We start from the raw sequence: 72,089 nt of genomic DNA, 5'->3' as shown, positions 1-72,089 counted from the left end.
TTGTTACGTCTCTGCGGAGGCATAACAACTATAACACATCAAAATGTAGAGAAGCTCTCGATTTACTGAGACCACCCTACGTTAGGACGGATCTGTCATCAGGAATCTTGCCCTCCTGCTTCTCTTGGTTGGATGGTTTTAGTTATTTACTTATCTACCACATTTATGTTGTATAAATAAAATCAATTTTCTTAATTAGTCCTTTTAGTCATAATGTTGATTCATGTAACTTAATATACAAACAATGAAAACAATCCTTTGGAATACAAATTTTTTATTTAATAGAGAATCTTATGCAAGTGTTCACCTTCTACCCATTCAAAAGAATAATCTAGAGGGCTTTATCTTACCAAGATTTCACACCTAACTGGTAATGGGGCCCTCGGGAAGTCCATCTTAAGTCACGTGGGGTTTGGGTGGTTCCTAGGAGCCTTAAGAGTTTATTGGCTAGAGTCCCCCTGGCACCCTTAACTCCTCTTGCCCAAGGATCTCCTATGGAGCGACCTCTTGCCGTTGGGGCTAGTCCAAACTCTTCAAGGCAGTAAATCAATCCCTCTTAGTGAAGGATTTCATAGCTAGCCTTGGGGGATATGTAACATGCTTTCCTTTTATCCTATTGTAAATTTGGTACATTAGGGTTTTGACTAGTTCAATCAAACTTCCTAAATGCATCAAGTAAACTTGTATGCACCATTTGCAAGTATAAAAATTTCTTTTTCAAGAAATGTTTTTAAACCAAATAAGGAGGCAATTACAATAAGATTTTAACCTAGTGGAAATTCTTTCCAACTTGGTATTGTCCCCTTCTTTGATTTTTTCGAGTTTCTCTTTGTATTTTTCTGGGTTCCTTTTAAAATCCCAATTCCAATTAGTCTTCTTCATTGGATATTTTCTTGCTTATTATTAATTTTTCTAGTTTGTTTTAATATTTTCTTGCAACCTTTCTTGACCTAAATCTTTATTGAAGGGTGCTTCATTGGCTTTATTATGAGTCTTGACTATTTTACTAGACTTCTATGTGTTGGACTATGGTCAAGATTTGTCTTAACTTGTGGAAACTAAGTTAGAAACCTTGGAATCTTGATTTTGATCTTGGAATCTTGTAAACTAACAAGGAGAGTATTTTCCTTAGAAATTTTAAGCTTCTATTTTCTTGAAAGAGAATCATATCGACTTTTTAGTTGCTTCTTGAACTAGGATTTGTACTTCACTTTAATATGTTGGCAAAGTGAGTCGATGCTAATATCCTAGGCTCCTAATGGCTACACACCCAATTCAATAATTTTCACATAGTTAATAACATTGGGATTTTCTCTATCAAAGAGGGTACTTCTACTCAACGAATTTAATGACCTACTTTTAACTACTTAATTCACTTTTTTCTATGTTTGCATGATTCTAAATGCTAAGAAAAATCTTCTTGCCACAATTACTTGATTCCTAATTCTTATTAAAATTTGTTGTGGATTTTTCTTATGGATTTTTTAATTAAAAATTGATTTATTTGATACACTTTGCTTATATGTGGCTAAAATAAGATTTTAATTCAATGCATGCCGATGTTGTGTAGCTTATCCTACCTTTAAAAATTAAAGAAAATCTAAATTAATTGTTCCTTATTTCTTATAACATTCTTTTCTTATTTAATTTTTTACTTGTCTAATTTTTAATGAAAATTTTTTCATTTAAAATTTGGAAGAACATACGATAAGCATATGGAAGGAACCTGGGATTGTGTTCCGTGAGATGATGTATTGTCCATACTTGTGACTGCATTTGTAACTCTCGCCCTCCTTGCTGTAGAGTATTCTCAAATGAAGGGGATGTTTGTGAGCGGAGTTTGGTTCAAAGGAGATAGTCCCAAATTGATAATTTCGATCCTCTTCTTTGTAACTCCCCTCTTCTCTTTCCTTGCTACTCCCTTTCTTCCTCTCTCTCTTCCCACTTCTCTTACTCTCTTTGCTCTATTATTCTTCCCTTCCTCCTCCCCCTATCTCTTTTTATCACTCCTTCCTACCTCCTCCTCCTTCTCTTCTTTCTCTAATATCCTCCTCCCTTACTCTTCTTCTTCTTTCCTCCTACCTTCTCCTTCTTCTTCTCTTCCTCTCACTCCTCTTATCTTCTTCCCTTCCCTTCTCTCTCTTTGTCTCTGTCTCTGTCTCTCCCTAAGTAGCAATTGGTGGGTGGCAAGGAAAAAATGGTCATTTGGGTACCCTGGCTAAGGTTTTTATAAGCCATATAAGTCTTACTCGAGGATAATTGCTATCATATATGTTATGTGCCATATAGGTGATAGCATGGGGTTTGGTGATGCAAACAAAGGCTACAGGTTTCTTGGAAGTATCATATACTGATGATTGCGAAGACTAATGAAAGTCACACAATCTTGGGAATTCAATCACAATGATGAATAATATTTTGATGGCAATGGCTGATTAGTTCTAATGTAGTTATTACATTTTCTTTTGTTTGAAGAAAAACTCCTAAGGTTATATAAACCTTCCAAGTCCCCCCCCCCCCAAGACTAAGTCATGTGGAGGGGGAAACGAGAAGGTGTAACATTACATTCGCTTTCCCTGAGAGGAATCGTGATGCCCTAAACTCGAAAGAAACTGGGGATGTTGTTTACATAGAGTATCTTCTTCAATCCAATTGGCATCCTCTTGAGGAGAGTCTTTCTATTGGATGAGATAGTCCTTAAGGGCTCTACTTTTGAGGGTGCATTCTTTTTCATCAAGTATTGTATTAGGTTGAAGCTTAAGGACTCCTTGGATTTCCATTACAACTTGTTGATAATCAAGAACATGATTAGGATTGCTACATAACCTTTTAGTAGGCTACGAGAAATACATTGTGAACTTTCAAGTGTTCAGAAGTTGTAACTTGTAAGCATTAAGTCCATGACGCTTAAAAATCTTGTATGACCCACAATATCTTGGGCTTAGCTTCTTGAATTTCCCTAATGATAAAGAACTCCTTTTAGGAGATGGACATGAATTAAAACCATGTCTCCTTCCTTAAAGATATATTCTTGTCTTCCTAGATCCACATATGCTGTCTACCGATCCTTGGCAACCTAGCTATCTTGCATGATAGCCTTAAATTGTTCATCCATTTCTTCCAACATCTTCTTGGAAGCTTCTACCTAGATCGGAAAATTTCAATGGGTTAGGTATTCTTGCCCATATAGAGCTTGGAAAGGTGTCATTTGGATGCTTTTATTATAGGATGCATTGTAGGAAAACTCAACCAAAGGTAGGTATTCTATCCATCATTTAGCTTCCCTGTAGCAGTAGTAAGGTCTAAGTATGACTTTGATGACTTGGTTAACCCATTCGGTTTGCCCATCAATTTGTAAATGATAAATGGTGCTGAAACAAAGTCGGGTATCAATGGCCTCAAATAAGCTCTTCCAGAAGTGAGAAGTGAAAAGAGAATCCCAATCTTGCTAATGATCTTGTTAAGCAATCCATGCAACCTTAAGATCTCCTTCACAAATATCCTTGCAATATTCACAATGACCGAGATTGAATTGTACCCTCCTTGGACACAAGGTAATCCAACTACGAAATCCATGTTGATAAATTCCCACTTCATTTGCATAATGCCAAGTGATTAGAGCTTTTTCAGGCATCTTAATGCGCTCAATGTTTACCCATTTTGGTAGCTCAGGTATTTAATGAAGAGATATTTAAGCACATCTTTGAGATTTTCCCAATGAAATCTTCTTCTTGGAGTGTTGAGAGTCTTTGCATAGCCTAGGTGTCCTAAGAAAGGGGAATCATGGGCTTCCCAAACTATCTTCTTCTTGAGATCTTGACTCCTTGGGATGCATAGTCTTGTCTTGAAGTAGAAAAGTCCTCCCTTTATAGATCAGTTTAGATACTTGAGTTTTTGTAGGGTTTATCTCCCTAGATCGGACCCTTTTATCATATGTTGATACTTTGGATCCTTACTTTCTTCTTCTTTGGTTACTTCTATAATTAGATTACTAGGCATTGAACCATTGCCGCTAGAACTCTTGCCTTAGAGGGTTTCTCTAAGATAAGGGCATTGAAAAATGCTTTGCAGCTTATGGCATCTTCTTCTTTGGTTACTTCTATAATCAGATTACTAGGCATTGACACCATTGCCGCTAGAGCTCTTGCCTTAGAGGGTTTCTCTAAGATAAGGTCATTGAGAAATGCTTTGCAGCTTATGGCATCTGCAATGGCATTCTCCTTACCTTACATGTACTTGATCTCAATGGCATACTTCTGCAAGACTTCAAACCATTGTCGTTGCCTCATATTTAGGCCTAGTTGAGCAAAGATCCATTTGAAACTCTTACGGTCGGTGACTAAACTGAACTTGTTGCCAAGGAAATGATGTCTTCATAATTTGAGGGCATGAATTATAGCAAGTAGCTCTAGATCATAGGTAGTGTAATTCTTCTCATGCGTCTTTAGCTTCCAAGAAGAATAGGCTATCCGCTAGCTTTCTTGCATGAGTACACAACCCAATGCAAGAGATCTTGCATCAGTGACAACTTTAAATTCTTGGCTCGAGTCACGTAGTTTCAAGATAGGAGCTATGATCAAGCTTTGTTTAAGCTTCTCAAGGCTAGTATTCAATAAGAGTCCACACAATAGCAACTTTCTTCTTAAGTAAATCAATTAAGGGTTCAACAATCAAGGCATAACCCTTGAGAAGAATCATGTACCATCCTGTTAAGCCCAAAAAAAATTGGACTTCCTTAATCGTTGTTGGGGGTGCCCATTCTTGCACATCTTTAACTTTGCAAAATCTACCGCAATCCCCTAATCAAATACTATAAATCCAAAATACTTAATCTGCCTCTTGAAAAATGCATATTTCTTTTTCTTGGCATAAAGTTTGTGCATCTTCATTGCTTCAAGGGACAACTCGGAGTTGTGGCTCATGATCCTCAGGAGTATTTTAGGATGTCATCGAAGAAGACAAGGACAATTTCATCAAGATAGGGCCGAAAGATATCTTGCATTAGCATGTTAAAGGTTGCATGTGTATTGGTTAATCCAAAAGACATCATGACAAAAATGCAATTTTTGCAATGTCTTCTTCTTTGATCCATATCTGATAATAACCTGATCTTAGATCAATTTTTGAGAAAATATTTGCACCTTGAAGATGGTCAAGTAATTCGTATATCCTTGGAATTGGATACATGTTCTTGATTGTCACCTGCTTTAGTCCACAATAATCAATGCATAGACTGAGGGTTCCATCCTTCTTCTTTTGGAACAATATTGAGCTCCCCATGATGAATTACTTGGCTCCATGTGTCCTTGGTCCAAGATTTCCTTGAGTTGTTATTTCAACTCAATGGCTTTTGGAATAGACATATGATAGGGTCACTTTGCTACTAGAGCAACTCCTAGTGTTAGCTTAATAGTTTCTCTTGGTAGGGGAAATCCTCAACAAATTTTTGTTAAGACTGCTCAATTTGGGCCATGAAATTGTCATTGACAGATTGTTTAGCCTAACTTTGGGCATTATCTTTTGAAGTTGTTGGGCTCATTGCAATGGAAACACCTTGGTGTCTCTTTGTTGCTAACTGTAGGTAATAAAGTTTTTAGCTACACTTATCTTGGCCTTCTTTCTTTGACTAGTCTAGTATTGTCCTTGGATCCTTTTGGCATATCCTTGTGGTCCTGTGTATGGAGAACCTTGTCCCAAAAATTTTCACTTTTGAATGTTGTTTGAAGCTTCTACATAATGGACATGACTCAAATTAATGTGTATTGTAAGTTGGATGGGTGTATTTCTTTGAGATGGGTATGCAATGGAGGTTTTAGTCCGTGGCAAAAATTTGACACGGTGGTATCCATGGGTGGGGCATACTTCAAAAGGGATACAGATCTAGAATAGTAGGCTTTCAAGCTCAATCTTATTTCTTTAAACTAAAGAATTCATTCATCTTTAAGGTGTGTAGTATGGCAGTGGGAGGTATCACTTGTTTACATTTTCCTTCAGCTTTTCCCAAGTGATGGTTGCTTACAAAACCCCTTGATCCTTATACCATTACTTCCACCAAAGTCAGGCTTCACCTATCAACTTTAGCTTTGCTACCATTGCTTGATTTAGAGGAGTAGTGCATGTAGCAGTGAAGTAATCCTCTATGAATTCAATCCAAACTTCTGCTTCAAACTCAATATCATATTCTTTTCCATCAAAATCGAGTGATTTGATTTCTTAAGAAGGAATTTCTTATCTTATGCTTCAGCCAGGGTGAGCATAGGCATGGAAGGTGTAATACCCTTGGGATTGTTAGCATTTGCAACATTAGATATACATTTTGTATGCTATAGCTTTCATCTCTCTTTAAGGGTTTTGACAATTGAATCCACAAATTTTTAATTTATAGCATAAGTCTAGTACAAAAGTATACAATCTTGCAAAGAATTTGAGACTCTTTTATTATTCATGGCTATAATCGTGCTAACCGAATTTCTTTATTACATCAAATAGATATAATTGAGATCAAGCTAGGAAGATTTTTGGGTTACAATAATTCTAATTGTAAAATTCAGATACACCCATAATTTTGTAGATTGGAGGCTCATCAAATATATTTAGGACTTTGTATTTTTGGAGGAGATTCAAAAAACCATCTTTACAATAATTATAATGATGTGAGTGCTAGCCGAATTTCTTTATTACATCAAATAGATATAGTTGACATCAAGCTAGGAATATTTTTGGGTTACAATAATTCTACTTGTGAAATTCGGATAAACCCATAATTTTGTAGATTGGAGACTCATCAAATATATTTAGGACTTTGTATTTTTGGAGGAGATTCGGAATTCCATCTTTACAATAATTATAATGATGTGAGCTCCCTAAAATGGCAATGCGCTCAACTGGGAGAATGCAAAACACTTTTTTATAAAGATAATGGTTTTGATGAATCCGTTCTCCACCTATGTTAAGGATAGAATTTAGGTGTGATTATTCAAAGATGAATAACTTGACTAGCTTAATAAAGTCTTCCATCCACTTGATTCTTTTGAGGTTTTTTTGAAGATAAGCAAGTTGATCGGCATTTATAAAATAGTAGAATCTCATTCACATCCATTGACACTCTTGATACATCAGTGACGGGTTATACATATGCTTCAAGATTCTCATGAAGTGATCTTGCAAATCAAAATTAAAGAAATGCATTGCGGAGTAAATATTTCTTAGAATACCAATATTTTTTTTTACTAATCTTCATTATTTTGAAAGATATTCCACTAATTATTAGAGGATGAATCATATTTGCATCAAACTTTTCCTTAAACAAGGTTGTAAACAAATCCTTTTATGCATTAATTCCGTTTTCACTATGATACCACATGTGACATGTCCATCACTCTAAGACATCCTCAATGGCACAATTTAGTGGTCCATTGAGATGTTTTCCTAGGCGATGCCGCTCCATACTCTTTCGAATAACACAAGATTTGCTATTTAAACTCTTTTGATTCCACTTTGCAATGGAAGATCTCAACTATTCCCACAAGAATCGACTTGAATTTTGGGTTCTAAGTAAACTAAGGTCACCTATCAAATTAACTAGCATTGGTCTTTGAGCATCTACTTGTACTAGATTTCCTAAACCGAAGCTGGCTTGTATTGCACTTGGTTCAAGGAGAGTGAGAAACGAGGGGGAGTATGGGTACATTGACCCCTCTACATGTAGGGAAAAGTCTCACTCTGTTTCCCTAAAATGATATGCAGTCAAGGTGCTAACTGATTCTATGTGGTTAACATCCCCTATACTATAATCCATCGAAATGTAGAGAAGCTCTCGTTAACTGAGACCACCTTGTCTTAGGGTGGATTTATCATCAGGCATCTTGCCCTCCCATTTCTCTCGGTTGGATCATTTTCGCTATCTACTTACATACCACATTTGTGTTGTACAAATAATGTTAGCTTCCTTAAAGTCCTTTTAGTCACAATGTTTATTCACGTAACTTAAGTCACAACACATAAACAATGAAAACAATCATTTGGAATACAACTTCTTTATTTATTAGAGAATCTTATACAAGTATTTACATTCCATCCATGTAGAAGAATAATCCAAATGCCTTTATTTTACTAAGATTTTGCTCTTAACTAGTAATGAGACCCTTAGGAAGTCCATCTTGAGTCATGTAGGGTTTTAGGTGATTCCTAGGAGCCTTAAGAGTTTATTGGCCAAAGCTCGATGGCACCCTTAACTCCTCTTGCCCAAGGATCCCCTATACGAAGTGACCTCTCATCATCGAGGCACCACCGGGGCTGGTTCAAACTCTCCCAAGTAGTAAATCAATCCCTCTTGGCACAGGATTTCATAGCTAGCCTTAGGGGAGGTCTAGCGCACTTTCCTTTTATCTTGTTGTAAATTTGGTACATTAGGCTTTTTACTAGTTCAATCAAACTTCCTAGGTGTATCAAGTAAAACTATATACACCATTTATAAGCACAAGAAATTATTTTTAAAGAAATATTTCTACATAAACAAGGAGGCAATTAGAGTAGTATTTTAAGCTAGTGGTAAATCTTTTCAACTTGGTATTGACCACTTCTTGGGTTTTTCCTAGTTTCTCTTTGGATTTTTCTAGGTTCCCTTTGAAATCTCAATTCTAATTAGTCTTCTTTGTTGGATCTTTCCTTTCTTATTATTAAATTTTCTAGCTTGTTTTGATATTTTCTTGCAACGTTTCTCAACTTAAACCTTTGTTGAAGGTTGATCAATTGGCTTTATTGCGAACCTTGACTATTTTACTAGACTTCTATTTGTTAGAGTATGGTTAAGATTTCTCTTAGCTTATGAGTTGGAAACCTTTGTTTTGATCTTTTCTCACAACCTTTCTTGATTTAAACATTTGTTGAAGGTTGGATCGATTGGCTTTATTATGAGCCTTGACTATTTTACTAGACTTCTCTTTGTTAGAGTATGTTTAAGATTTGTCTTAACTTATGAGTTGGAAACCTTAGAATCTTGATTTTGATCTTGGAAGCTATGTAAACTAACAAGGAGAGTATTTTCCTTGGGAATTTTAAGTTTTTTGTTGAGAGTGGAAAAAGACTAAATTTTTGACTGATTTTTGTTGTTTTTGAGATCTGAATGATTGATTTTTTATGGATTTTGAGTGATGTATGGTTATTAATGGAAGTGTTTGAGAGTGTTTTGGATGATATTGATTAGGTTTTGGAAGCTTATGATTATTTTTAGTGGAAATATGAAGCTCTGTGATGTTTTGACAGGTTCTGTTAAAGTTCTGATTGGTTCTGATACCTTCTGTGTATAGCTTCTGTTTTGTTCTGATTTTCTTATGTATGAAGCCTGGATTGGTCATTGATGAAGGTTGAAATATTTTGGAAGTTTATTGAATTGTTTTTTATAGTTTGGAATGGTTTTAGTATGAGTTATGAGGATTTGATGTTCTCTAATGACCTTCTATAACCCTCTATAAACCTTCTATAGAGTCTCTATCTTTGCTCTGTATCTATTCTGTATCTGCTCTGTTCCTGTTTTGTAATGTTTTGTAGATCTTTTGTAAGTGTTCTATATAATGTTTGTGTAACTTTGGGAAAGTTTTTTAACTTTTGGAAAGGATGAATCTAAGTTCAAAAGAGTTAAAACAAATGGAAGAAGCAGCTGTTGAAGACTGAAGAGAAGACTAGAGTGACAGTGATAGTAGTGAGCTATGAAGAGACATTGTAGTGGCTCTGGTGCCTCTTCACATCAGAAATACCTCTTGGGAGGTGCATCCACAACCTAAGAAGGATTATTGAGAGTCATTATAGAGTATTGTAGTGAGGAGATGATATATTATTGAGAGAGAGAGAGAGAGAGCCAGAGATAGTCAAATTCTATCAAAACAGTGTATCTGTATATGAGAGATTGAGAGAGAAAACTATGAAGACATTGAAGATGAATACTATGTGATTTCCATTCAAAAATGGTGTATTCCTTTGTGTTCCTTGTTTTATTGATGGATTTTATGAAGATGTTAAAGATTATGATTGATTCTATCAAATCCGTGGGAGATATCTACTATGATGTTGCGTGAAGATTTGTTGTTTTCTTTATTTTGGTTATCAAAAGAATGAAATAAAAGCTTGTTGATGTTAATTTTCTTGCAGTGGAATCCTCTTTTCCTTGGTGTTCCTCTTGGGGCTCCATGTTTTTGGTGCGCAGCCAGGGAAAACTTGCCATCAACAAGCATCAAAAGAGGCTGAAAATGAGGAAAATGGCATTGCCAAGAAGAGAAGAATTCAATGGATGTTTGCAAAGTTCCTTCTTCCATTGAAGAGTTGGAGATTCTTATTGCCAAAGCCACTTTCCACAAGAAGTTCATCCCACAATGGCCGAAACATATTACCATCATAATATATGCTCTATGTGGTGGACTGTTTCCTCTTCATGTTGAAGCAGCAGAAACTTGCATCTTGATGGCAAATTGTTTGGAAACAAACTAAAGATCAGAAACAGAGAGAATGACTATCCATGGAAGATTTGGTATTCATTGAGAAGTTTCCAGACATCATCAAGTGGGAGATTGTGAAGAAGCTTCAGGAGTCGTGGTTTGTGGTGGAGGTTCACGAAAACAAGAAGGAAAAGAGTTGGAATTTGTTCGTGGATGCTCAACAGCAAGATACGTAGGATGCTTAGTGTACTGACAATCTTCTGTTTGTCCAATTGTTACCCACTGGAAGTTGGTAGATAGAGTGTTTTTCACAACATACACTATTGAAACCCTCAAAAGCTGGCATTATAATGATGGCACAATAGCGATCCTAAGAAGAATGAGTTTTGATACTTTCAGAACAGAATATCTCCCTCTCTGTAGTGGTTTTAAAGCCAAATTCAGAGATGTTGAAAAGAAGGAAGTAGAGGAGATGTTGGCCAGAGAATCTCCTAGAGACTGAAGCCCTCTCTGATTCTATTCTGTAGAGTACAGATCAACTGGTTGGAGCCAAGCCCCTAATGAATGATGCAATCAAGAGGCAAGCGTTAGAACTAGTCCAGAGATACATGAGAAGAGAGAATGCAAGAATCAAGGCTGAGAACGAGCTTGCAGCAGAAGCCTCCTTTGACGCCCTAAAAGCACCCTTTACAGAACTCCCCATGGCAACTCAAGGTCCCCTTCCTAGTCAGATTCATCCTGGAAATATTGATGACAGGCCAGCAAATGTAGTCCCATTGCCAATTTTTAAGGGAGAGTACAATGAAGACCCTAATCTTCATGGAGCAAAATGTATGGTAGCATGTGTGGCTAACAATGCCAGAACCCCTAAGCATTGGTTAGCAATATTTTCCGCCACTTTCAAAGGCGTGGCATTTTAGTGGTATGAGAGACAAGCAGTAAGAACTTTTGGCACATGGGACGACCTAAAGTTGGCCTTTCTCACTAAATTCAAGCATGAAGGTTTTGAAGAGCGGATGCAAGAGGAGTTCATGAACCTAAGTCAGTCCTCTGGAGAAAGAGTAGAAGCTTATGTCTCGCGAATGGAATCCATCCTGAAGTGATGGACTAACCATCATTTAGAGGAAGGTATCCAGAAAATAGTGTTTCTTAAAGGCCTACAACTAAAGTTTGCAAGTTCGTGGAATTAAGAAGACCAATCAATCTGCAAGCTGCAGTGGAAGGTGCAAGATTGTATGACGAAGTTGAAGCAAGGCTGTCAATGACTCCAGGAAGAGGACTCTTACCTCCTCCTATGCCAAGAATGGTATACCCACCAAATGCAATTCCAAGGATAGTTCCCTAACCCTATCCCCAGATGCAAATAGTGCCACAATATAATGCACCTAATCCACTGTGGTCACCACAGACGACAATGCCTCAAATAATGGTTCAATCACAACAATAGTGGCCTCAAATAGTTCCTCCAATGGCGACTCAACAACAGTGGAACCCTACCAACTGGAATCAACAATCCCAAGTCTCAGCAGGAGCTCTGAATCAGAACCAGAGCAGAGGACCCTCTGGATCAACCCAACCAGTGTATACAGTAATTACAAAAGCTTCCCAAAACCCTACTACAAGTACTTTTCAAGAGGTGAAAATCTGAAGGACTACTTATCCAACTCAATTGCAAGTATCAAGAAAGAGCTTATGGATGTGATTACAGAGCAGCTCTACAGACGTTGAAGGTGAATACCGCCAATATATCCACCCCTATGGGAGCTAGAAGAGATGTGATGCCATTGAATGTACCCGAAAACCAACCATTCCTGGAGCCTTTTGTTCCTACTGTTTGCGGAAGAATCATATAGAGGATATTTTCTCTCTCAAAGAGATGCACGAACGAAGACAGAAAGATGAAAATGCAAGATTCAACTTGCTAGAGTCCAAAATGACAACACAGGATATTGGACCAAAGCCTAGGGAGTTTGGTCCTAATTTCGATCCAAGGAGGTTTCCCTCTCAAAGTTACTGAGGACAATAGTCTGGCGGTGGTCAAAGAGATCAGAGGTGGAATATTATAGGTGTAGAGAAAAGGGTTATGTCTCCCTGAATTGTCCAAACGCTAGATGATCTGTGGATTACAAGCCCTTATGCACCCAAGGCAAAGGAGAAGGCCACACTACAAAGGACTGTCCAAGTCTAGCCCCTATAAAGGCCAATGGCACTAATAGCCAACAAAAGGTATAAGAGCCTGCCTCCAATTTGATAGAGTTGGAAGTTGCCACTATCATGCACACCAAGAAGAAGGAACCAATTGTTTCGAATGAAAATAATTATCTTGCCAAGACTGTGAAGTTCAACCTACCAACAAAGGGACAGAGAAGTACAGGACAGAACAGTGCAGTACAGAGCACTGTAGTGCCACAGAGAGTCATAGAGATAGTCCCAGAAATAGGACCAGAGGTTGAGGAGATAGATGATGTACAAGCACCTCTAGAAATAGAAGAAGTGCCGATGCTGCCATTACTAGAAGAAAAAGGAAAGATGAAAATGGGTGTAGCCCCATTCCCCAGTAGGCAGGAAAAGCCTGTGGATCCTATCAAAGATTATGACTTGGTCAAAGACCTAAACACTTTTAAACTTAACTTAACATTCCGGCAGTTGCTGATGTTGTCTCCCAGTTGCCAAAAGAAATTCAAAAGCATCTTGACAAGAACACGTGGACTAAGGATTGTTTCCCCAACAACAATAAAGTCCAACAGAGCCCCAGAGCCTGTAAAGGAAGTAGATGTGGCTAACGCCTTCCTAGATCCTGGAACCCTAGAGATTAGTGTATGAATAGAAGGATGTTTTATTTCAGATGCATTGATTGATGGAGGTTTATCAATAAACATAATGACGGATGTGACAATGAAGGACTTAGGGTTGCAAGGAATTCAACCTACATAGTGACTTATCAGATTGGTAGACCAAAGAAGAATTAAACTGTTGGGCATCCTCCCATACATAAAAACAACCCTTGCAGGAAGAGATTATTGGCTGACATATTTGGTGGTCAAACCAAATTCTTATGGAACCTCATACCCTCTGTTGTTGGCAAGACCTTGGCTTTTTGAAGCAAGAGCCAGGGCACATTGGTTCAAAGAGACCCTAACCCTAAGCAGAGGACCAAACAAGGTGGTATTGAAATTGTATGGATCGCAAAAAGGCAATGGATCCACATCCATCGAAGTCATAACTGACTCCTCCAATGACGTAAAAAATGGTACATCAAGAGACGAAGAGGCTGTTAAACAGATCTTTTCCAAGAAAACAAAGGCACAGTCCCTAACAGTGGGCACTGTAAGCCAACTACCAAGGGAAGCAAAGTCCTTGTCCATGGGAGAATATCTCCTGCCTCAACTTGAATTGACTTCTGAAATCACCTCTGACAGTGAGATAGAAGCATGGATGTATTGTTCTCCCTGTTACATGACAATAGCAGAGACAGAGCCAGAGGCAGTAGCAGAAGCAAAGCCAGAGACAGTAGTAGAGACAAAGCCAGAGGCAGAAGCAGAAGCAGACATAGAGGCAGAATATCTGTTCTTCTCCTACAGAGCCTCTACAGAAGTAGAGACAAAGCCTCCAGAGGAAGAGGATGAAAATGATGAGGAAGAAAATGTAGGTTATGAAAGTGTAGTTGAAGAAGATCCTTTGATAGTGGAAGATCTTGTTGATGTCCCTACAGAGACCTCAAAGGCCAAAGATATCAGGGTGTTGGAGGGAATGACCATGGTTCCATTTGGGTTGACCAATGGACCACAAAGTATGCAAAATCTGCATAAGCAATGGATCAAAGGCTTAAAAATTAAGTTTGCCAGTTGCTCATGTCGTCCTGACCGTTCAATCTAGAGAAAAGATGATGATGATGCCCCCTGTCAACAGAAGCCAAAGCCATTAGAGCCACGGCTTCTAGAAGGTTCATGCTATGTGACATTCCTAGACGGATCCTCTGAAGATGAATCCCTAAGTCCAGAAGAAATCACCACTCACACAGAAGCAAACAAAGCTCTAATACTCTTCCAGCAATCTAAACAAACAAATGAGTCATCTGTTCAGAAGGAGAATACTAGTTCTAGTGGAACATCAGACGATGACACTACTCCCTTGAAAGACTCAGACCTCTATCCAGAAGCAATTCGTAGGACATTTATCCGCAAAGTGGAAGGTGAAAGACAAGTAACATTCTTAGATACTAACGGTACTGAACGTCACCTGAAAGTGGGCCTCAATCTTCCAAAAGAAGAACTAGTGGTCCTGTGAGACTTATTAAAGGAAAACTTAGACGTCTTTGCTTGGTCATATAAAGACCTAAAGGGGATTGATCCCACAGTATGCCAACATCACATTGACCTAGAGCCTGATGCCAAACCTGTAAGGCAAAGACAAAGGCGTATGAATCCTAATTATTCTACTCTAGTGAAGGCTAAATTATTGAACTTCTTGAAGCCGAGTTCATTTATCCCATGGCTAACAGTGAATGGGTTTTGCCCATTGTGGTTGTACCCAAGAAGAACAGAAAACTTCAAATATGTGTGGACTTTCGAAAGCATTCAGTGGATATAACCAAGTCCAAATCGCAGAAGAGGACCAATCCAAAACAACCTTCACCACAGAATGGGGGACCTATGCCTATAGAGTAATGCCATTTGGGCTCTGTAATGCTCCTGCCACTTTCCAATGAGTAATGATGGTTGCCTTCCATAATCATCTTCATGATTTCATTGAGGTGTATCTTGATGACTTTTGTGTCTATAGCTTGATTCGTGAGCACTGGGGACACCTAGAGCAATGTTTTGATAGATGCCGAGAGTATGGGATTTCTCTCAACCCCAACAAATGTGTCTTTGGCTTCTCATCAGGAGTTCTTTTGGGCCATATTGTCTCTACACAAGGGATTGCCACAGACCCGGCAAAGATTGAGAAGATTGTCGCCTTGACAGCACCAACAAACCTTAAGCAATTGAGAGGATTTCTTGGCCATGTAGGCTACTACAGAAGATTTATTGCACATTTTGTAACAAAGGCAGCCCCTCTGCACAGGCTCCTAAGGAAATATGCAGATTTTATTTGGACTGATGACTATGAAGAAGCCTTTAATACCCTAAAATAGTACCTTATCAAAGCACCTATCTTACAGCCTCCTGACTGGACAAAGGAGTTTCATGTGCACATAGATGCATTAGTAGAAGGGCTAGGTGTTGTTCTATGTCAAAAGGGCCCCTCTAAATTAGATCAACCAATATATTATGCAAGCCGAAAGGTCACTGATAGGGAACGGAACTACACAGTGACAGAGCTTGAGTGCTTGGCAACGGTGTTTGCACTAGAGAAGTTTAGACACTATCTACTGTCAACGCATTTCAAGTTCTATGTGGATCATGAAGCCCTGTCCTTTCTGATGAACAAAGCAGATATTAAAGGACGACTGATGAGATGGTTGCTCCTATTTCAAGAGTTCGATTTTGAAGTGGTCACTAAGCCTGGCCGTTCCCATGTCCTAGCTGATCATCTATCACGGATCTCTCAAACTGCAGAAGAACAGGATGATCCAGACCTTCCTGATACTTCCTTGTTTCTAGTTGAAACAGTTACTCCCTGGTATGCAGACATAGCCAACCTCCTGGCAACTCAACAGTATCCTCCTGGCATCTCAAGTCATGAGAAGAAGAAGCTTCTGTTAGAATCAGCCCCCTATACTCTGCTAGGCGGTGCACTATACAAGAGAGGCAAAAATGAAGTGCTGTGAAGATATGTTGATGGGGATGAAGTCAGCATAGTATTGAAAGCATGCCATGACAAACCATGTGGTAGACACTTCGCAGGAGAAGCAACAGCTAGGAAGGCTCTATTGGCAGGATACTGGTGGCCGACCCTCCACAAGGATGCATATGACTACTATAAGAGATGTGATGCTTGTTAGCAAATGGAAAAACCCACCAAAACAAGTGCCATGCCACTACAACCTATTCTTCCCCTAAAGCCACTTGAGAAGTGGGGGATTGATTTTGTGGGTCCCATTGATCCACTCACCAGACGGAAGCAGAACAAATACATCTTAGTATGTACGGATTATGTCACAAAGTGGTGTGAAGCTAAAGCCCTGAAGCGGGATGATGGTAAACAGCGTAGCCTTATTCATGTACAAGAATATTATCACCCGTTTTGGCAATCCCCTCGAGCTGGTAAGTGACAGAGGTACTCATTTCCTGAACAAAATCATGGGGAAGCTGACTGAGCTCTATAAGATCCGTCATCGCAAGTCCACTCCTTACTACCCCAGAGCCAACGACCAAGTTGAAGTCACCAATCGCATCCTTTGCTCGATCCTGACAAGAACGATTGCCACACATCATCGCGACTGGGACGATCGACTTACAGAGGCCCTCTGGGCATACAAAACCTCCCATAAGGCAACTATAGGACAAACCCTTTTCGAGCTAGTGTATGGTACAGAAGCCTTCTTCTGTGTTGAACTGGAATTGCTCTCTTTGCGAGTGGCAATTAAAGAATGCTTGGGAGATGATGAGTCACTGCAGCGCCACCTCCTACACTTGGAATGCTTGGATGAGATACGGCGAATGGCCCTACAGTGCATGGAAACCACTCAAGCGCAACGCAAGGCCTATCATGACAGATTCATCAAGCACAAGGAGTTCAAAGAAGGTGATCTTGTTCTAGCCTATGATTCGAGATTTGGCAAGCTTCAACAACGGTGGATGGGCCCGTACAAGGTACTTGCTGTTAATCCTAATGGCTTTGTTCAAGTGCAAACCATTGATGCCTTTGATGATCCTTTCCTGATCAATCATCGCCATCATCTAAAAAAGTACTTCCCTCCCTGGGGATCTTAACAATCACAGTCGACCTATCCTCCCCCTTTTGGGCATCGCACTATCCTTCTCTTCGCATTTCTGATAGCCCTTTTGATTCTCCTCATGAGGTGGTCTCATTTTGCTAGCCCCTCACAGATACCTCTCAACCCGACCTTTTTCTCTTCTCATCTAATCCAACAACGGTGGCGAGGTTGGTCCTGACACATGGTATTTCTACCATTCTCTTTCTTAACGAAAAAAAAAAGGGAAAAGAAAAAGAAAAAAAACAAACAAAACTGTTATGGGAGAAAAGGAAGAAATTCTCTGTCATAACAGGCCTCGTTCCAAGAAAAGGTGGTAGCACCCTTGGGTGGGAAGCTAACTATGGAAAAGGTGGTAACACCTTGTAGTTCAAGATAGCTGACTCACCAACAGTACCTTTCCAGCAAGTAATTTGAAGCCACCTCTTTTAGTGTGTTGTCTCTGCAATATCAGCCTATCTGCCCTTCTTAACAGACGACCTTTCTTACAAATCATTGAAGTAATCGACTTGTTGGCTACCTCCCTAGGTATGCCTCGTCTTCAATATCCTGATGACAACAACAGCTGACATGATCTTCATCACCAACCCCTTGAGTGATGTGAGCTTTCATCCTAACAGGATGGGGACGTGAGTATGGATTGCCCTCTGTATCTATCAGTGAGCATGAGATAGAGGGTGGAGTGAGTGACCGCACGGGATGGGGCTCTCAATGCACAACACACGATCTGTTCCTATACACGGCACCATAAGGCTCCCTGGCCTTCCTTCTTGCAGTATATGCCAGCACAGGGTGGGATGCACTGTTGCACCATCAAATGTGCACAAGGCATACAAGCTCTGCAGAAGTGACAGCGAGGATTACATCAATGGGTTTGAGGAATGGGCTGCCCCCTGTATCTTTCAACAGAGCGTGAGACAAAGGATGGGCTGAGTATGACTGGTGTTTCTTCAATCAAGTATTGAGAGGTGAGGATTGAGGGACATTATGACCATTGGATTCAAGTACGTTTCTACTTTCCTTTGCACCCACAAGATGAGTCTCTGCTATCCGCACATGACACATCACTCTGTTCTGTACACTGCACACTACAAGGCTCCCTGGCCTTTCCGCTTGCACCTATGCGCCAGACGGGGTTGGATACACTAACGCACCATCAATTGTGCACCCTGGCATACTCCTCCTACACCAACCCCTTGTTGATTCCTAAACTGGGTGTGAGCTTTGGGTTTCATCATTATTACCTCGATTGATATTAGTAATGGGGCGAGTGACTGCTCTTTCATTCCATTTGAGTGATCGTGAGTTGAGTGCAATATCCCTCGTCATCGATCAATTTCCTGCGATTCCTTCAACCAACTACCTCCCTGGGTGTTTTCGCGTGGTCCGTGCCACGAAGGACGTGTGCTGTGAAGCCACCTTGGTACTTCGTGCAGCCGACAGCGACACAAGACACAACCTCAATAGTCGACATTACTCCTCGGCAATATGGGCCAAGTTTTTCTAACCCTACACCTTCTGTTTCTCAGTGACGGTCATGTCTTAAGTGAGGGGACGTTCCTGGTTGGTCGGATGTGTGGTACTAGGCCCTTGTTATTCGGTTTACCCTTCCTGTTAAGGTCTTAAGTGTGGGGATGCGTCCATGCGCATATGTTCTATATATCATCATGGAAATACATCTATCCACCTCCAAATGTGGAAATTCCTTTTTTATGCTCTGATGGGGTCCCTTCCCCATTTCTTCGTTCTATTTCACTCGGTTCTCAAGGCTATTCCTTATTCGTTTGCCTTTATCCTTTTTTTTGTCATTTTTCCATGTGAATGCACACCACATTCATTGAGACTCACATCCAACCTTATAGCCATGTTTGTCCCTTCGAACTGGCCATTTTTCCTTTTTACCAACCCTTGTTCTGATAGCTGGTTCTTGAGTTATTAATTTTTGAAGCAATTCTCGTAAATTAGACAATTTTCCATGTGAACGTGCTTTTATTGCTTCGGAACATTGATCTCATGTGCCAACCCTGCTCTATCCATTCCCCATGACATTTTTCCTTTTTAAACCCTGTCATTCCGATGCATGGTTGGTCCGCTATTAATTTTTGCAGATCTATAGGCCCTTTTCATGTCTATTTTTCACATTTTTCCATGTGAATATACCCTATTTTCATCAGAATTCCTGTTTAATTTAATAGTCGTGTCCCTCCAACCTTTCCTTCACTTTTTTCTTTTTCCTTCCCCCTCTTCTGACTGCTGGATTTTTAGTTATTAATTTTTCCTAGTGTTTTCGAATGTTTTTTTTGTGTTTTTCCCATGTGAACCCCTCCTAATTCCCCCCCAAACTGAGTTTGATGCACCAGCCCTGTGAATCCCCTTCCCTGATACATTTTTCTTCTTTCTCGCACTTTGTTCTGACAATTGGTTCTTCCCGTATTCATTTTTGCGTTCGTTTTCGAGTCCGTTTTTGGGGTTTCTCCCATGTGAACGTGTCCTCTCTTGCTTAGAACTGAAATTTCCATGATAGGGTTATTGGGCACGTTATTTTGCACATTTTTCCTTGTTTTTCCACTTCATTCCAATGAGCAAATTTTTCAATATTAACACACGCATGTGTTTTCAGGTCTATTTTATGCGTTTTTCGCATGTGAACATCCTGATTTTACCTCGGAATACGGGTCGTATTTTTCTCTCATCTCCTGACACATTTTTCCATTTTACAATTTTCCAATCCAACGTATGGTTTGGGTTTTATTAATTTTTTTTCCTCTTAATGTGTGGCTACTTCTTTCGTGTTGCGCGTGAACGCGCCTGTTTTTAGTTTTACGTGCCTCGGGATGCCCTCGTGGCCTATGTGACTCGCATGTCGCCGTCCCTACCCCGTCTGCTCCCACGAATGCAAATTTTTTTACTCCCTCCCCGCGCCTACACACGGAACTGGGATGCGCTCCCTTTTTCCTAAAAAACACACACAACACACAAATTTAAAACAAAACAAAAACCAAAAATATTAATAATTAAAATAATAATACTAATACATAAAAAATCATTAAATAATCAAAAAACTAAACCCGTCACACACACCCAAAACAACACCACAAACACATAATAAAACACCCATATTCAACAAACCGAAAAAAGAAATACAAAAAAAAAAAACAAACAAAAAACCATAATCCTAACGCCCCCAAGAAAAAGGACCAGAAAAATAGCAGGAAAACGAAAAAAGAGCCAAGAAAAAAACAAACTCAGAAAAAACCGAAAACCCAAAAAAAAACCCACAACGGTCTTACCTGCTTCTCCCGAGGTGTCTCCCATACGCACCCTTCCTCTTTCTCACGTGCACTGTCTCCCCCGACCTCCTCCTCTCCTCCAACCCTGCCACCATCGTTGCCCACCATCGCGCCCCCACGTCCTTCCTTCCGCCATCGTCGCCCACCATTGCGCCCCCACGTCCCTCCTTCTACCATCGCAGCCCTCACCGTCCTCCCGCTCCCTTCTTCTGCCGACGCCGCCCTCCATCCTCTCCCTCCCTTCTTTCTCTGCCCGCCACTCCTCCCCTCGACCCATACTCCTCCACCACATTGTCGTCCTCCCCTCTCTTCCTCCACCCGCCATTCCTCCGCTCGCCACTCCTCCCCTTGCCACGCCCTCCTCATCGCGCCGTCCACGCACTGCCTCTCCGCCTCCTCCCCCGCCTCCGCTGCGCCCCACCTTGGGCCACCACCGTCGCCGTCTTCCTTCGCGCCACCTGGCTCACCCACGCCCTCCTCGCCGCCACGTCCGCCATCCTTCCTCCCCTCCTCCTCCCCCCCACGCCGCCGCCGGCCGTCGTCTTCATCCCTCCTATCCCTAATTAGCTCCCTCCCTAACTTAACCTACCTTAATTAACCTTATTAACTAACCTAACTTAACTAACTTACTTAATCAACCTCACTAACTTTATTAACCTACTCAACTTAATTAACTTAATCCCCCTAACTAACCTAATTTACCTAATCAACCTAATTCACCTAATTTATCTAATCCCCCTAATCACCATAATTAACCTAATCACCCAAATCCACTTAATTTACTTAATCACCCTACTCAACCTAATTCACTTAATTTACTTAATCACCTTAATTAACTTAACTAACCTCAGTTACTTAACCTAACCTAACTTAGATGACTTCATCAATTAACCTCAACTAACCCTCGTTTTCCCGCGTGTTAGCCGATGTTCTTGCCCTTCTTCCCTCTACTCCATTGTTCCCATGCAATGCGGGCCTCTCTAGGTGTGCCTGTGCGTACGGGCATGGCCAAGTGTTCACACGCGAGGACGCACGTTTGGTCTTATTCGTGCGGTGGTGCATGCCATCTCCGAGCACACACAGCTATTCACATGCAGCCAGGTATCTCTCTTGATTTTCCACAAACCCACTAAAACTACCTTAAAATAACTAAAAATATTTTAAAAATTCATAAAAATTCAATTAAAAAACAAAAAATTTTACTAAAAATTTCCTTGCTAAATTAGGTAATTTTTTGACTGATTTTGTGATTATAATATAGGGAATTAATTGAAAAAAAATTAACAATATTTAAAATCCTTTTAAAATTCCTTAAAATTTGAGAAAAATCATTAAAAATCCTAAAAATTAGAATTAAATTCAAAAAATCACAAAAAAATTCATTAATGTATTTGACTACTTTTGGAATATTTTAAAAATAAAAATATATCCAAAAAAATAAATTAAATTAAAAAATAAAATACAAAATACAAACACACCTAAATTACTATATATATATATATATATATATATATATATATATATATATATATATAAAATAACAATTTCACCCAAACACTAATGAACATTGTCTATAACAAATGTGATCCCTCTAATATTGCTTTGATATTTATTATTATTTTAAAAAAACACTAAGGTGCTTTATTTTTGTCCAGTTAGTGGTTTTTGCTTTTTTTTTATTAGATTCCTTGCATTTGAGACTACTCAGTGCGCCCTCAGTCTCTTGCATACACACCCCTACCAAGTATCTATTTTTTATGCTTTATTTATTTTTTGCCATCCCTTAACCACAATTAATTGTTAAAATGAACTTTATTCACCCACTTTTTCATGCCCGTTCGTGCTAAACACACATTTTTCTAATAACTTAAAATCAACCCGCCGTTCACTTTGCACGCGCTACGTGCGCTTCAGAGGCACTTTAATTTTTAATAAAAACGGACTAGCCGTCACAAAAATGCACGCGCTGAAAAAAAAGAGCGTTGTAGACACATTTAATTTTTAATCAATGAATATGCATTTAGAGACCTGAGTCTGGGAATCGCAGTTCGGATTTCATTAAAACACCATTTTACATTAAAAATTTGTAATTAACAATTTTAAAATGACAGTCGTTTTCTTATTAAGGTTTACAACCTAATAAAATTTCAACCATTGTTAATAACTTTTTAAAATGAACCCTTCATTAAAATCATTCCCCTCACTGCACTTTTTTTCCTTTTTAATAAACATGCTTCGTGGGATGGGCACGTATAGTCCTTTAAGCTGATATTGTTTATCAATGTTCTAGTTATGTCGTGATTAAGTTTTTGAGGTATAATGGTTTGATTGTGTGATACGATTATGGGTGCGGTCTGTTTCTTTTTCTTTTTTGTCTGATATGGGGTCTTGGGTGCATGTTTGTTGCATAGCATGAAGCTTTCGATCGCATATGTGTAGGGGTCATGCCGAATTTTTTTCTAAGATGTGGGTTGTTTGGGGTGGTCAATTGGTTAGTTACGTCTGTGTGTGCTTATTTTGATTGATTTCTTTTTTATAGCTATTTTGTTGTTTTACAGGCATTCTCTGTGATTGTCTGTGTTTGTGGTGTATGTGTGTATTCCATCTGAATGGCGCCTCAAGCTCCTCCTCCTGTTCAGTATGTCCCATTGATCAGTAGGGATTATTCTTCCCTACTAACTTTTGAGCCTATCGCGAAAGCAGGTCTTGCATCTCTCGTGGCTACTTCACTCTCTTTGATTCCAAATGATCCAGCCTTATGTGATGAGTTTCTTGCATCATACAGTAAGAAATCGGGTTTGGTTCGTGGTACTTCCATGGTTTTGACACCTAGAGGGTTGGGGAAGGCTTTGTCTCTTCCCTACAAAGGAGAACCCTTTGTTACAGCCAGACAGTTATTCTCAAATGATGAGATTCTCAAGGTGTTACAGAAGCAGACCAAAGAGGTCCTCGATGTCAATTAGGTGATTAACACTTCAAGAGTGTCTTTCTCAATGATTACTAATCCTCTCTGGAAACTAGTCTGTCAATTTCTCCAAGACAGGTTCATGCCTGCCAAGACACCATCCCACTATTTGTCCAAGGAGCTCTTCATAGCTTCCAGGATGGTATTAAAAGGGGTTTCCATTGACTAGAGTACTTACCTACTTATGAAGATGGACCAACATTTTGTTAAAGTGACCACAGGGAATGTTACCAATGTCACCTATGGTTCATATTTATATGCTTTCTTGACATATTCAGGCCTTAAGAAGGGTGTGCTACCCCCTCCTCCATCTGATCCAGTACCTCCCCCTCCACCTTCAAAAGATTCAGAACCCATTGACATAGAGGATCTTGATTCCCCTCCTCCATTGGTCATTCAGCGAAAGCACTTGAAGTGTGTAGCAAAGAAAACTCCCCCAGTCATTCCTTCAGTAACAGTTCCTTCTACCTCTGGAAGTGACCTCCCTGCCTACCTCACATGCAACAATTTATTCAGGACATATCGAGAGGGTTCTTTGAAAATGTCAGTTCCTTCTCTCGCTGAACAATTTAGTGTCAGGAGATGCCATTCCTTTCCTTTGTAATGACATCCAGAGTTCTATTGAACTCTCAGTGACAGCTTGTGTTCAACAGTTATATGCTTCTTTCTATGAAGAATTGATGCAATCCAAAGACCAGTTGCATAAGGCAACCATAGAGCTAGCCTCTACTAAAGACACTCTTGCTGATCTGTTTAAGCAAATGAAGCAACAAACCCAAATGATTGAGACCTAGAGAGAAGAAATATCTTCTTTGAAAATTCAGTTAGCAAAAGCTCAGTTAGAGGTCACTCGAGTTTCGGAGGAGAAAGAGAAAATGTCCAAAGAAGCTCAAGCGTTTAAGACTCTTTTAGATACGAAACTGTCAGCTTTGCAGACTACTCATAATACATTGGAATCCCAAGCTTCCCAGATTAAGCAGTTGCATGACCAACTGGCACAGTCATGGTCCATTCCTCCAAGCCCCAGTGTTTTTATGATTCCTTCTATATCTCAACAGGACTTAGCAGTTCTCCAAAGATAGGCCACATTATGTCTGTTGTTTCAAGATAAAGTGAAAAGATTGCAGTCCAGGATGGATTTATTATGATCTACATTTGAGTACTTTTAGGAGTATGTTCCTCAGGACCATTCTTTTTTTGTCCACTATCAGTCAGAAGTTGGCCTTCTATATGAAGCTTTCAACGATGAATCTCCCTCTTCTAGAGGATGGTTGGAGTGGGTCTTGGTCTTTTGATTTGCTAACAAAAGTTATCTGTATGGTCTTTGAAGATTCAGCTACCTTGTATGTCAACTATTTAGAGTTAAGGATAGATGACATGTTCCAATGCTATTCTTCTAAACTGGCTACCTGCCCTGACACTTCATGGAATTCAATGATTGATTCCGTAGTCATGAACCAACGTCAGAATACAGCTTCTACTTATGTGCAAAACACTAACCAACTGAGGGTGGATCTCTAGCTTATCTTTCCAAGAACCATCCATTTGATTCATCCTTCTTTGATGCCTACCATCAATAATCTATTTTAGGTGCCTCCATTCCTAGCTTATCGTACTACCAAAAAATGGCCCATTGCTATGATGTTTATTTTTTCCTTTATAAATCCAACTCAGCAGCTATCTTACCTCTCCTTTTCCAACCTCAAGGTTTTTCTCAAATTCCTATGTTTACCTATTGTTCTTTCATTGAAGATCGAGTCTTTTCCCCTTCTCCTCCATGTCCTTCTCCATCTATCCATATACCTTCTACTTTTCCTACTTATCAATTGACACCTTTCCTAACTGATTCGCTTAAATTTTCAGCCACTCCTTCTTTAGCTTATTCCTCATTTTATGATTTTTCCTACCCATCTCTTCATCCCCTTTGACTTATTCCACTTCCATTTCCTCCCACTTCTATTTCTCAACCCCCTCAGTTGGTTAGTGGGTATGAAGGATTTGATCAGCAGATTCCAAGAAGAAGAGGATGGAGCTCAACTGATTCTCTCATAGGACCACAGATTAATTGGCCATTGATTCCAAGGGACTGGACAAGTGCTATTCAAGCATACCAGAATTACCTCCATTTTTCTCACCAATATTCATAATCTCTAGATCTTTCAGTGAGATTGACAGCCCATTTTGCTTGGTACCTAGCATATATGCATAGGCATTCCCATTATATGCTAGGCATTCTCATAACGATCAAAAGGCCATTCCAAAGCTTTGTATGAATGTCAATGTGAACATTGATTCCCAACAGTTGGATGTCCTATATTTTCATGCCCCATGTCTACCTAGCAAATACCTTGTTTTGCTAGAAAGGATGTGCTGCCTTCAGTTATTTCAAAATCCTCCCAAGACATTTGTGGATGAATCATTATCCATGGATCGTTTTCGAAATCACCAAGCCTTCAAAAGGGATCACCTTCATTGATGCCTTTGCAATGTATTTTGGATGATTCTTAATTATATATATCTCTCTTTTTGAAGGTGTCATTCATATGGTTGTTTTGTGTTTAGTGTTTGTGTTATGGGTTAATCTTATGTGATGAGTTCGTGTTGGTTGAATAATTTGTTCGAGAGCTCTCTTTTCAACTATTGATAGTAATGGTGGATGGCAAGCCTACAATTGAAAGCTGAAGAACATCTTATATCCTTTACAAATTTGTTATGAATTTTTATTGATTATCAGATGTGTTAATGAATAATGAAGTTTTCCTTTAGTAGTATTCTTTTCTGGAAATACAGGTGATAAGTTGGGGTTGTGGTTTGGAGTGATTGTTGAAGATACTAAAGAAGATTAAATTAAGCTCTTTAGTGAACTTCTATTCTTCTTTTTCCTAGGTCGTGAGGACTCTTCCTTTCTAAGTGTGGGGATATGTTGAGAGTGGAAAAAGACTGAATTTTCGACTGATTTTTGTTGTTTTTGAGGTCTAAATGATTGATTTTTTATGGATTTTGAGTGATGTAACGGAAGTTTTTGAGAGTTTTTTGGATGATATTGATTATGTTTTGGAAGCTTATGATGATTTTTAGTGGAAATATGAAGCTCTGTGATGTTCTGATAGGTTCTATTGAAGTTCTGATTGGTTCTAATACCTTCTGTGTATAGCTTCTGTTTTGTTCTGATTTTCTTCTATATGAAGCCTGGATTGGTGATTGATGAAGGTTGAAATCTTTTGGAAGTTTATTGAATAGTTTTTTATAGTTTGGAATGGTTTTAGTATGATTTATGAGGATTTGATGTTCTCTGATGACCTTCTGTAACCCTCTGTAAACCATCTATAGAGCCTTTGTCTCTGCTCTATATCTGCTCTATTCATGTTCTGTGTTGTTTTGTAGATCTTCTGTAAGTGTTCTGTAGAATGCATGTGACTTTGGAAAAGTTTTCTAACTTTTGGAAAGGATGAATCTAAGTTCAAAAGAGCTAAAACAAATGGAGGAAGCTCTGTTGAAGACTGAAGAGAAGACTAGAGTGACAGTGATAATAGTGAGCTATGAAGAGACACTGTAGTGGCTCTGGTGCCTCTTCACATCAGACATACCTCTTGGGAGGTACATCCACGACCTAAGAAGGATTATTGAGAGTCATTATAGAGTATTGTAGTGAGGAGATGATGTACTATTGAGAGAGAGAGAGAGAGAGAGAGAGCCAAAGATAGTCAAATTCTATCAAAATAATGTATCTGTATATGAGAGATTGAGAGAGAAAACTATGAAGACATTGAAGATGAATACTATGTGATTGATTTCCATTCAAAAATGGTGTATTCCATTGTTTTCCTTGTTCTATTGATGGATTTTATGAAGATGTTGAAGATTATGATTGATTCTATCGAATCCGTGGGAGATATCTTCTATGATGTTGTGTGAAGATTATTGTTTTCTTTGTTTTGGTCATCAAAAGAATGAAATAAAAGCTTGTTGATGTTACAAAATAGATTTTCTTGTAGTAGAATCCCCTTTTCCTTGGTGTTCCTCTTGGGGCTCCACTTTTTTCTTGAAAGAGAATCATATTGACTTTTTGGTTACTTCTTGAACTAGGGTTCATACTTCGCTTTATTATGTTGGCAAAGTGAGTCGATTCAAATATCCTAGGCTTCTAATGGCTACATACGCAATTCAATAATTTTAAATTAGTTAATAATAATAGGATTTTCTCTATCAAAGAGGTTACTTCTACTCAATGAATTTAATTACCTATTTTTAACTATCTTAATTTACTTTTCCCTATGTTTACATGATTCTAAATGCTAAGAAAAATATTATTGCTGCAATTACTTGATTCATTATTCTTATTAAAATTTATTATGTATTTTTCTAATTGATCTTTTTGAATAAAAAATTGATTCATTTAATGATCTTTGCTCATATGTGGGTAAAGTAAGAGTTAAATTCAATGCATCATGATGTTGTGCAGCTTATCCTACCTTTCAAAATTTAAAAAAATCTAAATTAAAAGTTCCTTATTTATTCTAACATTAATTTTTTGTCAAATTTTTTACTTGTGTAATTTTCTAATGACAAAATTTCCATTTAAATTTTGAAAGAACATTCGATAAGCCAATCAAAGAATGTGGCTCTGAGTTGTTCTAGAGAGTTATAAATTGAAAAGAGAGCTACAACTTTCCTTTTTGAAGCTTGGCAATCCGAGATCTGGTTAGAAAGTTATGAACTATTTTGTGTAGTGCTCTATGAGACAATTTTTATGCTCTATGAGGAAACATGTGAATTCAATAGCATCTACATCACCAACTTGGTTTCTCGTGAAAGTCATCATGATTTTCCATTTTTATATTAGTGTAACCTCTATTTTGATGCATTAATGGAATGTCTACAATAGTGAAATGCTTGTAGCAACTGAATGGGCATGAAAATTCATCGTATAAAGCTTTGGTTACTTGTGTTTTTGGTTTGTATTTATGTGTGCTCTGAGAAAACAGGAACAAAAAGGATCTACAACTAATTTTGCACTGATTGAGCCAACCATGCTTTGTGGGGCAGTTTGCTACGTGGGGTTGCCATCCCAAAAAAATAGGAGTTATGTGAATCTGAAATTTCGTGTTTTCAGAGTCTCTGCCATGGTTGTTTCAGCATCAGATTCTCTCTAAAAATGGTAATTGTGAGCTTGAAGGTTTAAACTACTTAAGTGTTGAGTTGAAGTCTTAGGAATGAGTGATCAAAAATATTTGATCATGTGTTCAGTGGTGTTGTTTTGTGGGTTTTGTTAAGAGGAGATCCTCGGTCTTTATCCTGTGGTGTTGTCTTGGGGGTTGTTAGAGACTGACTACCCAATTCACCTACCATAGATTGGTGCCCCCACTGAGGATCTCTCGTGTTAAAAGATCTCTTGCTGATCTTATCAGTTGTGAAGTGTAAGGTTTGGAAACAACCTATACACAAACTCAAGCATGGTGACTTTTGGATATGAATCCTTCTTTGGTACTGAAAATGAGGATGCTAATCAATTTATCAAGAGATTGGAGTGGATGGCTTACCAAGAGAACTCATCTCTGAGGAGGCAATTGCATTGTTTGGTTAGCATCAAGAAAGAAAAAACCCAAACTGGGCATGTAGGCGTGGTATACCTATCAAATGTGAAAGACATTATACCTGTCATGGATGCATGGATACACGGAAGGAAAATTGATTAATTTTATGGCGACGATGGTGTGCAAGTTTTTGTAATCACTAAAGAAGCAATGCTGCAACTACAACTTAAAATGACAGGGAATTCATTATTTAAGGTTAAAATGGCAAATAGCTCAAAAGTGAAATATTTGGGAGTCATCAAGAACTTGGAAATCAACATTGGAGGCCAAAGACCATGTTTGGATTTCCATGTTATGCCTGCAAAACTTGGGGCATATCCTCTCATTTTGGGATGATCGTGGTTAATTGGTATGAGGTCCAGACAAGACTGGTATAGAGGTCAAGCGGAATTCTATCTAGACAAGCCAGCTCATAAGAGGGTGATCTTTGAGATGAAAACAGGGTCCGTCATTCAAAATGGACATGAAAGTGATGAAAGTAGTGATTGAGAAAATTCCAACATTGATGAGGAAGATAGAGAATGGGAAGCTAGCCTACTCTCTAGGGATGTTGACCTCTTTGGGTTGTCAATCCAAGGTTCAAAAAGAGAGGAAAAAGTTGTAAATATTACTACAGGAAGTATAGACTTCATGCAGGAAACATGTGATCAGCAACCTGAAATGAATGTTGGACTACCCAAGCTTATGAATATGCTAGGAAATGACTTGACTAATAATAAAAGAGACAAATATTCAGCCATTTTTCAAAAATACCCAAAATTGTTTGCTATAGAATATCACCAACTGAGGGGTACTAACAGCATTGTGCACCATGTCAAATTGAAAGAAGGGTATAAACCAATGGCTCAAAAAGACTTCATACAATTTAGGAAAATGTACTTAAAGCTGATAAGAAGTTGCTTGATGCAGGATTTATCTATCTTGTTGATTATGTAGAGTGGGTGTCTCCTATTGTAATTAGGCCAAAGAAGAATGGAAAGTGGAGAGTATGTGTTGATTTCAAGCCTCTTAATGCAACGACTAAGAGGGACTACTATCCTCTTCCATTTCAGGATGAGATCTTGGATCAAGTGGCTGGTCATTAATTTTATAGTGTGTGCGATGGATACTCTAGATATTTCCATATCAGAATAACAAAAGAAGATTAGAAGAAAACAACATTCATTACCCCATGGGGATGCTTTTGCTATGTAATGCCTTCTGGTATGATGAATGCATACGCCAGCTTTTCAAGATGGGTTAGTTGGGTATTTGCCCCTTTCATTGTGAAATCATTGTGGGTATTTATGGACTACTTTTTTGTGTACAGCTCAAGGGCATTACACTCTAAAAAATTTGATGAAGTTTTCTACAGACTTGATGAGGATGGTAATCAACTAAACCCTAATAAATGTAAAATAGTAAGAACTAGAGTGATACTCTTGGGTCATGAAGTGTATGCTAATGGTATTTCACCTGAGCCTAGTAAAGTTGAGGCTTTACTTCTTATGGATTCTCCAAAAATTGTAAAAGAATTGATGAGCTTTGTTCAAAAGTTAAGGTATCTATCAAGATCATTCCATATGCTGGCTGAGTATTTATATCCTTTATAGAAGGCAACTCAAAGGGATCCTTTAATTTGGGCACAAGTTGAAGAGGATGCATTCTTACATATTAAAGAAAAGTTAAGCACTTTGCAAGTTCTTATGCCTCTAAACTGGGATGAACCTTTCTTCATTAGTATCAGTGTTGGGGAAAAATTCAATGGGAGCCATTTTAATGCAGAAGGGAAAGGGGATGTCTTATATGAGGCCTATGTTTTATATAAGTAGATCCATTAGAGCGACTGAAAAAGCTTGGATGTAAGAAGAATTGTTGGTATAGGGTTTGGTATATGCAGTTAAAAGATGGAAATCATACTTGATTCAAAAACCATTTGTAGTACTTACTAGTTCCTAGTTGCTTCCACAGGTTTTGTGATCTGCTGAAAATGCTCCAAGTGTTACTAAGTGGCTACTATCTTTGCAAGAATTTGAATTTACATGTTTGAAGGAGGATAATGTAAGAGCTAGCTTAGGTGATATCTTAACTTATAAAGAACCTATTGAAAGTACAGTTGTTATAAGACAAAAACTAATTCCGCATCCGCAAATTCATAAGGAGATGAAGGATTAAGATGCTACCTTGTTTTTTTATGGGGATGGCAATTACAAAAGAGTGTTGAAAAAGGGAGGACTCGATTTTGTCATTACGGACGCTAAAAATCGAGAAGTCTTTTAAGCTGAATATGTGAGTTTACATGTTGGCCTGAAATAGTGTATTCAGCCAGGATACAGGACGATAGTTATAAAAGGAGATGCTATGTTGGTGGTCAGACAAGTTCAAAATGTCTGGAAAGCCAATAAAGATATTTTGAAGGACTGGTTGTTCAAGATAAAAGGCCTCATGAGGTAGCTGCAAAAATTTGAAATTTGGCTTATTGGTAGGGATAACAACCGTAGAAAATGCTATTTCCTAGTATGTTACTGCCATGAGGGTGGATAATCCTAGATATGAGGGCATGGAAAGCCTTCACCTAATTAAAGAGTTTCTAAAAACTCGGGAGTTAAATTCATTGACTAATAAATAAAAAAGGTATGCCATTGTTAGAAAGGCCAGGGCATATATACTTATAAATGATCATTTGTACATGAAGGGGATTGATAATGTACTGAGAAGGGTGTTGGATAGTTCTAAGATTCATGCTTGCTTATCTTCCTGTCATGAGGAAGCATGTGGTGGTCATTTTGGTTTTGAGCTTACCAAAAGGAAAATTCTACTAGCAAGACTTACTTGGCCTAGTCTGAGCACTAATGTTGCTCATTGGTGTAAAAGTTGTCATGCTTGCCAGTCATATGCAAAAAGGGTACTAATTCCAGAACCTGCCAAAGCCATTGTTGCCTATGGACCATTTGAGAAGTGGGATTTGGATTTTATTGGACCTTTTCCTGGTACGAAAATAGGAAATTGTTACATCCTTACTACAATTGATTATATGACCAAATGGCCTGAAGCTAAGGCTACAATGAATTGCAAGAAAGAGAATGTAACTCAATTCCCCATGGAAGACATACGCTGCAGATTCGGAATACCACTAGAAATAGTGACAGATCAAGGTCCTAGCTTCAGGAATAAACTATTGAGAGAATAACAGGGAAACTAGACTTGAAACACGGATTTGCTACTCCTCATTACCCTCAGTACAATGGACTAGTGGAAGCATTCAATGGAGCATTACAAAAGATTCTAGTGGAAGTATTCAATGTAACGTTACAAAAGATTCTCTTTAAGCTGGTGGAGGATCATCCTAAAGATTGGGACAATTATCTACATCAAGCTTTGTGGGCTTGTAGAACAATACAGAAGACAAGTACCGGATTCGCCCCTTTTCAATTAGTATATGATCAAGATGCTTTATTACCTATGAATGTCATGTTCCCTGCGATGGAGTTTGTAAGAAAGCATCAGTTAGATCCAACAGAATTGGGAGTTGACACAAAGGACTGAACTTGCATATCCTACAATTGGATAGGCAACAAGCAATGAGCTGTTATGAAAAACAGATTGTGAAGAGAAAGGAATGGTTCAATACACAGCTGAAGAAGAAGAATCTTGCAGAGGCAATGCTAGTTATGAGATATGATAATAGCTTGGATTTCACTTTTCAAACCAAGTTTCGAGTTAGGTGGGAAGGACCTTTCCTCATCAAGCAGCAGAAGTTTGAAAATGGCACTTACTTGCTACAAGATTTAGATGGGACTATTCACAACAATAGAATCAATGGGTTCTGTCTAAAGAAATATATTTGCAAAATCCTATAACTAAAGGGGATGTAGGTAATGTACATACTATACATAAAGTTAATTGCTTCCAGTTTACTATTTGGGACAGATTCAGTTTTCTGAAATATGGTGTTGATCACATGGTTGTAAATGATGGACAACATATTTAAAGTGTGTTTTGACACCTGCTAAAAGTCTCTATCAAGTTTGGTGTTGATCCAAGCAATAATGTGAAAGTTATGGTCTCTAGAAGGTCGATGTCTGAAGCGAACTACATTTAGGACTGCAGGCTGTGCAGAGCTGTTTCAGGATAGCAGATCAAAGATTTTGGCTCTGAATTATCCTGAAGAGTTATAGATTGGAAAGAGAGCTACAACTTTCCTTTTGAAGCTTGGCAATCCGAGACCTAGTTGGAAAGTTATGAGTTATTCTATGTAGTGCTCTATGAGGCTGATTTTTAGAAAAAGGTGTTTGTCTTTGTCAAATGTTTTTGAAGCTTAATAAAGGTTTGTTCACACTTTGTGTTCCAAACCAGGGGGTGGCTAATCATGGTGTATGAAAATGAGTGACCGAGGATATGATGCCGCTACGTGGAGTCAAGTGGGATAACACATGCAAATGTCTTTTTTTTTGTCTTTCTAACGCTTACCCATAGTGGGAGTCCGGTTGATAGATGGAAATCCAAAGTGGTACCATGCATGTTCGACACATGGTTGTGATATTTTAGTTTTGAGACACGTGCTGGTCAAATTTAAGGCTTTGATCCTAGATAATATTCTCACAATTGAGTTAAGGACTTCCTTTACTATGGTGGAGGCTCTTACTATATCAATATCATTCGTATAGAGCTTGTGGATGCGACCTTGGCATTGGCACTTAAATCCTCAAAAAATACTCACATCTAGGGATGATACTTCATGTTTGTATGCTTAGATGTCATCATCATTTGAGTTACATGGTTTTAGTGTGGATAGACTACCACCCTTTTGGTACTCTCAATGCAATGTTTCTCACTCTAAGCCATTTAGAGAGTGGTAGAATCATTAAACAAGATCTTGTCCAATTGAAGACTAGGAGACGATACCTAGCATGAGTATATAAGTTGGGACAAAGATGGCCTTTTTCCAAGACCATCATTTCTACACTACCAATTATGGTTTTATTGTCCCTAAAGATACATGGTTGCTCACTTATCTCATGGGATTAGATGTCCTATTGGTCAAGTTGCACACCTTTTCACACCAACTAGACATTAAGAGTGGCATATATACCTCCACACCTTTGAGGAGTGCATATGTTAAATCGGTGAGATGAGCAGAAGTTAGAGATAAAGAAGCCATGAATCCATTGTTGCTCGAACCATTATGAGATTTGAGCATATCTATTCATGGGTGATTTTAGGCCATTGTCAAGATACATTTAATACGTTGATTAGATATGTATTGGTCTCTCTTTTCAAGATCTAAGGGGTTATACTTAAAGGTAAGAGTGCTCGACGATACATTAAAGGTCTATCCAAAGACAACTCAAAAATGTATCTATGAGGAGTACCTATGTAACCTCAAAGCAATCTAGTCTGCTTCTAGGAGTGCTGATGAGTTGTCCCCCCCATAACCTCAACTTACATCTACCTGAGTGATATTGATTGATCAAGTCATTCAGCTTGGCCAATCTTGATGTCCTAGAGCTAGACATGTACATCAATAATACAAGCATAGAAGGATTCAATAAATTAGGCCCCCCAAGTCCTTTCCTACATGGGACGAGATGGAGGCTATGCAATAGCAATCAATCAAGATTTCTTGAGATGATGTGTACCCTCATGGCCTTCCTAAGCCCACTTCATCTATTTTCTATTTTGAGTTAGTGTTTAAACAACTTAATACTTTTGTCACCTATGGTATTACCAACCAAGACTCTATTATTAGCATTTAGGTTCCATTATATTTATTGTTTATTTTCCCAAACTATTGTATCACTTTAGAGAAGGTGAAACTTATAGTTAACCACGTGTGTGTGTGTGTGCGTGTGCGTGTGCGTGTGCGTGTGCGTGTGCGTGTGTGGGTGTGTGTGTGTGTGTGTGTGTGTGTGTGTGTGACTAGTGCAATCATAAAATTAATTTGCCACCAATAGTCAGTAGCCTCTATCTAGCCTCTATCTCTCCCTCATCTTCAAAAATGTTATCCATAATTAATGTTGTTAGTACTTAGATTTTTTCTATTTCTATCTTTTCACATAGTTCATATTTCCTTTAGTACGGTCATCTCACTCTCTAACTTGTATTTTTATAGCAATATGCAAGTAGTAGGGTTAGGGTTTTTCCCATTGTTGGGTGGTCTATCCCTCTCCCCTGAAAAAAGACATATTAACATGCAAGGGGGAAAATATGACTATAAAGAAACATCCACGACATCATCAACAATAAGACATGTAGGGGCTACCTCTAGCAATCTATTTACCCTATCTTCTAAGAAGGATTCCTTTCCAATCTCCCTTACTATCCCAAGGAAGCTGCCTAGGACCTGATAATGTGAACGGGATCTAAACTTAACCATCTTTGACAGAAGAATACCCAACTCAAGTGGTAAATGGATGAAGTAAGACACCTCTTGGTGGTCATTGAACAACTCATTAGTAACATCGCAACTTGAGTAAATGAGCTTAAAGCAGCCATGAAAATAAGCAAAAGTTGTTGAGAATTCAACCGAGGTGCAAGGGAAAATTGAGAACCAAAAATCATCTTCAATGAATCGAATTTCACGGTGCACTTTATGAAAAGACAAGAGTGATGATGCCTTCAAGAAGTATAGCTTCTTGTGCATTTGGGAGTCATGGGAAATCTAAATGAGGCAAGAATGAAGCCAATCTTGTTTTTGGTGAAGTCAAAACAGATAAGTCAAGGAAGAAAGGCAATAGAACAATATAGCTTTATTCACCTATGCCATGGGAGTTTCAAGTAACCCTTAAGAAGAGGGTCTCTCTTACTAGTGTTTGATTATTTTGATTGTTGTGTAGTTTTTGAGTTAGTCTTGTGCTTTAACCACACCAAGGTGCATTGTACTTGGATACTAAATGATGTATGGTACTAGTGTGCCGTGCCTATGAGACATCTTGAAAGGCATTAATAAAGCTCTCTCTCTCTCTCTCCACTGTGTGTGTGCACGCGCACATGCGCGTGCGCGTGCGCGTGTGTGAGTGTGTGCGCGCGAGCGCGCATGCGTGCTGGCCACAAGATGTACCCAAAGAGCTTTCATTGATCTTAGCAATACCATCCAAGCCAACTCAAAAGCCAGGCCATAGGAGAAATACCTATACCAATGAGTTTGCAACTTATAAGCAAAGAATATGGCCTTGAGGGATTCAATAGCGAAATTACACACGAGCTTAGCTAAGTGCAAAAGGAAATTGAAATGTAAAAGTAGGCAATTTACACACGATCTTAGCTAAGTACAAAATGAAATTTAAACGTAGAAGTAGGCAAATAAAGAAATATAACAAAAACTATCCTTTTTTAATAGTTAATGAAGCTACATTACAAAGAAGATTGCATCTCTTACATGTCTAGGACGCCTTCATGATGGGTGGCATGAAGAAATAAAAGATGATGATCACTACCAAGCATGCTCAAAGTTATACAAGCTAGGGACCAAAATGATACCATGTTGGAAAGCAAGGGTTCGGTTGGGTGGTTCCATGGAGTATCACCAAGCAAGGAAATAATCAAATAGCTTTGGTATTTAGACACTAAGCAAGGAAACCCAAGCAAGGATTCTATTGTGTGGTACCATGGACTATCATCAAGCAAGAAAATAATCAAGCAATTTTGGTATTTTGACACATACAAGATAAAGTGGAAGCATTAAAGCAATCAAAATATTTCAAGGGAACCAAAATGTGGATACACCAACATAACTAGATTAAATTTCCAAGTTGAAGGTAGCAAAGAAAGAGGGCAAATGCAACAAGTGTTCAAAAATCTTTGACACTAAGTTGCTTTAGTGTTGTTATGTATTTAGTAGCTCTTTGTAGCTTTAGTTGTTTAGACCTATGCACCTTGGCCCCTTGAGGTGTCTTAAATGATATTAATATCAATTTATTTTTTCCTTTCTATCTCTCATACACTTTCATTTGCACCATCTACCACATGCCTCATTCCCCTCATCTCCTCCCCTCTCTTTCCAACTTGAAACACCTTAAAGCTTGATCAAAAGGCATATGTACAATAGACTAGGAGGCAACACACATTTAAAAATACTCTTATTGTGGCATTCTCAATACATGCATAGATGCTAGGACCCAACAAATGCTACTTGATGGGTGAATGATCCCGAGGTGAAGGTCTTGTTGAGATGTCGAGCTCCACTCGTGATATGCCAGGGTGACCGTTGTGCATTTATGTCACCGACGTGTCAGTTGCAGATGCGGTTGGTACACCGCCCATGAATAATAGCTACATGATAGCTATCCTTATCTACTCTAGTTCATGGCTCAGTTAGTATGCCACCTTAGTTAGTTGAGTTTGGTTTGAGACCCATATATAGGGTTCTTCTATTTCCTTGTACTAGAGTTCTTTTTGGCTTACACAACTAAGAAGAGGAAAACTGTTTTCAACCTCCACCCTTGTGTGTATTCCCCCATTGTGCAAGCAAGAAAGCTACAAGTGAGACTCCTTCCTTCTCTCCCACAATCTTGACATGGTATCAGAGCCTTGCTCGTGGCAAGGAGCTCAAGAAAGCAAGCCAAGCTCGGGGTGTTCTGGTAAGAGGAGCAGTGTTGCTTTCATTTTCTGTTTTGGGAGCAGATCTCTGCAGGTAGCACAGCCGAAAATTGCAAGAGTGCATTGTCTCAGGTTGAGACGCCCTTCGCAGTGAAGCAAGAGAGCAGTATATGCTGCGGGTGAGGGCTTTAGCCCTTGGTGACCCTGTTTTTTTATTTGAGGCCATTTCGGGGCCTGTTTTGGAGGCGGAAGTTTTCTGCACGTACTCAGGAAAAGGCCCAGTTTTATGCTGTGCGACCACTGTTCTACAGGTCGGTGAAAAGTTACTGTAGAAATTGCATCGTATGCCTATGCGCAGAGACATTGGGAGTTACAGAATCATCCTTGTTGCCTGTTGATGCAAAATCGTCACTAGGAAGTGACTGTGTGGTTAAATACCACTTTCGCCAGTTTTGCATATTTGCCCTTGTGAGGCTGAAGCTGTGTTCTATGCAGTGAAAGAATTTTTTGCAGTATTCTGTAATGGCGTCTGATTCTCTTTCACAGATTGTAACTGAAAAGCTTGACAAGAACAACTTCCAAGCATGGAAGTTTAGAATGACGAATTTCCTTATGGAAAAAGGATATTGGGAATTTATTACAGGAAATGAAGAAGAACCAGTTCTTCCTGATGTTCCCAATCAATAGCAAATGCAGGCATTCAAAGTATGGCATGAGAGAGCCAAGAAAGTTATGTACTGGCTGTCTATCAGTATTTCAGACTCTATGATTGTGCATATTCAGGATGCAAGTACGCCAAAGGAGGCATGGGATACTTTGTCAAAAATGTATAGCACAAATACGCAAGCCAAAAAAATGCAGCTCAAGCAAGAGTTGCATAATGTGCAAAGAGAAAGTATGAGCATAAATGACTACCACATGAAGGTGAAGAAGATTACAGATACACTTGCTTCCATTGGGTTGCCAGTGGAAGATGATGATTTAGTTTCCGTGACCTTGAATGGTCTAGGAAAGGATTATGCACAGTTCCGAACATCCATTTCCGTCCATGAAAGATTTCCTGATTTTGAGGAGTTGATTGCTCTTCTAATTTCTGAGGAGCAGAGAAATTGTAGTGCATCCTCTTCAGGAGGAACTTCAAAAGAAACTGTCTTCTACTCAAATACTGGAAGAGGTAGAGGCAGAGGTAGAGGAGGCCGATTTGGAGGCCGTGGTAGAAATCAAAATATGCAGCAAACTCAAGAAAACCAGTCCTATGGAGGATGACGTGGTAACTCTAGAGGCAGGGGGAGCCAAAGAGGTCATGGTGGATGGCAAAGAGGCCAAAATGCAAACAGTAATGTTGAATGCTACTACTGTGGTAAAATGGGTCATATGGCTAAAGACTGCTATAAAAAGCAGAATGACATCATGAATGAAAAACTGCAACAAGGAAATTATGCACCTTCTAGTAGACAGAGTGATGACAGAAATGAGCATTTGTTTATGGTGCAACACATGAACAATTATGTGACAAGTGCAGAAGAAAGCAACGATGTATGGTATGTTGACTCAGGTACATCAAACCATATGACAGGTCATGCAGAATGGATGGAGGATGCAAGAAAAATGAAAAAACCAAGATTTGTGGAGACTGGTGATGATACTGCACATCCTATTGTGCAGATTGGAAAAATTCCTTTGTCTATACAAGATGGGAAAAAGAAATACATGTCCGATGTATTTCATGTTCCGAATATCACCAAAAATCTGGTTTCTGTTGGTCAAATGGTTGAGCAAGGCTTGCAGGTCAGATTTAATCCTCATGAATGCTTTGTTGAGGATATGAAAAATAAAGGTCGCTTAATAGCAAAAGGAAAGAAGAAGGGCAGAATGTTTACGTTGGATGCAGACATGTCTGAATTGAGTGCAGCAATGTTTGCACATGTGACCGGTGTAGTTGCAGATATTGATATCTAGCATAAACGCATTGGTCATGTTAATGTACAGCGACTTAAATCAATGCAGACCCAAAATATTGTTGCAGGATTGCCAAAATTCAAGATTGCAGAAATGCATAAGATATGTGAAGCCTGTCAATTTGAAAAACAGGCAAGGAAACCATTTCCTAGACATGTTCAAGAGAGTGAGAAGCCATTGGAATTAATCCACTCTGATGTGTGGACTACTAAAGCTGCATCTCTTGGAGGCTGTCATTATTTTGTTACTTTTATTGATGACTATAGCAAAAAAATTTGGGTGTATTTTATGAAAAAGAAAAGTGAAGTTTTTGGGCATTTCAAAACTCTTAAAGCTATGGTTGAAAAAGAAACAGGCCTGCAAATAAAATGCCTAAGGTCAAATGGAGGGGAAGAGTACCTCTCAAATGAGTTTGCAAGGTTCCTGTAGGAGCATGGCATAAAGCAGCAATATTCATGCAGTCATACCCCACAACAAAATGGAATTGCAGAAAGGAAAAACGGGCATATTGGAGAGGTATCTCGTGCCATGCTCAACGAAAAAGACTTGCCAGATTTTTACTGGGCTGAAGTAGTTGCTACAGCAGTCTATATAATGAACAGGACTCCCACTGCAGCAATACATGGGATGACTCCAGAGGAGAGGTATACTGGTAGGAAACCAGACATTTCTCATTTAAAATTTTTTAGTTGTATTGCCTATGTACATGTGCCAGATGAGTTGAGATCCAAGTTGGATCCAAAAGCTGAGAAGTGCATCTTTATTGGTTACTCTCTGCAGCAAAAAGGGTATAAATGCTATAACCCTTCTACTCGTAAGTTTACAGTGAGCAAAGATGTTTTTGATGAGATGAGTAGCTGGTATAAACCAGTAAATATGATTGATGATGTAGATGCACAAAATGGTAATGCTGCACATAATTCACAGCAGCAGTCACAAAATATTAGTGGACCTGGAGCGTCCTCTAGCAGTGGTTCACATTCTTCGCCATGGACAGGCAGATTGAGATCCGGAGAATCTTCTCAAAGCAATGCAAATAGTGGTATGCAAGTATCACGAAAAGGAAAAGAGAAGGTTGATCAGCCCATGTTTGATGTGAATACAGGTCACTCTTATGTGGATGGTGAATCCAGTGGCTCAGAACAGAGCATTGATGATGAGTTGGATATTCCTTCTATTGTTACACCTGGAGTAAGGAAGACCAGGGATGTTTTGAGAGCACCTGGGAGTGAACCTATTTTGCGCAGGTCTACGAGAGCTAAGTATCCTGTGGATAGGCTGAAATATGATGGATTTACAACCATTCACTATGCATATATGGTCAAAGTGATACAGGAACCAGAACCCACTTCTTTTGAGCAAGCCATAGGAAAAGAAAAATGGGAGAAAGCCATGGATGAAGAAATGGATGCCTTGGAAGCAAATGCTACATGGGAATTGGTACCTTTGCCTAAAGGTAAGAATGCAATTGGTTGTAAGTGGATTTATAAGGTGAAGCACAATGCAGATGGTTCTGTGAACAGATACAAGGCAAGATTAGTAGTCAAGGGGTATGCACAAACATATGGCATTGACTATGAAGAAACATTCAGTCCGGTTGCAAGGATGGCAACCGTAAGAGCACTCATTGCTATGGCTGCATCAAAGAGATGGTATTTACATCAGATGGATGTAAAGAATGCCTTCTTGCATGGTGATTTGCAAGAAGAGGTCTATATGGAAGAGCCACCAGGTTATGTGCATGCTGTTCATCCTGAGTTTGTTTGCAGGTTGAAGAAAGCCTTGTATGGCTTGAAGCAAGCACCTAGAGCATGGTCTGACAAGATAGGACAGTATCTTGTCACTATTGGCTTTCAGATTTCCAAGGCAGATTTCTCACTTTATGTGAGAAAAACAGATAAAGGTATTATACTACTTGTCATTTATGTTGATGATTTGATTATGAAAGGTGACAGTGATGAAGATATCCTTCATGTGAAAATGCTATTGAAGCAGAAGTTTGAGATGAAGGACTTGGGAGAGCTGCGTTATTTCTTGGGCATTGAGGTGATTAGATCACCAAGTGGGATACAGCTCTTGCAGAGGCAGTATGGATTGGACATGCTGTCCAAATATGGGATGACAGGCTGTAAGCCTATTTCAGTTCCTTTGGAGCAGAATGTGAAGCTGAGCGCAGATGCAAGTGAGCTTCTGGAAGACCCTACTATGTACAGACGCATAGTAGGAAGCTTGATTTATATGACTATTACCAGGCCAGATTTGAGCTATGCTGTTGGATTGGTAAGTCAGTTTATGCAGGCTCCAAGGAACCGCATTTGGATGCCGCTAGACGCATACTCAGGTATGTGAAGTCCACATTGCAATTTGGACTATTTTATGAGACTGGGGTTCAGATACAGTTGCATGGATACACTGATGGTGATTGGGCTGGTAGCATTTCTGATAGACGATCTACCAGTGGATATGTGTTCTCTTTTGGGAGTGCTGCAGTCACTTGGAGCAGCAAGAAACAGCCTACATTTGCCTTGTCCAGCACAGAGGCTGAGTACAGGGGTACAGCAATGGCTGCATGTGAGGTAGCTTGGTTGCATAAGCTACTTTATGATATGCATCAGCCTACAAATGGGCCAGTTGTCATTTATTGTGACAACATAAGTAGTATACACTTGGCAAATAACCCAGTCTATCATGCTAGAACAAAGCACATTGAGGTGCATTATCACTATGTGCAGGAGAGGGTTTTACTAGGTCTTATTGATCTAGTTTATGTCAGCACAGAGGATCAGGTAGCTGACATATTCACGAAGGCATTGGACGCAGAGAAGCTGCGCAAGTTCAGAGACCTGCTTAGTGTGCAGGAATTGGGATTGAGCTCGAGGGGGAGTGTTGAGATGTCGAGCTCCACTCGTGATATGCCAGGGTGACCGTTGTGCATTTATATCAACGACGTGTCAGTTGCAGATGTGGTTGGTACACCGCCCATGAATAATAGCTACATGATAGCTATCCTTATCTACTCTAGTTCGTGGCTCAGTTAGTATGCCACCTTAGTTAGTTGAATTTGGTTTGAGACCCATATATAGGGTTCTTCTATTTCCTTGTACTAGAGTTTTTTTTTGCTTACACAACTAAGAAGAGAAAAATTGTTTTCAGCCTCCACTCTTGTGTGTATTCCCCCATTGTGCAAGCAAGAAAGCTACAAGTGAGACTCCTTCCTTCTCTCCCACAATCTTGACAGGTCTATCATTTAGGATTCAATCAACTAGTTAATTTTATGAGATGTTGGAGCTATATATCTAGGTATATCTCAAAAATTGTCAATGAATGGCCAAAAGAAACAATGGCCTCCCAGTGCTCGTGTCTACATAGGCCCACAAACATCACTAAGAACAAGTACAATTTTCAAACACCCTAATAATGGCTCCTCAAAAGAATGCATCCCTCACATACATGTTTTGGAGAAGCCTCTAAATTTGGTAATGGATCCACTAGCATTTCAATGCCAAGAGATTGTCATACTTCATGTATCCAAACATTTCATACCATAACTATGCATCCTACATAATGAGGTAGAAAATGTCAATGCATCAAAGACTTTCTCACACACCGAAATGCTACAATCCACAAGATAATCCATATGGTGACCATGACATACCCACACTATCAAGGAAAAAAAGGTTTTTCAATATAGAAAGAGAACATCTCATACGAGTAGATCTAAGACCAATAGCTATAAGCATAATCGCTCCCACTCCTTTCATATGATAAGGAACAACTAGTACAAGTCACCCTAGGATAAGTGCAATGTCAACTTCCCAAATATTTCCCTCCTAAAGGTTACATGCCTAGAAACACCCGCTATCAAAACTATTGAGTATTGGCACTCTCACATTGATGGCATGCAAGTATTTTGGATCATGCAATTCAAACACTCATTTGGCTGTCTACCAATCATTCACAAAGCTGACTAAACCATCATCTTTGGAGATACGTAACCTTGAGACTCCATAACTACCATTTTGGACTCTCTCTACTTTTTTGGCAATCCTTTTCCTACATATATTTGATACAAGAATGTACGAAAACCCAAGAACTCTAGAAGATAGTTCCAAGTAGTGGTGACCAACCTTAGCATCCCAAATGATTTCATCTATTTTTTAGGGTTGCTCCATCAAGTCCTAAATACACCTAACCTCATCTTGCATTGAATCCCCTTCATCCATATGAGCATATATCAGGTCATAACCTTTTAACATGTATTGCAATCAAAGATAATGGTTGTCCATGTCTACTATCTCATCTTCATTGAGAAGGCATCCAACCGATCAGGTTAGAGGACTCCTTGAAGATGGTGGAAGAGATAGGCATCTTGTGAACTAGTGTCGATGCCTTTCCATGCTACTACAAAAGCGAGGCAAGAGAAAAAGTCCGCAAGCAAGTGCTAAGAACAAAGGTGATGAACCACTTCGTAATCCAATTTTTGTAGTAGTAGACCCAACTTGCAAGTCTGTCTGGCAAGTTCCGCTGTTTACACAAGGAAAGAAGGGCTTTGTGATCCACATTGAACACAAGCTTTGCCGAGGAGGTCGTATCAAAACGTTTGGGAGTAGATGAGGCCCAAATGCTCACACTTTGTGATGGAATGTCCTTTTATTCCAAACCAGCAAACACAGCAGTTTTTGCTCTAAGTCAATTTCCTGCTTGTGCACGCTGCTAATAGCAAGAGTAGAAGCTTTGATAAAACTACAAAATTCTTTGTTCTAGTTAGGGGTAACCAAGATAGGGCTTTATTGAGCACAATGCAAATACATCAAAACGCAAGGACGCACTCTCTAGACCACTAGAGAGCATTACTCAGCAGGTGAGAAGCTTTGATTCAGGGGTACTGCCACATGGGTGTCGAGAAGGAATAGTTTGTATCATCCAAATTATCCCCATGGCCAAGGAAACCCAGAAACATTATCATAATGTGACTGAAAATGCATACACACTATCCAAAAGACCCTTTCATAGAAAGTATATGACACACAACCCAACCCCTTGTTGGGTATATAAAAGGCAACTTTGCAATTTCCTGACCAAAAGTAGCTCTGCAAATTAGCCAATCTTTCACTCAACAAAGCCAATTACCCACTGAATTAGTATCTAAAAAAAGCTGCCCAAGATAAGCAAAGTGATGGACTAAGCTCCCAAGCAAGGATGGACTGGATTCTTACCAGGAATATATCTGCGGTACAGGAACCTCAAAACACCTCAAAAATAATTTAAACAGTGACTAAATTTTCTCCAAATTTTAGCACAGATACTCCCCTCAACCGTAATCTCGCCTAGTTAACCATTGCAACTCTATTTTGATAAAAGGAATATAATTCAAAACTGTGAAAGCTTTGTACACGCTTGGGAGTGTCTTTCAGTTCTCTGAGCAAAACACTTACTTAAATAGATCTAGAGCAATGTAAAGACAGCACCACAAAGATCAATACAATCCTAAAAGAGATACTAGCAAGTAGACAACAAAACAGATCTGAAAACCACCTTGAATCACCTACCCAACTCCCAAAAAAAACCAGCTCTACCCAGTCTGTTGGGAATGAAATGAGGTTGGAAAGAAAGATTTATATGATAGAGTTGTAAGTTATTAGTGACAAAAGAAGTCATTGAGGAGAAACAAGTTAAGGGAACGGGTGTGGGAGCAAGGGGCAGCTGGCTTTGATACCAGTTGTTAACAAATAGAAGCAAGAAGCTAGTGGAAGCAAGTTGAATTCCTTCTTTGCAAGCTGAAGAATGATTACACATGCAGCTAATGGAGGTTTCTTTTTTATCTTTTTAGAGTGAGGATTTTGTCAAGATGAGAACCCTCATTTTGACCAGACCTTAAAGCTCTAATGCAACCCTAACTTAACCACCAACTATAGTTAGGGGAAAAAGCCTCTTTCATTAACTACCTTACACTGGCCACTTCTTTGATTAATACACTATTAAGTCTAACAAAGATGTACACAATTATTCATAGGACGGAAACTCGTGGGCTATAGATTCCCTCACAGCGGAGCATTCCACTGGCAGCATTTGGCACCATCTTCCACAGGACACTGGTATAGAACAGTATCTTATCACAGGGTGGATCTTACACCATGATACACCATTAAGGTTTGGGAGATCCAGGTCACATTGGGAAAGACTAGCACCAATTCCTCTTCGATGGTAAGCAGGGTAGCATTTTGGCAAATTGCAGAATGCCTTTACACTTTAGAGGACATTGCTGCCAGCTTTAAGCATATTATCATTATGGCAGGAGCTCCAAGGGGTTGTCCCTGGTACTTGAGCATGTCACAACCTGTTCATCTCTGCCTATCATTGTCCCCAATGAATCTATACTCCCCCTTCCCAACTTCTTTTTACATCCCCTCCAAAAGTGGCTTTGTGTGCTTTTACTGCTGATTTTGCTCCAACACCCTGCTATACAGCCCCTTCAGGTATTTGTCCAATGCACTTGAACTAGTACACAAATAAAGAAAAATCAACTCACTAGACGACATTAAAGACACTTTCCAGAACTTGAGTACAACTAAGTTATTACCTTTGTATCCCAAGAAAATAAACTCATAGAAAACCAGTGATAAGAAACCAGCATGGCACATATGTCGATTTGATACATGAACAGCATGACAGTTCCTAATCAGATGGCCAGACACCTAAAAATATTAATATCGGTAGGGGCCTGCATCATAGCTTTGGCTCCCCCCAGAATGAAACATGCTAGATTCATGAGCACCATTTCTGTAAGGGCGCATAGTATTATTATTATAATAAACTCCCTCTCCTCTAAAGGAGCTATACCCTGCAAAACTTTCATTTCTGTCAGCTAAACCTAATCCATAACCAAGTGGTTCACGAGCACCACTGTTGAAGCCAGGCAACGATCCACTGGCGTCATAGCTGTAATAGTTTGGACTAGCCTGGGACTGCTGGTAGTGTTGGTATTCTTGCTGCCTAAGCTGTGCTTCATGCCGCAAGAACTCTTCCCTGCGCTTAGCCTGTTGGGCTCTAAGGGTTACCATCTTTTGTTGGAACTGTTCTTGAATCTCTCTCATGGCCTGACAAAACAAACAGGCAATGACCAATCTAAGATAGTTCACATTCATTGATACAGCACTCAAAGAAGTATATGATTTTGATATCAACTATCTGAAAAACAGAATGTCTCAAATAACAAGTGAAAGAAGCACATAAAAGTTGAACCTCGCGATGCCTAGCATTTTCATTGTCTTCTGCATCATTCACATCCTTGGTTAGCTGCATTGTCTCCTCGACAAATCTGTGTTCAAGTGCTTCAAGTGACTTGGGTATGGGCTGCTGGTCAATCACATTAGACCCGTGATGCTGGTCTCTGCTATTGCCAGTTCCCTTAAGACTTACCCTGCCATCATCATACTGGGAACCTGAATGTACATCAAAAGCAAATTTACATCAATATATACAGCATCTTGACAATAAGTAGCAAGAAGCACCCACTCTTCTATGCACAGACCTCCTTTGTACCCATACGCATAAGGTCTGTTCTGACTTTCTGATTCCCATGGGTGGCTTGCTTCCAGCTGCTCGACATTGCTGTATTGATCACTGCTAAAAGGACCATCTTGCCCAGGGTGAGACAGAAAACTTGAATCTTGCTGCATTCTCTGGTGAGCAACATGCTGCATTTGTGCTGCCCTTAAAGAGTCCATGTTAGGAACACGGTTTTGCGGTCCATGTGGTTTTCGAAGAGTGTGTGGCTTTCGATCTACTTGCACCTGATCGATCAACTTCTTTACTGCATCCACTGCCCTTCCAACCATCACATGATTCTTGCCTGATATGCGTACTGAAAAATCTCCATTCCCCCCAGTGAGGTTGTCTTCCAGCTGTAAGCGGCATCCTGTTTCCCTTTCAATCCCCTGTATGGTGGCCCCTGCTGTTCCTATAATTCTTGGCTTCAATCTCTTATCTTTGACAGGAACCCTTTCTATTACTTCCCCTTGCTTGCGATTTACTCCTAAAGTGGTAGGGCACCCCTGCAATGATGGTTTGGTTAAGTACATTACATTGGTGTGTGCACCACCAGCTGTATGCCACTAACAGTCCAACGGCCAATTTTCTCACAAGATCCTTGGTTTTAACTGTTCAGTTGTGCTCCTGAGGTCTCAAAATGGCTCACAGCTTAATTCTTAAACAATGAAAGTACTAATATAACATCGAAGGCAGATAGAGAGGAATTGAACTTCACTCGGCGTATTAAACCTGTAATGCCCTCCTCTAATGACATCACTTGGAATTAAGCCTGTAGTAACTTGGAATGCAAGCTTTCAACTTTCCATACGTCAGGAAAAAAAGATGGCTAGCTTCAAAGGCAGTGACACTACCTTCATAGCTGCGACCACATAAGGACAGTGCCTACATAGAATGGATGAAAAGCATAGGATTGCAATCATAAACTGTAATGTATGGCACACTATGACAAAGTTAGCTTTAGTAGCAAAGTGGCATCAAGAAGAAGTCATTACTTTATTGATGCAAATTTCTGATAACTGAAACCTTTGTAGCCTTCAGAAGCTACTATGAAATCAGCTTCATTAGTAAATTAGCATCATTGCAGCCTTCAGAGGCTACTATAAAATTAGCTTTATTAGCAAAGTAGCATCAAGAGAAAGTTACAGATTTATTGATGCCAAAATTCCGATAATTGAGACCTGTACAGCCTTCAAAGGCTACTATGTAGTTAAAGAAATCTTCAGTAATGTACAGCTTGATCATAGCTCTGAGCTCATGTGATCCATTCCTTTGAACACCATCAAAAGTGAAGATTCCAGCCCCCATGTAGTTAACACTAGAACGGCATAAAATATTTACCCATTCAATAGCAAAAAATGTTGACCTATTCTTTAAATATATTGTTGTAACACCCAGTCTCATGCAGCCAAACAAAACGAACGAGACTACTTGCATGATGTAAAACAGTTGCACTATTTAGGACTGCCCACGCAACAGGAGCCTCCCAAAGGAGATACAACATTTACTGCAGTACTTGAGACATGTGATGCAAACAAGAGACCGCTTTTGTAACAAGATTTTGGGACTACATGAATGAGAAAACATAACAGCTCAGAAAGCCAGAATAAGCTCTTATAGATAGCCCATGTTTCTTTCAATGACTTGGCATTTATCATACTACAGAAGAAGTAACAATAGTTCCAAATAGGATATAAACCTAGCTTGCCAAGAAGAATACCTGAGAAAAATGGCCATACTCGCCACATATGCGACAAATAAGCTCCTCTTCTTTTTTCTTCTTCCAATTCCTTTCAATGGCTTTGGCTTTAGCTTCCCACATTTTGGCCTCTCTACTTGTAAAATCGGTAGGCACTGCATTCGGATCTATTGGGGCATCTTCCTCATCTCCTTCAGGTGGTACCTGAGTTATGGCTCGCTTTTTAGAGCTACTGTCTTCTCTAGCCATTTCATTGCCAAGCCTGGTGCGTCCAGTGTAATCTTTTCCATAGACTTCCTTAAACCATTCTTCATCCCTTTCCTCATCTTTTGAATCAGGCATTGAAGATCAACCCAGAAAATCTGTATTCTACCTCTAGGACACTGAAGGGCAATGCTACAGCATATGGGATCGCATCACATACACCAAACCATCTGTTCTGTTGCAAGAAATAAACATCTCAAACTGTCAACCCCTTGTCACTTTGTCAGCATATGCAGATTTACTAAAGAAAGAATGCTTTGTTAGCTTTCCAAAAAGCAAGTAAAGCCTCCCCAAGTGAACTCTGCAGAATCCATAAAAAAGAGCCAGAAAAGATTACCAACAACAAAAGTAACCCACCAATCCCAAGATAAAAAGAAATCACTTTGAGATATTTGCAACACTACACATGGAATGAAGCAAAAGACCATCTTTACAGAAGACGGAAAGTATTATCAAAGCAGTGAACCACATTTGATAAGTTGACCAAACATGTGGTAGAAAAGAATTCCCTTTATTAGTGCATCGAGCATTCATGAGTTTCCACATATGTCTCATCAATTATCATAGCAATGACTATTTTCATGTAATAAAATTTTATAACGAGTTCTATCTTTGCTATTTCACTACTCCAAAACCACCAGTAAAGGGATCAAGCAGAAACGAAGCAGTGTCTGTCATTACCTACTTTTTGACATGTTCTTCAGACTTTGTCAAGTTCCATCCAGGGTGTCTTCCTCTGGATCATGCATGATTCCCTTGGTCAAAGTGATTCTCAAGAGACTTGCAGTAAAATGCAGCAGTTTCAACATGCTTAAAGGATGTCTCAGCCCACATGTCATTCAAGTAATCTGTCATGAAATGAGTTCTCTTTCTTCAATAATTCTGTTCATTGGTGCTGAAGGTACTTGCAAGTGTGGCAACTAGTTCCAATCTAGAGTTCCTTTGGATTAGCATATAGATCAGAAAATCTCATTCCCAGTTATCCAACATGGACATTACATCCCAAAGAGCTACCATTAAGCAAGCATAAACTAGGCCAAAAAACCATGGCAATTAGTGACAATTTAACCACAAATTTCTCTCTTTAAAACAGCCCCAAAAAAGACCAAATATAATGGACTTATGAAACCAGCCTTCCTTTCGGAGAAAGGGTGGTGATGACCTGATTTAACACTAATTACGGCAAGGATAAAACTCACATTAACTGAAAATAAAAACATTACCACTTAGTATTGGACAATAGACTCCCAGTTTGCCCCAAAACCGGCACCTCTTGTAGTATTTCTTTAGCTTCTAATAATATTAGATGAAGTACACTGAGATTAGGTTCCAATCTCCTTTGATTTCCAATACCACTTGCTGTCATAAATGACCAACAAGCCTGCTTATCAATTTGCCCCTTGCTCTAACAAGGGATTGGCCTCTAATTGTCCCTTGGCTGGTCAAATCTAGCCCAAAAAGCAATTGTGATGGCTGGCTTCTTGAAATATATGGCAATTCCTTGAATTCCAGCTGCTGATTTCAAGTAGTAAGTCTTTGATTTTCTGGCACAGGACCTAAGTTGGTTACTAAACCCTAATTCCTACTGCAGCAAACTCTTGAATTCCCTTAGGTATTTTAGGCATTTTTCTATGGCCATGATGATGTGTATTGGAGCATTTATTGCTCGCCGATCAGTGTTAAAAGCTAGCCAACTTCTACTATTTTTGGCATTGTTTTGTCCTTTATATGCCAAACTCCCTCCTTAGTCAATCATATCATATCATAACCTACAGGTTCTGTGGAGAGGGAGTGTTAGATTAATTTATTCCCGTGTGTGAACACACATTATTGTGTGTAAAAGTGCATGTTTAGGTGTGAACACCGATTACACTACTTAGCATTTAATAAGGGTCAAAGGTGTAGGTGAATACCTCAGCCTATATATTCGAGCCCCATCACTTGTACTTTCATCACAAACTATCACATCAATCTATTCAGCTTCTTGTGTACTTGCAAAAGTTCTCTCTCTCTCTCTCTCTCTCTCTCTCTCTCTCTCTCTCTCTCTACCCCATGGAGCTTCACCCTCCATAGCTTGCCAATCCATCATCATGAGCTCCAATTAGACACTGACCATGCCAATGCATGTGTTAAGACCTTTCCAAACCCTTACTCTGTGGGGTACTCTGATCAAATTTTTATCCAAAAAGAATTATATTTTTCTTTTATGATGCTATTAGGAGCTATATTTTAGAGGGGATTGTAACCACTAACCACATGACCTTTGAATTTATCATGAAAGCTATACCCATGTATTTGGCCTCTGGTCATGTGCTCAGTGCCGCTAAGCCATGCTGGCTTTTGATTAGCTTCTAAGCTATACAGATGCATCTTTGAACCATGCCTTATTTCGGGTCCTTGAGCTTTTCAATAGACCATGTCATGATCTTTCTCGCAGTGCATCTCTCTCACTTATGTATCTCCTTTTCAAAATCATTGTACAGAATTAGACACTGTCTCTTAGAGGTAATACCTTTTATTTTCCTTTTTCCATATATTTCGTATCACAAGTTCAACCACCCATGACCCGAAAGGGAGATTTGTTAGATTTATTTATCCCTATGCCATGTGCGATCTCAGATCATGAAATGATAAATTTGATTGACTAAAGAAGATTGAAGGGTCAAAGCCCCTACGAGATCCCAATCCTGCCAAGGACAATCAAAATCTAGAACAAGAAAGGGTTACCGATCCTGCAAAAGATCAAAGACTCTACTCCAAAGATCAGCATTGACCACGAAGGACCCAAAAGAGCCATCTACTAGTATGAAAGGGCATCAATGTTCCTCAGGGCAAGAGAGTGGTATCTGTCAGGATTGTGGGAGAGAAGGAAGGAGTCTCACTTGTAGCTTTCTTGCTTGCACAATGGGGGAATACACACACGGGTGGAGACTGAAAACAGTTTTCCTCTTCTTAGTTGTATAAGCCAAAAGAACTCAAGTACAGAGAAATAGAAGAACCCTATATATGGGTCTCAAACCAAACTCAACTAACTAAGGTGGCATACTAACTAAGCCACGAACTAGAGTAGATAAGGATAGTTGTCATCTAGCTATTATTCACGGGCGGTGTACCAACCGCGTCTGCAGCTAACAAGTCGGTGACATAAATGCACAACGGTCACCCTGGCATATCACGAGTGGAGCTCGATATCTCAACACTCCCCCTCGAGCTCAATCCCAATTCCTGCACACCAAGCAAGTCTCTGAACTTGCGCAATTTCTCTGCGCCCAATGCCTTCATGAATATGTCGGCTACCTGATCCTCTGTGCTGACATAAACTAGATCAATAAGACCTAGTAAAACCCTCTCCCACACATAGGAATAATGCACCTCAATGTGCTTTGTTCTAGCATGATAGACTGGGTTATTTGCCAAGTGTATACTACTCATGTTGTCACAATAAATGACAACTGGCCCATTTGTAGGCTGATGCATATCATAAAGTAGCTTATGCAACCAAGCTACCTCACATGCAGCCATTACGGCACCCCTGTACTCAGCCTCTGTGCTCAATAAGGCAATTGTAGGCTGTTTCTTGCTACTCCAAGTGACTGCAACACTCCCAAAAGAGAACACATATCCACTGGTAGATCGTCTATCAGAAATACTACCAGCCCAATCAACATCAGTGTATCCATGCAACTGTATCCGAACCCCAATCTCATAAAATAGTCAATACTGCAATGTGGACTTCACATACCTGAGTATGTGTCTAGCCGCATCCAAATGGGGTTTCCTTGGAGCCTGCATAAACCAACTTACCAATCCAACAGCATAGCTCAAATCTGGCCTCGTAATAGTCATATAAATCAAACTTCCTACTATGCGTATGTGCATAGTAGGGTCTTCGAGAAGCTCACCTGCATCTGCGCTCAGCTTCACATTTTGCTCCAAAGGAACTGAAATAGGCTTACAGCCTATCATCCCATATTTGGACAGCATGTCCAATCCATACTGCCTCTGCAAGAGCCGTATCCCACTTGGTGATCTAATCACCTCAATGCCCAAGAAATAACACAGCTCTCCCAAATCCTTCATCTCAAACTTTTGCTTCAATAGCATTTTCACATGAATGATATCTTTATCACTATCACCTGTCATAATCAAATCATCAACATAAATGACAAGTAGCATAATACATTTCTCTGTTTTTCTCACATAAAGTGAGAAATCTGCCTTGGAAATCTGAAAGCCAATAGTGACAAGATACTATCCTATCTTGTCAAACCATGCTTTAGGTGCTTGCTTCAAGCCATACAAGGTTTTCTTCAACCTGCAAACAAACTCAGGATAAACAGCATGTACATAACCTGGTGGCTACTCCATATAGACCTCTTCTTGCAAATCACCATGCAAGAAGGTATTCTTTACATCCATCTGATGTAAATACCATCCCTTTGATGCAGCCATAGCAATGACTGCTCTTACAGTTGCCATCCTTGCAACCGGACTGAATGTTTCTTCATAATCAATGCCATATGTTTGTGTATACCCCTTGACTACTAATCTTGCCTTGTATCTATTCACAAAACCATCTGCATTGTGTTTCACCTTATAAACCCACTTACAACCAATTACATTCTTATCTTTAGGCAAAGGTACCAATTCCCATGTAGCATTTGCTTCCAAGGCATCCATTTCTTCATCCATGGCTTTCTCCCATATTTCTTTTCCCATGGCTTGCTCAAAAGAAGTGGATTCTGGTTCCTGTATCACTTTAACCATATAGGCATAGTGAATGGCTGTAAATCCATCATATTTCAGTGTATCCACAAGATACCTAGCTCTGGTAGACCTGCACAAAGTAGGTTCACTCCCAGGTGCTCTCAAAACATCCCTGGTCTTCCTTACTCCAGGTGTAATAATAGAAGGAATACCCAACTCATCATCAATGCTCTGTTCTGAGCCACTGGATTCACCATTCACATAAGAGTAACCTGCATTCACATCAAACATGGGCTGATCTACCTTCTTTTTTCCTTTTCGTGAAACCTGCATATCACTATCTGCATTGTTTTGAGGAGATTCTCCTGATCTCAATCTGCCTGTCCATGGCGAAGAATGTGAACCACTGCTAGAGGACACTCCAGGTCCACTAATATTTTGTGACTGCTGCTGCGAATTCTATGTAGCATTACCATTTTGTGCATCTACATCATCAATCACATTTACTGGTTTATACCAACTACTCATCTCATCAAAAACAACATCTCTGCTTACTATAAACTTACGAATAGAAGGGTTATAGCATCTATACCCTTTCTGCTACAGAGAGTAACCAATAAAGATGCACTTCTCAGCTTTTGGATCCAACTTGGATCTCAACTCATCTGGCACATGAGCATAGGCAATGCAACCAAAAATCTTCAAATGAGAAATATCTGGTTTCCTACTAGTATACCTCTCCTCTGGAGTCATCCCATGTATTGCTGCAGTGGGAGTCATGTTCATTATGTAGACTGCTGTAGCAACTGCTTCAGCCCAGTAAAAATCTGGCAAGTCTTTTTCGTTGAGCATGGCACGAGATACCTCTCCAATATACATGTTTTTCCTTTCTGCAATTCCATTTTGTTGTGGGGTATGACTGCATGAATATTGCTGCTTTATGCTATGCTCCTGCAGGAACCTTGCAAACTCATTTGAGATGTACTCTCCCCCTCCATCTGACCTTAGGCATTTTATTTGTAGGCCTGTTTCTTTTTCAACCATAGCTTTAAGAGTTTTGAAATGCCCAAAAACTTCACTTTTCTTTTTCATAAAATACACCCAAACTTTTCTGCTATAGTCATCAATAAAAGTGACAAAATAATGACAGCCTCCAATAGATGCAGCTTTAGTAGTCCACACATCAGAGTGGATTAATTCCAATGGCTTCTTACTCTCTTGAACATGTCTAGGAAATGGTTTCCTTGCCTATTTTTCAAATTGGCGGGCTTCACATACCTTATGCATTTCTGCAACCTTAAATTTAGGCAATCCTACAACAATATTTTGGGCTTGCATTGATTTAAGTCGTTGTACATTAACATGATCAATGCGTTTATGCCAGATATCAATATCTGCAACTACACCGGTCCCATGTGCAAACATTGCTGTACTCAATTCAGGCATGTCTGCATCCAACGTAAACATTCTGCCCTTCTTCTTTCCTTTTACTATCAAGCGACCATTATTTTTCATATCCTCAACAAAGCATCCATGAGGATTAAATCTAACCTGCAAGCCCTGCTCAACCATTTGACCAACAGAAACCAGGTTCTTGGTGATATTCGAGACATGAAATACATCCGACAAATATTTCTTTTTCCCATCCTACATAGACAAAGGAATTTTTCCAATCTGCACAATAGGATGTGCAATATCATCACCAGTCTCCACAAATCCTGGTTTTTCCATTTTCCTTGCATCCTGCATCCTGCATCCATTCTGCATGACTTGTCATGTGGTTTGATGCACCTGAGTCAACATACCACACATCATTGCTTTCTTTTGCACTTGTCACAGAATTGGTCATGTGCTGCACCATAAACAAATGCTCATTTCTGTCATCACCCTGTCTACTAGAAGATGCATAATTCCCTTGTTGCAATTTTCCATTCATGATGTCATTCTGCTTTTTATAGCAGTCTTTAGCCATATGACCCATTTTACCACAATAGTAGCATTCAACATTGCTGTTTGCTTTTTGTCATCTTTGCCATCCACCACGACCTCTTTGGCTCCCTCTGCCTCTAGAGTTACCACGTCCTCCTCCATAGGACTGGTTTTCTTGAGTTTGCTGCATATTCTGATTTCTACCACGACCTCCAGATCGGCCTCCTCTACCTCTGTCTCTACCTCTTCCAGCATTTGAGTAGAAGACAGCTTCTTTTGAAGTTCCTCCTGAAGAAGATGCACCACCATTTCTCTGCTCCTCAGAAATTAGAAGAGCAATTAACTCCTCAAAATCAGAAAATCTTTCACGGATGGAAATGGATGTTCGGAACTGTGCATAATCCTTTCCTAGACCATTCAAGGTCACAGAAACTAAATCATCATCTTCCACTGGCGACCCAATGGAAGCAAGTACATCTGCAATCTTTTTCACCTTCATGTGGTAGTCATTGATGCTCATACTTTCTCTTTGCACATTGTGCAACTCTTGCTTGACCTGCATTTTCCTGGCTTGCGTATTTGTGCTATACATTTTTGACAAAGTATCCCATACCTCCTTTGACGTACTTGCATCCTGAATATGCACAATCATAGTCTGAAATACTGATAGACAGCCAGTACATAACTTTTCTGGCTCTCTCATGCCATCCTTTAAATGCCTGCATTTGCTGTTGATTGGAAACATCAGGAAGAACTGGTTCTTCTTCATTTCCTGCAACAAATTCCCAATATCCTTTTCCCATAAGGAAATTCGTTATTCTAAACTTCCATACTTGGAAGTTGTTCTTGTCAAGCTTTTCAGTGACGATCTGTGAAATAAAATCAGACGCCATTACAGAACACTGCAAAAAATTCTGTCACTGCAAAAAACACAGCTTCAGCCTCACAAGGGCAAATCTGCAAAACTGACGAAAGTGGTGTTTGACCACACAGTTACTTCCTAGTGACAATTTTGCATCAACAGGCAACAAGGATGATTCTGTAACTCCCAATGTCTCTGCGCACAGGCATACGATGCAATAGCTACGGTAACTTTTCACCGACCTGTAGAACAGTGGTCGCACAGCAAAAATCAGGGCCTTTTTCTGAGTGCGTGCGAAAACTTCCGCCTCCAAAATAGGCTCCGAAATGGCCTCGAATCAAAAAAACAGGGCAACCAAGGACTAAAGCCCTCTCCCACAGCATATACTGCCCTCTTGCTACACCGTAAAGGGCATCTCAATCTAAGACAATGCACTCTTGCACTTTCCGGCTATGCTACCTGCAGAGACTTGCTCCCAAAACAGAAAAATGAAAGCAATACTGGTCCTCTTACCAGAACACCACGAACTTGGTTTGATTTCTTGAGCTCCTTACCACAAACCAGGCTCTGATACCATGTCAGGATTGTGGGAGAGAAGGAAGGAGTCTCACTTGTAGCTTTCTTGCTTTCACAATGGGAGAATACACACACAGGTGGAGGCTGAAAACAGTTTTCCTCTTCTTAGTTGTGTAAGCCAAAAGAACTCAAGTACAGAGAAATAGAAGAACCCTATATATGGGTCTCAAACCAAACTCAACTAACTAAGGTGGCATACTAACTGAGCCACGGACTAGAGTAGATAAGGATAGCTGTCATCTAAATATTATTCATGGGCGGTGTACCAACCGCATCTACAGCTAACAAGTCGGTGACATAAATGCACAACGGTCACCCTGGCATATCACGAATGAAACTCGATATCTCAACAGTATCAGCCATCAAGGTCAATCCAAGATGAGCCATGCAATTAAACTTTGGTCTCTCCTCTATTTTATCCTCCCAAGAAAGTGTCAAAAGTGGATGCACTGATGGAAGCGTGGAAAACTGTTGTAATAGACTGTTAAACACGAGACAAAGGAAAGAGAAAGAGAAACATTGCAAAAGAAAAGAGCGTTGCACAAAGAACTCAGAAGCAAAAAGATACTCAAGAAATGGAATCCATATGCTAAGATATGAGACATTACAAGACCAATATCAATCACCAGCTATGAAGGTACTAGCACATGCTCCTCTCTCTCCACTAGAACTTATCAGATAATGAATGACAAATAATGCATGATACCTACTGTGAAGGAGGAGCCTAAATAAATTTAGCATCACAGAGGAAGTAGCACCCATATTTATGGTGTAGATCAACCTGGGTATGCAGGGCCCAAATCCATGGTTTGTGTGAGATTTGCACGAAAAGACCATTCCAAGAAGTCAAACGCCTTTTCCAAATCTAATTGCACCAAAATAACCTCTTATTGCATGTGTCGCACATAGTCTATGGCCATTTGTGCATTCAGAATATTATAAAGAATGTTTCTATCCTTAACAAACCCATATTGGTGAGGATGAACAAGATCAAGTGTTTATATAGACGGTTTCCCAACACCTTTGCAAAGAACTTATACATGGAGCCCATCAATGAAATCAGTCTCCATTGCATAAGTTTCGAAGGGGAGGGAACTTCCAAAATCAACTTAATCACCCCTCTTTCCACAATGAAGGCATGCTGCTCAAAACCCAAACCTATTGGCACATGACAACCAACACTTTTGCCAAAAGAGTTGCATAGGTGCCAAAGGAATCATTGGTGAGACCATCCCAGCTAGGGCTTTTATAATTAGCCAACTGCAACAAGGCATCCATAACTTCGCCCTCACAGATATCAGTCTCGAGAAAGTCATGTATGTCATGGGAAACCTAATCTCTGACTAAACCACAAAAGGCGGTACAGGCTTGAGCAACCTGGGAAGAATATGCTTGTCATAAACCCAAAAGATTTGCAAAGTAGTCCCGACACACACATACAATAGCTTAAGGGTCCATGACCATGTGACCATCCGCATTTTGCAGTCTCGCCACATTTTCTCACATCGGGGATGCATGCAAGGCATGAAAGAATTTATGAGTCTAACAAGAACTGTCTCAAAGACCATTGATCAAATTCCTGAGCTTAGCTTGTTGGTAAGACCACAACTGAAAACATTGAGTAAGTTTACCCAATCATGCTAATAAGGAGACCAAAAAATTTTCTTGCGGAAAATCAAGCAACAATAGACAAACCAAGGTCAACAAGTCTTCCACAACATGCAAACACTACCTAGTAGGCAAAGCAGGATAAATCCTAAAGTCTTAACACCTTCTGGACATTGGAAATCAATCTTTCGAAAGAATCCAAACTATCTAGTGAAAAGTCACATAAAAACCTTTCTAGCAGCTAGGTCATGTATCCCTTGAAAACAACATGACTCAAGAAGGAAGAGTTGAATCGAAAGGGTAGCCTATCCAAGAAATTGGCAAAAGCATCCATCGAGTGCCTGATCATGTCAAGCTATAAAGGAAAATGATCATATAAGGCATATTGTTGCAAGACGCGCATTTCCAAAATCCCTAATAAAACGGAGTCCTCATGCATGGCATAGATATAGTCCAATCGAGACCACATAGCTAAGTATTGGGCAAAGTGAAACGCAAATTCTAAAGCCGATGGCAAGAGCCAAGAACAAAGATCCTATTTGAGAACATCCACCGCAAAAGCATTCCAAACACTGCTTTTCGGAGCATCCATCACAAAATGTTTTGAAGTAGACTAGGACGGGTCAACACACATATTAAAACCACCCATAAGGTGACCAATTTTCCAAGGCTAGAGAATCCTGAAGATGGCTCCATAAGGCCTAACAATGCAATGAGTCATTAGGCACATAAAGGCCAGCCAACCATAGAACTTGCCCTTCAAAAACATCTATGAACATTATGCTTGATAAGCATCGGCTAGTATTTCTCATGTATAATCATAAGGACACTTGAATAGTACCTTGTCTTGCAACCCGCATAAAAAGACGAAATCCATGACAATCGAACATACGACTAGCATCATCATGACTCTTGTGTTCAAGAGCACACAAAGCATCCCAACTATTCCCACACAAAATCCACCACATGTCATGCTGTTTACTCTGGGAGCTAATACCACGAACATTCCAAGTGGCAATCCACCAGTGTCAAACCAAAGGAATCATGAGCAATGTTGCTCAAGTCCCGCTTGAACTTTCTCTGCTAACACCTCCAAAATCCCATCATCCAAAAAGTTGACCAAAACAACAAAAGCATTCTACCCCTTGTGAGCAGATTTCACAAAGGAAGGGTTACTTCCATTTGTCAAGGCCGAATGAGGGTATTTACAATCCCATGGAGTCATCACCTTGCCTTTATGATCAAAAGAAAGGCATGCCGCCAAATCCCTAGGATGATCCTAAGAACCCTTAGCCTACGATGGCGGTTGTGTGGTTTGCTTCAAAGTAGAAGGGTCCATGCCAAGTGCACACAACACATTAGAAAAGTTATTATTTCTACATATATGTACACAAGCAATCTTCAATGCCTAATTATGGACCTATCAACTACTAAGTTTCAATCTTCTTGCCCTTTTGGCATTGAACATCAACCCATCCAACATCATCAAGATCTAAAGAAATCACAAGCTACTTATCCTAAGCCACATCCTTTTGTAGAATCTGCTCCTCAGCGAGCAGTACCTCAACTATCATATCAATATCCACGTTACAGGCAACATTATTATCCTTTTTATCTAGGCACTCGGCCATGAAATGACCAAGCTTGCTATAGTGCCTTGTCTATCATATCAGTATCCACATTACACGTAACATTAACGTCCTTTTTATCCAAACACTCAGCCATGAAATGATCAAGCTTGCCACAAGTGAATTAATGACCTGCAAAGGTATCCCTGTTAAACCTAAACCATAGTGGATGCATACCAATTGGACCTTTTCCTTGAGGTGTCCCACAACATGCACAATCAATTTCTGTTGCCTCCCCTCATATTGGGAGACATGAACATCGTACCAATACCTACCATTGCATCCCTTCGCAAAGGCTAATAAACTGCAGGGCAGCTTTCTACTTTCACCCACACTAGACGTTCCTATTAAAGTAGACATTGAAAATCAGCCAGCCATGGGTCTCCATGGCACCACATGTACCAACTGATTATCAAAGAAGAGGGGGAGTCTGCCCAAAAGATCATATCAGTTCATGGTGGTGGTAAGCACGACCTCATAGAAACCCCTAGGGCCCACAAAAACCTGTTCACAGTCACACCATAGAATGGAAGTCAGCTATCAATGGATCCAAGGTATCACCAAGATCCTGCCCATGAAAAGAAGTATGACTCCACGTTCATAAAAAGCACAAAAAGATCGAAGTAGTTTCTATGTGTCAACATGCACAACACAATGTCTTGCTCATCACAATTTGGAAGGTTGCTATGATTGTGTTGAACATATTCCCCTAGTGAAGAGTTAGCAAATTCTAGCGGGTGCTCCCAATCCAATTCTAGGGAATCGTTGGAATGATTTGCAGCCTGCGCATATGAATGCAGTTGGAATTTCAAAGGGGAAGGACTCAGCAATCATCATTGAAGCATCCACATCACGTTTACTATGTTTTACTAATGCGGTGCATCAGGGCATGGAGCCATTACCTCTCTCTCTCTCTCTCTCTCTCTCTCTCTCTCTCTCTCTCTCTCTCTCTCTCTCTCTCACAGAATGAATTAATGTTTTGAAATATTTACAAAAGGTCTTCTAGCCAGCCAAACACACTCAAAGGCAAGTAGCAAGCACACATGGAGCCAAAACATTACGAAAACACAAGGCTACAAGAATAGAAGAAGGGATCACGAAGTGGGGCAAAACCAGGGTGGTGTAGATGATATCAATCAATGGAGCAGCCACCTCTCCAAGGATCATACAGACCAAAACCATGGAAGTAATTTGCCATAATAACAATCCTCAAACACGGCTCCCTCCCCCCAGCCCCTCTCTGTGGCACCTTGACATTTTAGCTTCTCTCTGCTGAATAATTTCCTATCATTTTCGATGTCCATCTCTTGGTTGTGAGCCTTGGTCTAAGTAAGACGAAGGTGTTTGGAGCTCTAGCACTAGTCATGTCCATCAGTCTTTTGCTTCTATCAGCAATGTTCACCCTAGGCACATTAGAGGGAGGCATGCCATTTCTGTAGGCATCCTGCTGCAGCCATATTAGGCTATTCAGACCTACTCAATTACCGCCCAGTTGCTAAATGCCACTCCCTCAGCTGGCATCACATTTATTACAGGCACGTCGGCCTATTTTCAGGCAGTCAGGCAGGCAGGCAGGCAGGCCACATTATGGCAGGCAATGAGCAGTTTTCTGTCGCAAATAATCCCACCACTTTCTTTGCAAAATCAAGTGCATACCTTGTTCTTTTCTCCCAAATGATGTCCCAACTGGCTAGAACAACCCTTTTCTGAATTTTGGCCATTGTGTGACTGTGCAGTAGCAAGTGAGTAACTGAATTAATGCTCTTGAGCTGCAACTGACAATAACGTGAGGTGACAATTGCCGATTCTTATATTGATCAAAACTGCATGCTTCACGCAAGTCCCAGAAATAGGGATTAAGTACCTTGCAATTTAGCATCATCATATAAGCTAAGAGATTAAAAGTGAGTGATCCCCAATCCCCTTCCCTTGCTTCACTTTCTACATTCGAACAATCAAATGAACTGAAACAATCAGTTCAAGTCCTGGAGACAGCATGCACTGTTAGCCATATGGCCTCCTGATGCCTAGCCACCAACAGGAATACAGAAGAACATCCAGCAATTCAAATTATATCCATTCAGCAAGGGTTTTCTGATATCAACTGACCATAACCACAAAGAGCGACATATAACGAAGATCCAGCAATTCGAATTATATCCATTCAGCAACGGTGTTCTGATATCAACAGATAATAAAGAAGGCCCCAGCTCTCCTGAACTCTCGCCTACATCTAGAACCTCGATCGCCTATCAATTTTGCTTCCAGGACAGTATCAGAAAGGCTACAGTTTTATCATGAATATCAATTTCTCAAGCTACAGCCCCAATTAACCATGGCCATGCATGACGAACTTCCCTGTTCTCCTCGTAATTTCAAGAAAGCCTAGGGAATGGCCTGAATTTCCTTCCTGTTTCTTGCGAACAAATGTCTGGCATGTCTCTAAGGATACATAAACAGAACGGATATGCAGATAACACAGAATACCAGAGTGCGAGAGCTTGTTAGGGGGACAGAGGAAACAGTACTGCAGGAGCTCACCTGCTCAGTGTGACGGCCCGCGATGGAGGACGGACGCAGGAAACAAGATTTACACCACGGACAGGAAAAATCGGTTGGTCTATCTAAAATAAAATAAAGTGAAATGAAACTAGGCACGTAGGCGGCGCTTCACGCGGTATCGTAAAAACGAACTGCGTTTCGTGCCCCGCTTATATAGCAACGATGCTTGTTAGGCATACATGTTCCAACACATAAGTATAACAACTAGACATGTGTGTCAATGTGTGTGTATATATGCATGCATACATGTATACGTATAGTTATATCAAATGGTATTTATTTAAAATTATATGTTAAAAAAATTTTATACACAGCTTTTTATATAGTAGATAATATTATTAAACTTATTTATTTATTCATTTAAATGTGTATACATACATATGTACTATCGATAACTATATATGTGTATGTATACATGTAGGTATATAACTATGTCAAGTGATATCTACTAAAAACTATATGGTAAAATATTATGTGTATATATATAATTATGCCAAATGATATTTACTTAAAACTATATGGTTAAAGGTTGTTATACATGAACACTTTGTCTTATACATAATATGACAAATAATATAGTTATTGGACTAAATGTGTTATTATAGTAATCTATTAATTTTTATATAATATTGATACATTTTAAATATTATATTATTCAATTAGGAATTTTATGTACCATAAACATTTTATGATTTGAACATTCTAAAACATGTTAACAATCAATATCATGTGTGTGTGTGTGTGTGTGTGTGTGTGTGTGTACACACGTGCTTGCACGAGTTGGGCATGTTATCAAAGGCTATCTCATTGGCAACTTCTTTCTCTATCACTAGTGCATGGAAGAGGAAGGCTCTCTCTCTCTCTCTCTCTCTCTCTCTCTCTCTCTCTCTCTCTCTCTCTCTCTCTCTCTCTCTCTCTCTCTCTCTCTCTCTCTCTCTCTCTCTCTCTCTCTCTCTCTCCCCGAACTAGTATACTAAAAAGGTTACACCAATCATGGCAAGGACCCAGAGGCAATTGCCAAATGCCAGGAATGCAAATCCTCCCGAGGGAGCAAGTCAGAGTGCCTGATGAGATCTAGCTGCCAATGCAAGAGCCCTTTAAGCCTTGCAATATGTCGCGGTACATTAGAGGCCGAATCAAAGAGAAAAGCATTTCGGGTGGTCCAAATGTGCCAGCATCCCCAGTATCTGAAAAAGTGAAATAAGATCTTCATATGTAACGGTGGCGGTGTGGGATACTTTGGGCGCACAAAAACCCAATCGAAAGGAGTCAGTGAGGACCCCACCACTGCGCGCCAGATTTGCGACAAGAGTGACCAGATATTCTTGGCGAGCGGGCAAGAAAGAAAACGATGTCGGGCCGATTCCGCCGAAGTGGTGCAGAAGAAATAATTGCCATTCGAGATTCGACGCTTGGAAAGGGCCGAGGCAAGAGGAAGACCACCAATCATTACCTGCCACAGAAAGACCTTGCATTTGAAAGGTGCCTTATTCTACCATCCCTCCATCAGCGTTGCCTGCCACCATGACAGTGATTTTCGCAGGCCCCAAACAGTATTAGCTTTCACACCCAGCCATTGGTGATCTTTAATGAGAAGATGATACACATGATTAGTAGAGGCCTTTTCCAGACTCAACCGGCCTGCAAGATCCCAGTCCTGCCAAGGGCGATCCATAGCCAGGGCAAGAAAGGGTTGCCTACCCTAAAGTTCCGACGAAAGCTTCCCCCATAAATCACGGTATCCGCGCGGGATCCTGAAAAGTCTCCTAGCAGTCCGAAACGATGCGAGGACATTGCGAGTAGCAAGGGTAGAATCCGCAATCGAAGTCACACCCAAACGGGCCATGCGGTTAAATCTTGGTCTGAGCTGATGTTTATCTTCCCATGAAAGTAATCTGGATACTGCCAACAATTCCAGCTGAAAAGAATTAGTCTGCAAGCGGTCCCCTACAGCTCTCTCTCTCTCTCTCTCTCTCTCTCTCTCTCTCTCTCTCTCTCTCTCTCTCTCTCTCTCTCTCTCTCTCTCTCTCTCTCTCTCTCTCTCTCTCTCTCTCTCTCTCTCTCTCTCTCTCTCTCTCTCTCTCTCTCTCTCTCTCTCTCTCTCTCTCTCTCTCTCTCTCTCTCTCATGAGAAAGGCTTAAAGATTTAATAAGATTAACTCTAATTTTTATACCTTAGCTCTTAGCATAGTGATAACCACAGTGATAGTAAAGGATTTGACATATGAGCATGTGGTGGATAAGTAAGAATACTATGTAGTGCATGAACAGGGCAAAAGGAACAAGGTGCACTTTCATTAAATTGGAAGTTTTACCTTAGAATTGAGTTACATTGAAAGTCTCACCTAGTAAGCAGCTGATTTAGGGCATTAAGTTATTAAGTGGAGTGTGAGCTAAAGTCTCATCCAATGAGTAGCTCACTCATTATTAATGATCAACCCTTGATTAAAAACGTAATGAGCACTTGGTTATTCATTTGGAAACTTAATCTTAGCTATTTTGGGGCTCTCTATCTCTATTTTTTTCTCATATTTTTGGAGCTGTCCAAGTTTGGAGAGTTGTAACAACAAAAGAAGATGCATGCTTTGTTGATTTTTAATAATGAACTGCAAGAGGAGAGTGTTTTGTTTTGCAACCATCTCAAGGTGCTAAACAGCCAGGGTTCTCTCTCTCTCTCTCTCTCTCTCTCTCTCTCTCTCTCTCTCTCTCTCTCTCTCTCTCTCTCTCTCTCTCTCTCTCTCTCTCTCTCTCTCTCTCTCTCTCTCTCTCTCTCTCTCTCTCTCTCTCTCTCTCTCTCTCTCTCTCTCTCTATGCAAGCTTTGTTTTATAGCAAATCAAAACTAGGGTTTGCTATTTACAACAGATCAATGGTGAGGGTTTTGAAACAATCAGTCAATTTGGGTGTGGAATTGCCAAAGACATTCCAACCAAAACCCCCAATTCCCCACTTGTTTTGGGTCACCAAATCATTGAAGATTCGGCATAGATATCAAGGAAAATGAATTCAAACATGCATATTTGATTTTCCAACCACATTGAAAGCATTAAATTCGACATGCAATTGCAAGGCAAATGCATGCCAAAGATTAGGATTTGTGGACAATAGGTTTACATGTCTTAGTTACTTTAATTTGACCACGTTGAGGGTGCATTGATTAGGGCAAAGCTCTAAAATTGTTGGACAATCAAGATTGAGGCCTCATTCTGAGGAATGGCCAATCAAACTAGGACTGAGATTCATGTGAACTCCTCATTGATTACAGTGTAGCAGCATTGAGAGACCACGGATGCATTTCTCAATGTCATGTTGGTCACCATTGGAGTGATTCCAACTTTGTATGCTTGAAGACACACTAGTTTGAGTACCTAATTGAGACAGATTCAAAGCTTGTTGATCAAGGTTAGTGAAAGCAACTAAGGACATAGCAGGTAGAGCGAATCTAGTCCATTCAAGAGCCAAGCACACGAGGAATCATTAACAAAAAGAGTATTGGTCTATTGTAGCTACGTTGACTACATGGGCGAATCACAAGTGGTTCATGTAAAGGCTCATTTTCAACATTAAAGAAACATTGTAAGGGGTGCTCACCTTGAGGACCAATCTAGTGTCGTCTACTATTCAAGAGCGCTCTAGCTCTTAGGTTTTTTGTGTCATTTATTTTATTTGTTAAACCGAATAATGTGTGTGCCGTAAGTTTATGTTCATTGTATATTAAAAATAAAACAAGAGCATACAATGTGTAGGACCTTATGCTAGTTTTTATCTTTCTCATGTTAAGTTTGATCACGTTAGAGCTACAAATGACATTGGGTTTAGGATGCATATCAATCACCAATGTATTTTCATGCTCTCTCTCTTTTATAAGTTTTTTTCATGTTATCATTAAAATGAAAAATGCATTTAAAAGAAGCCTCATAAGCATAACTCACCCTTATTCCATTTTAGACATTCTTAAGAAAGTTTGTATTACACAACAAGTGGGACATCATATGGACTCTTATTATTTCAAGAGTCTCAACCACATTATCTCACTTGACCATCTCATGCTCCTCTCAAGCCAATCATGCATTGACCCTTCCAAACTTGAAGGAAACAAATGCAAATCTCAGATTGAGATGTAGTGAAGACATTGACTTCCCTCTTCCTCTCTAGTCAAAAACTCCAAGGCTAATTGAATGCTCTACAATACACGTGATGCTCCAAGAGTCATTTACCCACATACTTGAAACCACCTTTGCATGCCATGTAGAGAGAGTATGATAGAGAAGAAGAGGGAAATAAGAGCAAAGAGAGGACTTTATGACAAGTCTCTCACTCTCTCTCAAGTTAACCTCATGTATGCACCCTCAACTTCATTTCTCACCGTAAGGGAATGGATAAGGAGAAATAAGAAATGCAAGAGCTTCACCTCTCTAACCTCTCACCCTCATGTGCACTCTCACACTGTCCCTCTCCTCCACTCTCAAAAAGCAAGAAAAATGATAACAATAAGTATAGTGACTTAGGTTTGCACACACTCTATTCTTATTTATCCTTTTTATACAACAAGTTAGGGTTTGTAGCAAAACTTAGAGCTTTCATCCCTTTCGGGCATCCTACTCACCTTATGGGATCACAACCAATCCTTTACTCATTGCATGCTTCCTCTAAGGTTTATAGACTAGCCTATGATGAAAATTAAAAGAGGGCATCTTATTGCAACCTTATGGTTGATGGCTCTATAAAGATTAATACAAGTTGCATGGGAGTGAGCTTGGCACTTATAATTATTTTTGCAATTTCAAAGTTACAAGTATCTTAAACTAACCTAATGGGGATCCAAAAATTGTATCCTCAAAATAATTTCCAATACTTTTGCACTTAATAATTGCTTGACTTGCCCTTTACTTTTTTCATTAATAGTTTCACTCTTGAGAATATTTACATGCTTTCAAGTATCGGGGTGTAGTTAGGGATCTATTTATAGGCTCCTTTCTCTATGCACATACATAAGTGCAAATTTGGGGATTTTCATGGTAGGGCTAATGAAGTAGACCAAATATAAAGAGAGGAGTCTTTGAAAGTGACAATGTCATCAATGTGGTGGTTTTATGTGTGCGTTATTTAGGGTTGCAAGAATGCATATACATAGCTTGGAGGAGGAGAAGCTTGAGAGAGCACAACTGAAACTATATTGAGATGTATCAATAGAGAAGATTTACTAGGCTTAGTATGCCCTAAAGTGAATAGGCATATATAGAAGGCCAAGGGGGAAAAAAATCCTAAAGAAGGAAAAGGCACCCCAATAGCCCTACGTCTATTCAATACATCAATATCGAACTATGGTAATAAATCCCCTAGGGAGTGATGTGGTGAACAAGAACTGGCACTTATGGATAGGAAAATACCATGCCCGATGGACTAGATCAATCCACGAAGGGGAGTAAGCCCAAATCTTTGCAAAAAGCTTCCACTTCTCACAAGGCAAAGCCCTTGTGAAAAGATCTACAAGGTTTTCATGTGTTGGCACATAGGCCAAGATGATCTCTCCTACAAAGAGTCTATGCTTGACATTATGATAGTGCACCCTCGATGTGCTTAGTACATGCACGGAACACCAAATTTTGTGCAACTACAAATACACTTTAATTATGAGCAAAGATGGTGGTGGTAGATAGTTGTCCAATACACAAATCGACCAAAAGGCATTAAAGCCAAACACACTCAACCATAGCCATGAAAGTTATCATGTACTTAGCTTCACAACTAAAGTGGCCACATTGGGCTACTTCTTGCTCAATCATGATATGCATGAGCTACCAAAGCATGAAGCAAATAGCATTTATGGATATATGAGTATTGTAGAATACATGTGTGTTGTAACAACCAACCCAATGAGGATGTGGAAAAGCATGTAAATCTTGCAATAATGATCCCTCCCTGGGATAAAACAGCTCAAGTTGCCAAGTACCACTAAAAGAGTGAAACATACACTTCACTACCTACCAATGCATGGTGCATGGCCTATGCATAAACCTGCTCATTTGTGAGGCTACAAATTGAATATTGAGCCTTGTATTGCATACATAAATTAAGCATCCACGATCTACTAGCAAAGAAAGGCATTAAAACAATCTTCAACATCATTAAGGCTCAACTTCAAACTTGTCTCCATATGAGTAGGAATAGATTTGTATTCCTCAAGACCAAATTTGTACAATAATGTCTCACATACTTTGCCTAGCATAAGACAATACCCCCATTGCATTGCTTGAATTGAATGCCCAAATAATGATATGATAGACCCAAATTTTAACGTCTAAATTTGAATTCAAATTAATTGAAATCAATAATATGTGTCTAGATAGGGCCACTAGATAGCACTAGCATTCTTGGCGCGCTTCACGCGCAAGGAATGCTATCCCGCTTCGTTGCAGCTTCACTGCCGCGAAGCGGGGTGCGAGGGAAGTGAAGCACTTTCCTATCACACAATGGATAATGCTATCATAAAAACATCACATCCTTTACTCTCCTCTACTCACAACCCCTCTATCTCTCATCCCATTTACACCTCCCCCCTCTATATCCACACTCACTCACTCACTCAATCACACACACACACACTCTCTCTCTCTCTCTCTCTCTCTCTCTCTCTCTCTCTCTCTCTCTCTCTCTCTCTCTCTCTCTCTCTCTCTCTCTCTCTCTCTCTCTCTCTTACACACATGTATAAAAGGCCAAATATGCATTTGCATCAAGGAGTACATAGACTCATATATACATGCAATGGCCATGCACCAAACTTATAGACTTGTATCTATACTTGCTCTGCACAACAATTAGAAACAACTTGTATCCTTGGATGTTACAATGAGAAATAAGATTCCTACGGTGAAACGAACCACAAATAAAAGATATATGAGCCACACCACAAATTTAAGTCTGTCCAAGCATTGCATGCAAACTCTCAGTATTAATAACCCACATAGGTGAAGCAAAGCCCGAAACCAAAGTTTCTTCTAGAGACTGCACCAATAACCTTGCACCACAATTTCAAGTATCAACAAACCACAAAGTGTCACTCCTTGATTGTGCCTATGCATCTACATCCAAATGTTACAAAAAAATTTATAGTTCCCATAGGGTCTAACCAAAACGAAGCTTTTATTTCTGTGAGAAATAATTGGGAAATTTTCCACTCTCCAACATAGCATGGCCAGGCGAAGCAAGTCCGATCGCCACTCTTCGTCTTGTTGATGGTTCAAGGGACATAATAGTATTTCCACTCTCCAATATAGCATGGCCAAGAGAAGCAAGTCCGATCGCCACTCTTCGTCTTGTTGATGGTACAGGGAACTTAACATTAAAACAACAATACCTGCTATGCGCAATAGCTAGAAGTAGCTCTACATGATCATTTGATGTTACAATCAGAAATAACATTGCTACGCTGAAATGAACCACAAAGTGTAAGCATATCCAAGCAACAAATACAGATAGGTGAAGCAAAGCCCAAAACCAAACCTTGCTCCAGAGCCGAAAACTTTGTACCATAAATCCAAGTATCAACAAACCACGAAATACCATTTCTTGATTACACCTATGATAAATAGATATAGATATATCTACATCCAAACGCTACAAAGATGTTGAAACTTTCCATTGGGCCTAACCAAAATGAAGCTTTCTTTTCTTTGAGGAATCACTGGGAAAAGTTCCATTCTCCAACCCTTACGCCTAAAATTTTAAAAGCTCACAACGTAAATATGAACACATCCAACAATTGACAAATATCACTTAACATTGGAATAACAATACCTAGCTTAACACTTGCAAACCACTTGGCAGGCATTGTCACAGCTTGATGTAGCGTCACAAAACAACTGAGGTCCTTAAATTAATACGCCAGCCACCCCCTCGGTATTCTATCAGTGTGAGATCGCCAAAACCTCTTGTCCTACTCAACTTCACCCATATGCACTCGAAAGCACTGAGTATACCCACAATGCACCACCTCAATAAAGACTGGAAGTAAAATCTCTATGTTGACATCATCATACAAACGCTCAATGACCCTTGCAAGCGTTCTTCGTATAATATCATCCGTTGTCACTGCGCGCAAGTTACACTGCAGTTCCTTCTAATACTCAAAAGCTGGATAATAACCCCAGCTTGGAGTAGGCATCTGCAAAAGTCAAGCAAACACTTATATACAGTGTAGGGAATATATACTCAATTACCATCGAGTATATGCCAACCGAATACAGCTTCGAGGCTATCTCACCTACACACCAAGCAAGGACTAGAAAGCCATCAAAATTCAATAGATATATCTCTAAAAAAATGCAAGCATATCTTCCACTCTCCAAAAAATTCATCTCCGTATGCATCTTTGCAAAAAATCAATGCACCTCATTGTATCTTCTGAAGTACCTCCTTGTACACAATGTTCGTCGTGACATTCACAGTGCTTCCATCCTCATCCAATAACACCCTCACACCGCGTGAGGATTTCACCCTTGAAAATGCAACATACAACTGTCCATGTGTAAATACTGGTGTCTTTAAGTAAAGACCAACAACAGACAATGTCTGGCCTTGGGACTTATTGATTGTCATAGCAAAGGCCAATCGAATAGAAAATTGCCTTCGCCTCATACCAAACAGAAATTGCAAGGTGCTAGGAATAAAAGTGATCCTAGGAATAAAAACTCGTTCCCCTACATTTGTCCATGTTATTATTTTAGCATCTATCGCCTTTTTATTGAATGCGTTACACATCAACCGTGTACCATTACACAAACCTTTTGCTGGATTTAAGTTCCTAAGTAGAATAATAGGTGCATTCATCTTTAGCAACAATAGATGGGGAGGAAATCCACCTCCAAGATCCAGTGTATTTAAATACTCTACAGAGCATAAAAATGAGCTATCACCCGTCTCTGCAATTGAATCCGCACTATAGTACTGTATAACTTCTCCTGGCATCGATTGCAATGCACAATGATTCAAAGAAGCCACCTCTGTATTCCATGCTGCAAGTATAGCACGCTCACTAAAATATGCCCCAAAGTCTCTCACCGCCGATACTTCAC

At 39.7% G+C, this 72,089-nt stretch overlaps 1 protein-coding gene across 6 annotated transcripts; it reads right to left on the bottom strand.

Annotated features, from left to right (window-relative positions):
- Positions 1 to 45,656: 45,656 nt before the first annotated feature.
- On the bottom strand, positions 45,657 to 63,129 carry LOC148024377 (uncharacterized). Of its 6 annotated transcripts, none has more exons than XM_087694012.1 (7): positions 62,998 to 63,129; positions 49,828 to 49,994; positions 48,904 to 49,321; positions 47,167 to 47,689; positions 46,878 to 47,077; positions 46,216 to 46,732; positions 45,657 to 46,133 (listed from the first exon to the last, which is right to left on the bottom strand). In XM_087694012.1, exons 3-6 carry the CDS (start codon positions 49,222 to 49,224, stop codon positions 46,340 to 46,342), a joined length of 1,437 nt encoding a protein of 478 aa, XP_087550138.1. In that variant the 5' UTR covers positions 49,225 to 49,321; positions 49,828 to 49,994; positions 62,998 to 63,129; the 3' UTR covers positions 45,657 to 46,133; positions 46,216 to 46,339. The 6 variants fall into 6 exon arrangements, with proteins under 6 accessions (XP_087550138.1, XP_087550140.1, XP_087550136.1 ...); XM_087694014.1 differs by having other exon boundaries at positions 48,904 to 49,316; XM_087694010.1 differs by having other exon boundaries at positions 49,832 to 49,994.
- Between the last annotated feature and the right edge of the window lie 8,960 nt (positions 63,130 to 72,089).

This window comes from Lygodium microphyllum, chromosome 15 (genome assembly GCF_053477565.2).
Source record: "Lygodium microphyllum isolate KBCC chromosome 15, Lygodium_microphyllum_v1.1.10, whole genome shotgun sequence".
Classification (NCBI taxonomy): Eukaryota; Viridiplantae; Streptophyta; class Polypodiopsida; order Schizaeales; family Lygodiaceae; genus Lygodium; species Lygodium microphyllum.
The sequence above is the reverse complement of the archived record's forward strand: the minus strand, read 5'-3'. Positions and strand labels throughout refer to the sequence as shown.

What these genes read in the sequence shown, in the direction of transcription:
- LOC148024377 (XM_087694012.1), bottom strand. Translation starts at nt 49,224, where the DNA reads ATGCCTGATTCAAAAGATGAGGAAAGGGATGAAGAATGGTTTAAGGAA. An exon ending in AGTATGGCCATTTTTCTCAG is followed by an intron (nt 47,690 to 48,903) that starts GTATTCTTCTTG and finishes CCATCATTGCAG; the next exon opens with GGGTGCCCTACCACTTTAGG. An exon ending in TGCGTATGGGTACAAAGGAG is followed by an intron (nt 47,078 to 47,166) that starts GTCTGTGCATAG and finishes ATGTACATTCAG; the next exon opens with GTTCCCAGTATGATGATGGC.